Below are 72089 nucleotides of genomic sequence, written 5' to 3' on the forward strand. Positions count from 1 at the left end.
AGGAAGCTTGACTGGCACCGCCACAAGAAGCTATTCGAGTAAGGAGACCGTACACAGCTGACACAAGGATGGATTGAAACAATGGCAAGAGTGGGCTTTTTTTTTTTTTTTTTTCCTGGGCTCAAGAACTCCTCCTATATCCCCACACACCAGGCAGGGTCTTTGTTTTGGAGGAGCTGGTTAAAACCTACACATAATGGCAAATAGAAAGGTTGCGTCTTAGACCCCAGGTCTGAGTGTCGTGGTTATGTTGGTTAGGAGCCTTTTCACAGAAGCTCTGACCAGAGTTTGAGCAAGATCCAATCCTCCCTTGCACCCACAATCTCATTCTACAGACAGGGGTGCCAGGGCCCCTTCAAGACCAAAACCCTCACTAGGACAAAGGGCACCTTGGAAAATTCCCGAATTGGTCAGCATCGTTAGCTGCTGGTAACAGCACAGGGAAACGATGGATGACCTCAGCTCTTGGAAGAAGAGTGTGGGCTTAGCTATGTGCTACCGTGGCTTGATGTGTCACATACATGAGCAGTTTCCAGTGACTGTGGATGGTGCCAAGGCTAAGTCATAGACTATTTCTCTACTGTGTGTCCTTAACAGGCCACAGGATAATGACACAACCTCCAATGACATCTTCAAACTGGTAGGAACTTTTGCTGTCAGCATGACTTGGTAGAAATGAATGCATACATGAAAACAAGATTCATGCTTTTCTCTCTTCTCCTCCATCTCTCCTCATCTACCAGTCTGAGAGTTGCTCAACCTGTGGAGACAGGAAATCAGGTTAGCACTCTTAAGGAGAGCTGTTCAGCCAGAGGATGGGCCACATTCCCATCTGGAAATGGATTACTCAGAGACACTAGGTGCCAAACCTCTGAGGTCATGGGGATACCTTTATAGGTTTTCCATTTTTGTCGTACTGGTACACCAGCATCTTGATACAGTGTGAGTTGGCCGGTGAGATCCAAGGGCTACTTGTTATGGAAAAGTTATGGTTGGTGTAGAACTGTATCGGTTGCTTCTGGCACTTGAAGAAGGCCTTGAGGGTAGCGGCCGCCATCTTGCGGAACCGCTTGCTGATGAAGCAATAGAGGAAGAAGTTGATGGCCGTGTTCAGAAGGGCCAGCATGTTGGCAATGTCGGACATAACGTGCATCAGCCAGCGGTTCTGGATGGGCGCCCCATAGAGGTGGTAGAGGATCATGATGATACGTGGGGCCCAGAGTGTGGCAAAGATGGAGGTAATGGTAAACAAGATGGCAGTGGTTTTCCCTGTGGAGTAGCCACGGAGGCGAAAATTGCTCTTCCGCCTGAGCTTGTATACAATAATTGAGTTCAAGATGAAGAAGATGGAACAGGGCACCAAGTACACAGTGAAGCAGTGAATCCAGATAAGGACATGATGCACAGAGGTGCTGATGTAGTCTTCAGTCCAGATGTTGGGCCACCAGTAGTAGGGGATGCTGGTCAGGAAGCAGGTGACATAAACACTTACAATGACTTTCCGGGTGCGGGCTGGGTAGGAGACCGTGTGGTACTTGAGCGGGTGGCAGACAGCAATATACCGGTCAATAGTTAATGGAACAGTAATCCAAATTGAGGTGTGGATGGATGAGAATTCCAGCACTTCTATGATCTTGTCGGGAACCTGAGGCATCTGCATGTTCAAGATGAAATCTTCCAACAGGAAGTCCACGAACACAATGAAAAAGAGGACCAAGATGTCAGCAGCAGCAAGTGCCAAGAGATAGTTGTAGGAGGACTTCTGTCTCCTAGCCACCAGCTGAGAGAGGATGATCACGGTGAGGATATTTGCTGTGGAGAGAAGAGAATCTGGTTTACATCTGAAGCAAGATGACTTTATTGGCTACTAGGGGCCCCTAGGCATAGTGTGGTAGGCACTCCCACGGAAATCAAAGGGACTGAACCCATGCTCTTGAGGGACAATCTCTGCACTGCAATTGCACCTCATACAAACATCTGGATGCTATTTTGACAAAGTTTCATGTTCACATTGTACTTAATTTGTCCCTCACACAGTCATGACAGTGGTGCTGCCATTGTCCTCACTTCAGAAATGAAACTGGGTCTCAGAGAACTTAAGGAACTCACTTAGAGCCACAGAGTTAGCCATTCATGGTGACAGGGACCAAACCCAGATCCTCTAATCCCCGGTCCTGTGCTCTTTCTTTTGTCTGACTGCTTGGAGAATATGGGGCTGGGATGGCATTTCCTGTTTCCCGTGCTCAAGTAGGACATTGGACTATACAACCTCTTAAGAACCTTTAGAACTTGGATTTTAAGACCTTTCTTTCTTTCTTTTTTTTAAATTTAATTTATTTATTTAGTTATTTATGGCTGTGTTGGGTCTTCGTTTCTGTGCGAGGGCTTTCTCCAGTTGCGGTGAGCGGGGGCCACTCTTCATCGCGGTGCGCGGGCCTCTCACTATCGCGGCCTCTCTTGTTGCGGAGCACAGGCTCCAGACGCACAGGGTCAGTAGTTGTGGCTCACGGGCCTAGTTGCTCCGCGGCATGTGGGATCTTCGCAGACCAGGGCTCGAACCCGTGTCCCCTGCATTGGCAGGCAGATTCTCAACCACTGCGCCACCAGGGAAGCCCAAGACCTTTCTTTTTCTTTTTTTTTTTTTTTTAATTTTTACACTTTATTTATTTATTTATTTATTTTTGGCTGCGTTGGGTCTTCATTTCTGTGCGTGGGCTTTCTCTATTTGCGGCGAGTGGGGGCCACTCTTCATCGCGGTGCACGGGCCCCTCACTGTTGCGGCCTCTCTTGTTGCGGAGCACAGGCTCCAAACGCGCAGGCTCAGTACTTGTGGCTCACGGGCCCAGTTGCTCCGCGGCACGTGGGATCTTCCCAGACCAGGGCTCGAACCCGCGTCCCCTGCATTGGCAGGCAGATCCCCAACCACTGCGCCACCAGGGAAGCCCGACCTTTCTTTTTTAAGTGGGTTTAGAATTGAAGGAATGGAGAAGATCATGACCTTTAGATTAATTTAAAAATAAATTATATTTATTTTTAGAGTAGGTACACATGGTACATAATTAAAGTTAATAGAAAAGTAAAATTTCCTTCCACTCTTATTCTCCAACCACCCAAGTACCCCTCCCTCAGGGCAATCATAGTTAATAAATAATCTGTGCTTATGCATGTCTGTATAATATGTGTGTATATAGTTTTTGCAAAAATAGTAGCAATATATTATTTTTCTGGGGGTCAGAATTGTTTTGGAATGCATCCACATAATTCTGATCAGTTTTAAAAAAGCAAATGTCTCTCTGAATAAGATACATCTGGAAAGTCATTAGGGACTCACTCTAAAATGATATCCCAATGGATAACATCTGGAAGTCATTCTACACATTTATTCTCATTAACTCACAACCAAGCCTGAAATTTGAACATTATTAATCCTAGTTTGCAAACAAGGGTCTGAGAGAATTTATGTCCCCTGTCTGAAGTGCAGTGGCAGAGCTGGAATCCAGGGCTCTCTTTCTCGCATGTGCCTTTAAAATTATTTCACAATAGTTCACATGTGAAAATGTCTTTAATATGCACACCCTGGTGTATTCATCACTCAGGTTAAACAAATTTTAACATTTTGCCACATATGCTTTAGTTCTTTTTAAATAAAGAAGCGACACTATAGATGCAGTTGAAGTCTTCTTTGAAATTGTTCCAGCCCATCATTTCCCTTCCCCCTTTCCCCGCCAGAGGCAGCCACAGTGCTGCGGTCTTCAGGGCCACGTTTGCATACTCTTAACTTTCTTTTATACAGAACCTGCCACTCTACATGCCGCTTTTTTTCACACAACAAGTTGCTTGTGAGACCTGTTTTTTTTGATACATGTAGATCTATTTCACTCATCTTAACAACTATAGAGCAATTCCATTAATAAACTTACTGCAATTTATTTATTCATATATACATAGACATATTTATACATATACACACATATGTCTATATATGTATATATGTATATATACACATATTATGTAGACATATACATCTAGCTGTCTATATGTGTATATATATACACATATACTATGTAGACATGGATGTGTGTTTGTATATATATATATATATATATGTATATATATATATATATGTATATATATATATATATACATTTAAATTGGTTTCAATACCTTGATATGACTCTCCATGAGAAGCAGCTATGTGTCACAGTTTCTCTCAGGTAGTATATACATATGTAGAAGGGTGTTTATTATGTTTTAGAATATGTGCATCTTCATCTTTACCAGATATTGCTGAATTGCTCTGTAAAGTGGTTTTACTAATCTGCACTCCCAACAGTAGAGTATGAGAGTTCCAGTTGCTCCATAACCTCTCATTACTTGGCACTGTCAGGTTTTTTTGTTTGTTTATTTAAGTCTGTGCTGTCCTTGTTCTTGCTCAAAGCACTTTGAAATAACATTTTGAAGTGGTGGAGAGTTAAGGTACCAATTATATTAATTATCCAGTATTCATTCCCAGTGGTTTAGAGCATTCAATACCCATGCTTTAAACCACTCGGCAATATCAATACTTCTAAGCGGGGGTGGGGGTACCATGTGGGTATGTTACACCCTGCACAATAAAGAAAAATTATGAGTAAATTTTACTTTAAGTCAATACCTACGAAAAGAGGTCCATTAAAGGAAAATTCTTTATATTATTAATTCTGAAATTTCAAAAGTTTACTTATGTATTCAACAGTGTTTTTCCATACCTACTATGAGCTATGCCCTGGAAGGAGATATTGAACAAAATAGACATGGTCCATCTTAACTTCATGGAGCTTAGAGTTTACTATGCAAGAAAAGCATCAACCGAAGAATCACAGAAGAAAATGTGTAACTGGAAGCTCTAGTAAGTGCTATTAGTGATCAGAAGAATCTTTACTGAGGAAGTGATGTCCAAGCTGAAGTTTGGAGACCCAGTAGGAGGTAAATAGGCAAAAAAGGTGGTTGGAGAAAGTGTTTCAAGCAAAGGCAACAGCATGTGCAAAGGCCCTGAGGTGGGGAAAGCATGAAGAGTTGAGTTTATTAAGGCAAGGAATACTCATATTGATTTCTACTTGCTTTGTATACATTTGTGCACTTCATAGCTCTCTTTTATTAAACAGCCTGTTGAAAAGTGTTCGAAAATGTCTTATTCATTTAGAAATCCTTTCAAAAAACATCTAGCATCTTCCTTCTATGTACATGGGCCCAAGATGGATACAAATTGGTATTGTAGACATTCAGAGTCTCCACTCAGCGAGTGTAGAAACAGCATGCAAGGGGCTGAGTATTAAAGAGACAAACAAGAATACACACAGTGATACAAGAGCCACAGGTGCATAGATACAAAATGAAGGGCAAAGGCTTTGGAGGAGGTTATGGGTCAAAATTTAGGCTACTCCGACCTGACAGTCAGAGTTTCATGGAACTCAAGCTGTAAAACCAGGTCTGATGCTTTCCCATCAAGCCAAGAGCATCAGGGCACAGTGATTTAGAATGTGGAGTTTGGGGCCAGGCTGCCTGGGATTCAGTCCCGGCTCTATTATTTATTGACTCTTTGGCTTTGGGCAAATTTATTCAATCCCGCTGTGCCTTAGTTTCCTTTTTTATAAAATAGGTTTAATAGGGTTATTCTGAGGATTAAGTGAGATAATTTTTATAAAGTGGTTAGAACAGTATCTGGCATGTGGTAAGTTCTGAATGAATGTTAGTTCTTGACTGAGAATCCACTCATTCAACAATTATTAATGGAGCATTTACTATGTGTCAGGCACTGTATGAGGTGATGGAGATGCAGGAATTAACAAAATGGACAAGTTCCCTTTTATCATGGGGCTTATAGTATAGTGGGTGAGAGAGACAACACATAAATACAAAAATGTACAACAGAATTTCAGATAGCGATGCTATACAGAATAAAACCAAGGGATGAGACAAATTTTTTGGGGGTGTAGTTTTTTAGATTGGACATTTGAGTTCAATTAAGGATGAGGAGAGGGGATCTGCCATAAAAAGATCTGTGAGAAAATAACTCTAAGCAGGGGGAATGGCAAGTGCAAAGGCTTTGAGGTAGGAAAGAACTTGGTATTCATGGAACTGAAAGAAGGACTCTCATCGGTCCTATTATCATCCCTATTTTACAGGGGAGGAAACTGAGGCTTGGATTTTTAGATTATCTGTCCATAGCCACAAACGGAGTAAGTGGGAGAGCCTGAAGTTGACTTCAGCTCTCTCTGACTTTATGGCATATCAAGTTCCACTTTGTTTCCAGCCGGGGGAAAGTGATTCCTGTTCTCTCAGTTGCCCCTGACTTAGAAAAGGGCCATCATTTCTCAGAACCTCTTTTTTTCATTCATTAAACAATGCCCACACACTCTCTCATGTCCCTGCTCTGCTCCCCAGCTTATAAGGGGGGTAGGAATGAATAAATGCTGGGGTCTCCCCAGAAAAAAATGTGATACAGTCATCCTTTAGTATCTGCAGGGTATTGGTTCCAGGACCCTCCTGTGATACCAAAATCTGCGGATGCTCAAGTCCCTTAAATAAAATTGTAGAGTACAGATGGCTCTCTGTCTCCGTGGGTTCCGCATCCACGGATACAGAGGGCTGACTGTATATATTCTGCAGAGAGTCACTTTTCACCACCATCTCTTACTTCCTCATCGAACCCTGTTTGTAATGTGGTGCTAAAAATTTTCCATATCCAAACTCTTCAAAAATATTCCATCTCCAACTAATTAATGCTTTAAGTCAGGCAAGTCTTCAACTCCAAATTAAATTTCCAGCTATTCATATTTGACATTTCCTTAAGTTTCTAGTAATGGCGTCTCTCGAGAAACTAACGCGCAGACATTGAGTTTCCCATTTCTTTCGTGCAGGTCGGTTTGCTCCCAAGGCAATATCAAGAACACTTAGAACATCCTTGGCATGAGAGAGATATGTGAGCCACAGAGACCCAGAGGGGAATGGAACAATGCCTGTGTATTGATTTTCTGAAAAAGAAATGAGAAGGTAGAATTTTCAACTCTCAAGGTTGGCATTTGCTATAATTCCCCACATTGAAAAATCCTTTCGTTTCCACCGTGATAGTTCTTTCCCCAAAGAAAAGGAGTGGTGTTGACAGGGTCTGTGTGTATTTATAAAGGATGAATAAGCTAAGAAACCCAAGTCATCACCACCTGAAATTCCATTTCTCAGCTTTTTTCTCAAATTAACAGGCCCAAGAATCTGTTGTGTGGAAAACCAACCAATCCCATCCAAGCAAGTCCACGTGAACTTCATGATCAAAATGTCAATGCTTCTAAAAAGCAAATCTTTTCTGTCAGTGGTGTCGTTGGACAGGTTTAAGCTCCTGGGTAATATAAAGCCCATGTTTTGTGAGTGCAAAGCTTCTTGTTATTATATTCTTGGGGGAATTCATTTCCTATACTTTGCAGCTTACCACGCTCAAACTTGAGAGGATTTAGGGAGTAGCTAAAAGATCAACACAGGTTGGGCTGTCCGACCCCACCACTGGATGGTTGACTGGCGCAGAGGGAAAGGGTCAAGGTCTTCCAGAGGTATTTTCTGTGTCTGTGAGGACTAAGAAGTTCCTGCAGATTCCTTGGAAGAGCCCTGACTGGGAGTTCTGAGTTTATATCTCTTAATTCTGCTACATTTCTTGGTTTTTGTTTTTTTTTTTTTGGTCTTTGAAAATTATTTTTTTCAATTACAAAAGTAAAATATACCTGTAAAAATTAAACATTATATCAGTGTATAATAATATTATTAGCTCACTTTTATTGAGCATTTACTTCTAAGCCTCTTACACACATTTAATTTCATTTAATTTTTACAACCACCCTATGAGGTTGGAACAATTATCTGAGAGCATCGAGGCTTAGAGAGGTTATAAGTAACTTGTTTGAGGTCACAGAGCAAGCGAGTGGTGAGCCAAGACATTAAGCCAGGCTTTTTGTCTCCTGAGTTTGTACATGTAACTATTACATTAGACACTGGAAAGTGAAAGTCTGTCCGAATCCCATTTTCTAGAGATATTATGGTATCTAGTCTCTTAGACGGTCCCCAGTGAACCATACCTCCTGGTATTCATGCTTTTGTGTAGTCTCCTCCCCTTGAATTGGAGCTTGTCCTGTGATTCACTTTAAAAAAAAAAAAATTTATTTACTTTTGGCTGCATTGGGTCTTTGTTGCTGCGCACGGGCTTTCTCTAGTTACAGTGAGCGGGGGCTGCTCTTCGTTGCGGTGCGCGGGCTTCTCATTGCGGTGACTTCTCTGGTGGCTTCTCTTGTTGCAGAGCACGGGCTCTAGGCGTGCGGGCTTCAGTAGCTGTGGTACGCGGGCTTGGTAGTTGTGGTACGCGGGCTTGGTAATTGTGGTACACGGGCTCAGTTGCTCCGCGGCATGTGGGATCTTCCCCCATCCAAGACTGGACCAGGGCTCGAACCCGTGTCCCCTACATTAGCAGGCGGATTCTTAACCACTGCATCACCAGGGAAGTCCCTGTGATTCACTTTCAACCAATAGACTATTGTGGGAGTGACACTGCATGACCAGGTTGTAAGTGGGACTTTTGAATACTTGCTTTGGGATGCTCCATCTTGGAGCCCAGCTGTGAGAAGGCCAAGCCACATGGAGATGTCGTGTGTAGGGACTCTGGTTGAAAGCCCCAGGTGAGCTCGTAGCCGACAGCCAACATCAACTCTCTGTCATGTGAGTGAGCGCTCTTGGATGCCCAGCTCCATGGAACCCCCAAATAACTGCAGTCCCAGTGCCCTGCGGCTGCCACTGCGAGAGACCCTGAGCAAGAGCCATCCGGCTGAGCCCAGTCAGCCTAAGAACCAGGACAAATAATCCTAAATGGCTGTATTAAGCCTCTAAGTTTTAGGGTGGTTTGCAATGCTGCAACCAGAACAGAGGTTTATTAACCATTTGGTGTTTGTATCTCTAGGATATTTATATGCCTATAATTATAAATATAATTAGTAATATGATTATCACCACAAAATGAGATCATACACTAATACTGTTGTGCAAGTTGGTTTTTTATTTTCTTTTTTCTGTCTCTTTTAAAAAATTATTTATTTATTTATTTATTTTTGGCTTCGTTGGGTCTTCGTTGCGGTGTGCAGGCTTCTCATTGCGGTGGCTTCTCTTGTTGCAGAGCACGGGCTCTAGGTGTGTGGGCTTCCATAGTTGTGGCACGTGGGCTCAGTAGTTGTGGCTCGTGGGCTCTAGAGCGCAGGCTCAGTTGTTTTGGCACACGGGCTTAGTTGCTCCGCGGCATGCGGGAAGCCCCAAGTTGGTTTTTTTATCAATTAGAAATAAATCATGGATTTTTTCCTATGTCAATAATATTCATGAAATATTCACTTATGGCTGGACATTACTTATTTTATTTTGTTTTATTTTATTATTTTGGCCACCACAGAGCTTCATTAAACATCTTTGCATATTTCTGTAGAATAAATTCTCAAAAGTAGAAATGCTGGCTTAAAGGGTAACACACATTTTTTCCCTTCCTCCCTCTCTCCCCCCTCTCTCCCTCCCTCCCTTTCTCCCTCCTTTCTTCTTAAAGGCAGCTAATAGAATTTGTAAGAAGGGAAAGAGCTCAAGGTGAAGCTACAAAAAGATTTAGGTTAGACACCAAGAAGCACTTTCTGACTGCAGTGGCAGTTACGTGGACAAGAGCCGGCCACTGACACCACGGCTGTTGGGTCCACGCAGGTCTTCTGCAAAGAACACAGAGCTGTGTATCTGGGCTGATTAAATTCCTGGCGTTACCTTCTGCAAATCCTCTTTCTCTGCATCCTAAACTATATTTTCGTGAATTTCCAAAAAGAGAGCCATTCACCCCTTTCAGCCACCATCCCCTGTGACTTAAATGCATCCCTCCCTCCTTCAAGGTGCCTATCTTTTGTACTAGAAGAGTCAGCCCTCATGTCCTACAGACACGTGGTGACCCTTGACATTGTGAGCCATTCCAGTGGTGTTATTTATATGGCTGCTGGAAGGTGCCTCAAGGACATATTTTTAGGAAAAGCAATTTCTAAGCCTCGCAGGCAAGAAGTCAGCACTGCCCTTGTTTAGATCAGCTGGGGAGTGGGGACTGAATTGGGTGATGGGGCATTGCTCTTGAGGGCGGTCATCTCCCTTACTGTTACCTGCTCCAGTACAGGTCTCGGAGGGATCTTGGAGCAGAGAAAGGGGAAATAAGATGCTGGTGCTGGCTCTGGAAGCCTGAACCAAGCCGCTGCTGCTGTCCCAGCTACCCCGTGGTGGGCAGGGCACCAGGTCGCTGCGTCCAGAGGGGCCAGAAGGGGAGGGAGGCGTTGCCCCGACGCAGCAGCTGCACCCACCGTGCAGAGCATCAGGCGAGTGGTGGTAGGTGACGGGGCTCCTCTGCTACACAGCTGATGCCTTCCCCAAGGAGTCCACCCCCGCGGCGTTCGACGATTACAGCGCCCGAAGTGCACCTGACTGGCGCGCGGTGAGCCCGAACCTGTGGGACGCGGGGCCAGGAGGAGCACGACCGTCTCGCACACTCTCCCACCCTCAGACCAACGTCTTTGTCATCTGTGTCTCCACTGCCAGAGAACGTGCGGCACAAGTGGCATCCAGAAGTGTGTCACCACTGCCTGGAGGTGTACATCCTCCTGGTGGGCACCAGGAAGGACCTGAAAGCTCAGCCTGACACCTGCGGCGCCTCAAGGGCAGGGCCAGGAGCTGGCCGAACACATCCATGTTGTGCGCTACCCGGAGGGCTTGACCTGGCGGCAGGACGGCCCTCAGCTTGCAGGCTGCCTCTGCCCCACCCCGGACAAGTTGTGCCTTGGTGGCTTGTCTGCCCCCAGCTGAGCCTGAAGGACAATTCTCGCACCCCTGGGGGTGGTGCTCCATGAATGCCTTTTTCTCCTTAAGGAGGCCCACAGGGAGGGGGCCTTGGGTTCTGCCCCACTCTGCTTGGGGACACCAGGTATTCTGACAGCTCACCCAGGCCGAGGTTGGCTCCCTCCCCAAGAAGCCAACCCTTGCCCCTCCCCGTTTCCCCCGCACAGACGTTGGTGCCTCTGTGCTGCATCCTCTCAGGTTAGGAGCTCTCAGCTGTCCAGTCCCTAACAACTCCCTCACTGCTCTTTGACTGGTTCCCCTCCAGATGCTCTCTCCCCTCCCCAAAGAAGGAGCCACGGAACCCAAGGACGATGAATATGCCCTAACCTACTCCCACATGCCCAGGTCTTATGCATTTGCTGACTGACTCAGCCCCCCATGCCCCCCCCGCCCTTTCCTACCCCATCAGCATTATTAAAATCTCCTGTCTCCAGCAGGGGATGGGGGGAGATGATGCTGACGAGACTTGGTGTTCAGTCTTTTTGACCTCTGTGCATGGTGCCAGGAGGTCTTCAGGAGGTTGTGCCCTGAGGGCTTCTAGGAGAGGAGCAGGGAAGGGTTTCCCAAGGGCAGCTGTCTGTCCATGTGGTCCCAACCCCAGGCACTGCCCGCTGGCCAGTGGCCAACCTTGTCTCCCATTGTTCCACTTGCTCCAGGGCAGAAGCCAGGGAACGTGGAATGTACTTCCTGAAGTTGGCTATTAGGGGCACGAAACTGACTGTGGACTAGTGGGGTGGAGGTCAGGCAGTGGGGCCCCAGCTCATGGGAAGGCAATCCCTGAGGGATGGCTTCCAGGTTCCTGGAAGGGCTCTGAAGGGCCATTTGTTCTTTTTGCTCTTTGCAGGCTGAACTTCAGCCCACATATCCAAGTACATAAGAACCTATCATAGGACTTCCCTGGTGGCGCAGTGGTTAAGAATCTGCCTGCCAATGCAGGGGACACGGGTTTGATCCCTGGTCCAGGAAGATCCCACATGCTGTGGAGCAACTAAGCCTGTGCGCCACAACTACTGAGCCTGCGCTCTAGAGCCCGTGAGCCACAACTACTGAGCCTACGCTCTAGAGCCTGCGAGCCACAACTACTGAGCCCACATGCTGCAACTACTGAAGCCAGTGCGCCTAGAGCCCATGCCCCACAACAAGAGAAGCCACCGCAATGAGAAGCCCGCGCACCGCAACGAAGAGTAGGCCCTGCTCGCCGCAACTAGAGAAAGCCCCCACGCAGCAATGAAGACCCAACACAGCCAAAAAATAAATAAATAATTTTTAAAATTCTCACTTAAAAATAAAAAAAAAGAAAAAAAGAACCTATCATAGTTGGAAGAGGTTGTGAAGTGTAGTGATTCATCTCCCTGAACCTCAATTCCTACATCTGTGAAATCGGCATTGATATCAATAGCACCCTCATAGGTTGTTAGAAAAATGGAGGAAATAACGTGTAAAATGCTTAGTACAGCCCCTGGCACACGGTGAACACGCTGCAAATGTTAGTTTTGTTATTTTCACACCTGGCCAGTTCAGTTCAGCGACAATTGTTGAGCTAGAGGCCAGACACTTTGCTGGAAGCAGAGCTGAACAGGAGAGAGTCTGAGCTCTCAAGGAATCCATGGAAGATTCTCGTTTACCTCCATGGATCATTCCAGGCACTATAGTCCTGTCACCTTATCTGGAAATTCTTCATTCCCAATTCCTCTAGCTGCAGCTGTGTCCCACCAACAACCCCCCTCTATTTTTCTCTGCTTGGTGGAGAAAAACATTGGTCTTTATCTATGGAACTATACCCTTAAGAGCCATTACTACATGATAACTCAGTTGTTTCTTGCATTCTCTGAAACAGCCTTTGTTCTTTTAAAATTTTAGTTCTTATTTGATAGCTCTTTAATTTTCTTTGTAGCTTTATTATCATGCCCTTCACTGTTATTTTTTTTGTGGAGACCCTACTTGTCACCACATTTAGCACTTGAGTGGATCCTTTTCATAGCTAGGAACGGTGTTTCCTTCTTTCTTTGAATCTCCCTTTCTAGGATCTCCTGCCCAGGGTGATAGCGTAGCCTGAAGCAGGGATGACAAAAATATTTACTCTTCAATTGACTGGTAGGGGCTGCTGGGCGCCATGTGGAAACGTGTTCCAAAACCACACCTGGGCTTAGCAGTGCTGTAATGAATTGGTGATGCCTGCCTTGGTGGAAGAAATGCTGTGGATTTGCCACGAGGAAGTCTTGGGACCTGGATCCATGGTGCAGTTTTCATTTTTCCCAGAACTTAATAAAGTAGTGTTTTCCAGTATAGACCAGGCCTAGTTGAGACCTAGCAAGCCTGCCCTTGTGGTTGAGTAGTCAGCAAGAGCTAAGATGGCTGCCACCCCAGGGCAGTCTGACTCAGGGCAATGGGGAGAAGTGAGTCATCTGCCAGGCTACAGGCCAATCAGTTGGCCTTCTCTTGACAGTAAAATTGCTTCTGGCTTTTTGACTAGGCGCAGCTTCTTTGGGTAAGCATGATAACAACTAGATTCTCAACTGGGAAACCACATTCAAGTTGGCCAACAGACTCAAAAGTTTCCAAACCATACTTCTCAATGCCAAGCTTCATTTTCTTATGACTACCATACACTGAGCACCTACTGTGTGCTGGGTGGCTCTGTATAGATGAGATGATTTTATGAGATTTGCTGATGAACAGTTTTACTTTCAAAGTTATACATTTAGTTTAAATGGTATTAGAGGAATGTTATTTTTCCATTTAGGGTAGTGATAAAAGCCTGTTTATAAAATAACTTGATCAAAAAAGTGAATTGACTTAAAGAAATATTTAAGGAGATGACAGTGCAAGCAGAATGTAGGCTCTCATCTCGATTTTACAAATGAGAAAAAACTAATATTCAGAAAGGTTTAGCCACCTGTCCAAGACGGCACAGCTGGTAAGTCAAAGAAGCATCTGAAAGCACTTGATGGTGCCATTCTGGGTCAAGTTTTGTACTAAGTGATGGATGCGACTGTGTTTTTTCAGCTCTGGGGGTTTGTCACAGAGACAGATGGGGGCAGGGCTTGAGGTGGCTCTCCAGCAAACACAGAACAGAAGAGTTATCAGAAAGGACAGGCTCCTTAAAGTGAGAGGCATGAATTCTGAAGTCTGGAGGAGCTGGGTTAGCACCCCAGATCTGCACATTTCTTGCTGGCACTCTTGGGCAAGTAAACGCAAGGAACAATCAATAAAATGGGAGTAACGATGGTGTCCAGTTCAGAGGGCTGTTGTGAGGATTAGAGGGAATCTCACACACACACAAAGCTCTTAGCACGGCGCCTGGCCCAGGGAGAGTGTGCAGTATAAGTGGTCACAGTTATTGTCTGTGAGTGTGATGACCTGTGATGTCCTGTGAAGGTGACAAACTGAACCAGGCGAAGGCCTGGTGCAGGGGAAGCAGCGCCCGCAAATCTAGGTGGGGCTTCTCCTGGTGTAGTTCTTGAGGATGGGAGAACTGGCTGTAGAAAAGACCTCTGACTTGTTTCTCACACTCGGTCAGTGAAAGTGTCCTTCATGCTGCTGTATGTTACAGACGAAAGTTGTTAAGAGAGTAAACCCTAAGGGTTCTCATCACAAGGAAAACATTTTTGTTTCCTTTTCTGCTTTTTCTTGTTTCTCTGTGAGATGATGGATGCCAACTAAACTTATTGCGGTAATCATTTCACAATATATGTAAGTCAAATCATCATGCTGTACACGTTAAGCTTACACAGTGATGTATGTCAATGATATCTCAATAAAACTGTGAAAGAAAAAAGAAAGCATCTTTAGCCTTTCCATTTTTGTTAGGAGACCCCTCGGGTTAGACTGAGTTCTCACATAGACGCTTGTGTGCTCCTGGACAAGCCGTTTCCCTTCTCAGAGCCTCAGTTTCCAGATCTGCAAAGTGAGCCCGTTAATAATAAAGAAATAATTTAAAAAATAGTATCTTAGCTCCTATTTGGTAAAGGTGGGCAGGGGTTAAACAGGCACACAAGACAAGGAGAGGCTCCCAGGGAGAGCGAATAGCATGTGCAAAGGCAGGAAAGAGGAAGGTCCTCAGGGCAGCTAACTGTTACCGAGTGTTTGCTGTTTGTCAGGCCCTGAACTCACTTCTTCATATACATGAAGCATATTTCATGTCTACAATATCAAACATTATCTAATATTATAATATATTAATATAATATATTATTATATTATATTAAATATAATATGTTAAATATCCAGTATGTAATCCTTGCTAATAAAGTAGGTACTATTTTCATCCCCTATTATAGATGAGAAAGACTGAGGCTCAGAGGGTGAAGAAGTTGACTGAGGTTGGATGAAAAAGTGTCAAATGCCTCTTCCAGTTCTTCCATTCACGCAGACCTGTAATACAAGGGCTGAGCACATGCAGTAATAACTGGTACATTTATTAACAACAGTTCCCTTTATTAGGCACTTGCTATGTGTGACTCACTTGCTAAAGGTTTTACTGGCATCAAATTTAATGCTCACATGACATAAGGAGATAGATGCTATTAATATCCCCATTGTAGAGATGAGAACACTGAGGCTCAGTGGGTTAAGAGACTGGCCCAGATCAGACATCAAATGTATGCTGGATCCAGGATTCAAAAACAATTTATTAGACTCTAGAGCCCATTCAATGCACCTGCTCATCCAGATGCTTCCATCATTAGCTTGAGGGAACTGACCATTAAGTAGAAATGGGTCAGTATTTTCTTTGTTTCTTTTTCTTTTTTAACAGTGTGTATCAGCTGGCATGTATGGTGGCATGAGGTAGCTGAGGGAAGAATTCCCTTCAGAGGAGTTGTAGGTCCTTCAAGAACACCCGCCACTCCCAGTCCCTGGGAATAAGCGAGGGTAAAGGGACAGGGGGTTCATCTCTGCCTCTGAGGGTCTAATCGCTTCCTCCAAGTCCCAGGCTTACCACCGAGACCCTCTCCATGGCACCTCCCGATATGGAATGGTGCTTGCGCTGGCTAATTCTCCCTGGGATTCACCCCAGGTGCACGGTTTCCACCCACATGGCCGTCCCCAGACTTGCAGCTGGTGGCTGCCATGTGCACAGGATGCTCATTTGTTTTGCTGTTTTGTGGACCCAGAGTGATGGTCACTGGGTGTCAGGGGACCAACAGGAAGTCAGAGGCTTCTGGGCTCTTCATCTGGAGTTCACCGGGGTGTCAGAGGCTTTTGTGGCTCTGCTCGGGTTGTTGCTGTTTGATTAAATGTCTTGCGCTAAGCACCATCCGTCTCCCAGTGGCTGCCGGGGGTAGGTATTTTTAGCTGTGGGCAAATAGCTTATCAATTGTGCATGCAAAACTCAGCCAACACAAAGCCTTCATTCCTGTTGCCTGTCTTCTTCCACGCAGGCAAGGACAACAGAAGAATTAAAGGAGGTTGGCACTCATTTGCTCATTCCACAAACATTTACTGAGCTGCCCACCATGCACCAGGCACTGGGCCAGGCACTGTGGATGCAGCAATGTGCAAACACACAGGTGGCGTGAGTCCACATGGGGCTTACGATCTATTTTGACAGAGTTGAGGTCTGCTCTGCTACCTACTAACTCTGAGGCTTTTGGTGAGTCACACATTTCTCTGGACCTTTTTTCATTCAAAAAGCATGTGCTGGGCATATACTATGTGCCATTCACAGCACTGAGGTTGCTGGTGTGGAGAGACAAGTCTCTTCCCACTAGCAAGCGAGGTAGAAAGGGAAAGAGGTTGCACGACCAAGCAGCGAGCATGACCTAGGTGGTCCAGGCATTTTCTCGGGCCCACAGGAGAAAGTGGCAATGAGTTCTGACCTCGGGGCCTGGGAAAGTTGCACGGAAGCGTGAAGGAGGAGCTGGTGGGATCCAGGACCCACATGGGCAAAGGAAGCAGGACCGTGGGCAACACAGTCAAGAACTAGGAACATAACAGATAAATTAAACAAATAATTCTTCAGCTAATGACCCAAGCTGTCTTTCTAGCCTGAAGGCTTCTCTTCCCAGGGGCCACTTCCTAGGGACAGCTGGTTGCCCTGCAGCCAAGGCCATGTATAAACTGCAGCAATCAGCTGTCACTTCGCACCTCCAGCTGCTTTCTAGTATTAGGTCTGCATCAAGTGTCTCCAACTTAAAAGAAGGAAAAGCAATACCATGTGATGTCAGGAAAAAAAAAAAACACTCACTATTATATACAAAGGTCCCAGAACATGTTGTTATGGTTAATCTACTTACGCAGGGTTCCATTGCTATAGACACCACCAGTGCTGACCACAACTATCACAACCATCACTTTGATGATTTGGGAGGCACTTCAGGGACTCCCAGTGTCATCCCAGAATGGTAAGAGGCAAAGAGTACAGATTCCGGAGCCATGCTGCTAGGGTTCAAACCTGCCTGTGCCACTCTAGCTGTGTGGCCTTGGACAATCTACTTAACCTCTCTGTGCCTCAGTTTGCTCATCTATGGAAAGGATGATACGGCACTTATCATAGGCTTTTGTGAGCATTAAATGAATTGATATATGGAAAGTACCGAGCACAGTGCCTGGTACCATACAGGCTATATAATTTTACCATCATAACTATTAGGTTAGACATCCAGAAGAGCAGGAAGTGTGTTTGCTTTTCTTATTACTATTAATATATTGCCAACCTCTTACACAGTTCTGGGCATATGGTAGGTGCTCTAAATATCTGTTGAATGAATGAATGAATGAATGACTATGAACATAGATTAACATGGCATTTTAGACATGCAGAAGGGCTTTGCCATAGTTTTGAATAGACTGTAAGACTGCTAAGTGTTTACTGCAGAAAATGAGTCAGGTGATGTGATCAAGGGTAACTGGAAATTAATTGGAAATTAATTTAGTGTTCACTGTGTGAGATCTTTTAGAGACTATCAGCTTCTCCAGAAGAGGTTTTGTGCCAGAATCTTCCATGTGAATCCAATTTCAGCTCAACATAAATTTAGTGATGCTCAACTATGCAGCCAAGCCTGGATCAGACTCTCAAGGAGTACAAGACCCTGCACTCAGGGTGCTGAGATCTTACTGAATAAGTCATCCCAAGGCAGCATGAGGAGTCATTCAAACTCCCTGCTACCTTCAATTGCTCTATGCCAGGGCTTATAAACTCAAATGGCACAAGGGACCAGTTAGGTGACATCAATGTGTGAGGTGAGCCTGCGGGGGCCTTTAGTGAGCTGCCCAGCTTATACCCCCTTTCAAGAGGGCAGCCACTGTTTAGTTCCACCTGGTGGTTTCCCAGGAGGGAATGACAGCCAACTGTGGCCAGGTCATCCAATGTTTCAAGAGAGGCTTGCAAGCAACACACACACACACACACACACACACACACACACACACACACAGAGGGTGGCCCATGGGTTTGAGACCTCTGCTCTGTAGCAAAATCCAGTGTCTTTGCACGGCCGACCAGATACCTCCCACACCATCAGCGCCCTTCTACATCCCATGCAAATGCTCTTCACTTTACGAGCTGTTGCCTAAATGTGCAGTGCTCTTTCTTAGCTTTGTAGCATTGTATGGGCTATTTCTTCTGCCTGGAATGCCTTCCCTGCCTACACCACTTTGCCTGGCAGACTTTTTATTTTTAAAGACTTTCCTGATCTCAATGCACTGAGGTAAGCACCTCACTGGGTAGAGTATTTAGAACATTTTGGTACTGATCTCCTTTAAAATCTTTATCACCCATTCTCTGGAAGGCAGAGACTGTATCTTTTTTCTCTGAACCTTGAGGGCCTATCACAGGGCAGTCAAAGAGTATGCACTCCGTCAACGTTAGAGGAATAAAAGTGTGACAGATGGATGGATGGATGGGTGGAAGAATGGGTTACCCAAGGCACTCTCTGTGGAGCATTCATCTGCTGGCTGTCACTTCTGTGGTACTCCATTATATCCATGATGACTTGATCTTATCCCTTCCCTCTGTCTTCTCTCTAAACCCAGTCTCTCTAGGTAGCCTCTCGGGAACGTTTTCCTGTTTCCTCTTATGATGGCTGATGGATCTGGGCTCAAATTCCCCATTTACTTGTCCAGGCATGATCTTAACTCAGTTTCCTCACCTGTGCAATGGGGAAAATACCATTTCCCCAAAGGGCTTATTGAGAAGACTGAGTAACTTCATATATAAAAGCATTATTACTATGCCTAGCATCTAGTATGTACTCAAAAGTATTATTCATTTCTCTATTGGGTGTGATAGTTTCTTTCTTAGAGCACTGACTCTTTCCCTTGTTGGAAAGTGGGGAGCACCGATTCTGAAACCAGACTTCGTGGGCTTGAATCCCAACTTTGCCATTTCCTAGCTTTGTGATCCTGGCTAAGTTACTTAAATACTCTGTGCCTTAAAGTTCCTCATCTGTAAAATGGGGATAATGATACCTGTCTCTTAGGGTTCTTGTGGGAATTAAATCAAGGGCTTAGAAGAGTATTTGGCACATAGTGAGTGCTCAGTAAGTGTTAATTTTGTTGCTCACCAACCCAACCCAAGAGACTCAGTGGTGAGGAGGATTTTGCATATTCACCAAGACTACTCAGGCCGACTTCCAGCCCCTTCCTTCTATTATAGATATTGACTCCCTGATGGATTCAGCCACCTTGCTACAGCCGTGGACGTCATAGTAAACCCGAGGAAATGGTTTCTTCCTTTTTGTGGCTCCTATCCTGACAGAAGCCAGATAGATCACCAGAGAGAAGCTCCATGACAGCAGGAGGCATCATGCTATGGGAGCACTTAGGAAGGGGTAACGAGTCTAGCCTAGAGGATCACGGAAGACTTCTTGGAGGAAGTGGCACATGTGCAGTGACATGGAGGAATGGGAGCCAGTCGAATGACTGGGGAGCAAAGTGTGTCAACAAGAGGGGACAGAATGTGCAAAGGCCAAGAGGCGAGAGAAAGAGGGTGGCCGTTGCAGCAGCTCAGCTCATAATCTCAGCATGGAATGGAGGCCGCAGACTGGGGGCTTGAGGGGCTGATTCCAGGCTGCAGATGTGTCTTTAAGATTTTTGAATCAGTTGCCATGTTTACAAATTGGAGTATTTCATGTCCAATTGAGGATTTGAACTTCTTTTGAAAATCAAAAGGGGAGGCCACACTGGGCCCACATTTCCACTTGGGGCTACCCTCCAGCTCAACAAGTCCCCACGGGCCTCACTCATTTCTGCCATCTGCCTGCCCCTGCCCGGAGCTGGGGAGGGAGTTGGAGGGAGGCCTGGCGAGAGAAGAGGTAGAGAAGTAACAGCACTTGATTCTAATGATTCAAACTGGGTTTGAGTTGAATTTGTCCTGAGGTGATGGAGATTCATTGAAGGGCTTTAAGCATTAAAGGGTTTTACTAAGTAAGATGCCTGTTATTTAGACGTCCTTGAAGGTAGATGAGGGGGGTGGTGGAGAACGGAGGGTCCTTTATATAACTCATTGAAACTTTCAAACATGGGTTGGTATTGTAGCTTCCTCCTATATAAAATTTGACAGAAGCAGCAGAAATGCTGAGAGGTACCATCTTCCCGCATAACGTGTCCCCTTGCCCTCTTAGGCTGGCAGGGGAAAGTTCCATGGGATCTGGATGTTCAAGAACACTGGAAAATTCTCTGATGTACACCACCTGGCTGCACTTTCTCCAAGGCCACCGTCCTGGTGGATGTTCTGTTCCACGACGGGACCTGCATTCTCCCAGCAGATGCGGGGTTGAAGCGGCAGCACCTGTGCCAGAGGACATGGACGGACAGAGAACAGGCCATGCCCAGAAGACAATGTCTGATTACCCGGGGGCCTCAGGAAGCAATTTTCTCTGGTTGGAGAAATTGTTTTTTGTGCCACACAGCCAAATTACATGTAGGTCAAGGAGGTGTAATTATATGGAAATGGATTTATGTTTGGGAACTTCTAAAGACCCACCTCTGCACACTGGGAGGTGGCAGAGAGAGAGCGTAGCTTCCATTCTGCCCAAGCTGGGTTCAGCAGGTGAAAGTCAGCTTGCTTCCTCGTGATTTTGAGGGGGTCTCTTTCTTTTCTAGCTTGGGGACACACACCTGAATGTCACAGAAGAAAAGAAGCAGTGCCCTTCCTAGTGCTGTGGTGATGAGCGTGGGCACTGGATCCAGATGTGACTCCTACCGGCTGTGTGACCCGGGGCAAGTTACCTAACTTCTCTGTGCCTCCATGCGCTCATCTGTGAAACGAAGCCTATTGTGAGGACTAAATAAGTCAATGCATAGAAAGTGCTTGCAAAAGTTAGGGCTGCATAGTCGACACCCCTGGGATTGTGGCCTCGGCTCCCTTCTCCATCCCATTTCACTCACCACTCCTGCCTTCCCTCTGTCCCAGTGGAGAGGAACCAAAGCACGTGCAGCTCCCCAAACAAGCCTCACTGTCTCCAGCTCTGGGTCTCTGCCTATGCAGTTGTCTCTTCCTAGAACACTCCTCATCCACTTTGTCTGGTGGACCCTTGTCCTTTGACCCTTCAGGAGTCAGCTTGTCCAGCCCCCTGGGTTGATGCCCCCCATGTTTTGCTGTAGCCCTGCTTATGACAAAACAATCTGCCTCCCTTTTTTTTCTGAGCAGAAATATCATTTCCAAGAGAGGACAGGGAAAGTGTCAGTAGAAAAGCAAGTGGTTTTTTTCCCTCCCTTTAGAAATAAGAGAAAATGTAAATAATAATAGCAGTAGTAGTAGCAATGGTGATGATGATGATGATGAGTGATTCTATACCTTTTTCTGCCATGAGGGAAGTTTTTTTTTTTTTTTAATAATATTACTATTTTAAAAAATTCAACCCAGCTCTCCAGGCTGTACTTTTTTTTTTTTTTGTCTGCATTGCACGGCTTGTGGGATCTTAGTTCCCCAACCAGGGATTGAAGCTGGGCCCTCAGGAGTGAAAGCATTGAGTCTTAACCACTGGACCGCCAGGGAATTCCCGGAAGTGTTTTTTTTTTTTTTTTAACATCTTTATTGGAGTATAATTGCTTTATTTACAATAGCCAGGACATGGAAGCAACCTAAGTGTCCATCAACAGATGAATGGATAAAGAAGATGTGGCACATATATACAATGGAATACTACTCAGCCATAAAAAGAAATGAAATTGAGTTATTTGTAGTGAGGTGGATGGACCTAGAGTCTGTTATACAGAGCGAAGTAAGTCAGAAAGAGAAAAACAAATACTATATGCTAACACATATATATGGAATCTGAAAAAAAAAAAAAAAGGTTCTGAAGAACCTAGGGGCAGGACAGGAATAAAGACGCAGACAGAAGTGGTCTTAGTAATAAAAAGAATAGCTTCCAGTTAGCAATCTATTATATGCTAAAAACTGTGATAAGCGTTTTACACTTAATAGTCACTGCTGCTGCCCTCACTTTAAAGGTGGGTATTATTAGATCCTTTCTATAAAGGAGGGAATTCAGGACTGGGTTTAGAGACTTGCCCAAGTTTACACAGCTAGTAAGTCACAAAGCCAGGATTTGAACTCACGTCTGTCCAACTGCAAATTGTTAACTGCTACACTCTTTAAGAAGTCAGAAGGCCTTGGGACCATTGCTTCTAATGACACCCAAATCAGCTGCAGGACAGGCTCTGTGCTCATTGGCCTGCTGGTCTGCCTCTGACATGGGCCCCATCCTTGGGTGCTCCTGACTCCAGGGTGTCCCAGGGAAAAGGGCCTTTCCCTGCCTGCCCAGGGTTTTCCAGAATGAAGAGGGCACTCCTTGGTTGTACAGGGAAGGGATGGGCTACTTTCTTGACAGAGGGAACTACAAGTACAAAATCAAGCCAATGTGAAACCATGCTGTGTTTGCAGAACTGTAAAATGACAGGCTTGGCTGGCATGTGGACCGCAGGGAAATGAGGTTTGAGAATTCAAGTCTCCAGTGTGATAACCTCAGAGAAATTGCTTTGCAAACGCCCAGGGTTGTCGTGGGGAACGAAGGAGACACTGCACGGAAGCGGCTTTGCAAACTGGAAAAGCGTTAGGCAAATGTTAATTATCACAAGATATTTCGGAGGAGCCTAATTGGTATCGGGAAAGAGAGAGCAGAAAATTAAAATACCTGCTAATTTCTCTTGAATCCACATTCTCAAAAGAATTCATAAATGAAAAATTCTCATTCCATTGCTCTCATCTTTTTTTCAGGTGAGTAAATTGTAATAGATTTTGGACTCTAATAAAAATTCAGTCAATTTCCTGGTCATTATCAATTACACTAGCAGGTTTTGAGACTTGCAGTAATTTTTGTTGCCCAGCCATAAGGCCACATCCAGCTAATTCTTTATCCAAATACTTCTTAGATGCACCCTGTCTCTTCTCTTTCCTCTGACACTGGGGTGGAGGACAGGTCTATGTCTCCTTCGTTTTGGGACACATTCTTAGTCACTAGCACAGTGTCTGACAGATAGTAGGCGCTTGATAAATATTTGTTTAGTGCAGTATCCAAGTCTAAATGGCATCATATTATACCTGAGTTACTGCAGGGACTTTTTAGCTCCACCCTGGCCCCTGCCCCTCTGTTCCCGAAGCCATTTGTCTACATTTGCTCAAAACCTCAATCCATTTTCCTCAGTCTAATAAAATACTATTGGTAAAACTAACTTAACTAATGTTACATACTAATGCTACTAATGCAGAGTCCAAATCTACAGTTTAACCGAAACACTAAGGTAGGAAACTAAACAAAGAGGTGAAACTATTCAAGAAAGCATAATTATTATTATTCTTATTTGCCGATTATACAATAGTATGCTTAGAGAACTCAAGACAAGTAGTCAAAACTTTATTGGAACCAGCAAGTGAGACCTCAAGAGGATCAAAGCCCAAACATAACAGCAATGGCTGATCAGAAAATGGAATGGGAAGAAGATTCCATTCACAGCATTCTAAGCGCCCACAGGTGGGGAGGATGGCCTCCTTTGCGATGACTCTGGGTTGTACTTTGTCTCCTGGGTTCCGAAGCAGCCCTGCTTGTGCCTGAAATTTCCCTAAGTCTCTCACAAAACTGATGGAAAGTGCTATGGAAATCTCCATCCCTTGCTGCAGCTAACAAGGAGTGCACAGGCTCTGGCTCCCAGTGTCTGGGTCAGAAACCTGTCTTTGCCATAGCATTAACTGCGTGACCTTGAGCCACTTAACAACTTACCATGTGCCTCAGTTTCCTTACCTGTAAAATGGGGTAATAATAGAATTTACTTCGTGGGGTTACCAGGATTAAATTAGTTAATTCATGGAAAGGGCTTGAAACAGTGCCCAATAGGTAGCAGGCACTCAGTTAATGTCCATTATGATTCTACCATCAAGGCTTCAGCAGTCGTGCTCTCTAAGCTTCAGCCGTGGATACTGCCGCAGGGGGGTGGCGGAGGAAGTGTGCCTTATTTGACTGAGGATGTGGGGCTTTCACATCATCCTGAGTTTTTCTTCAGAACAGCAAGTTATTACATTACAGGGTAATAGGTTGAACCATACAAAATGGACATTTTAAAAGGCAAAAAGTGGCCAAAAAGTGGCCTAATGATTTTCAATTTACTTGTTTTGCCTACTGGACTGTGTATGTCTTGAAAGCCTGGGCAAAGTTCATTCCTCTTTCTGGTCCCCAGTCCTTGGCAATGGTTCTGATGCTGAAGGAGGTGCTCAGCGTGCGTGTGTGATGAAGAAAAGACTTGTGGTCAGAACACACATAGCATGTCCATCCCCGACGGGAGGAAGGGGAGTTCCAGAGAGCAGGGGCAAATATCTGCCCCGATAGCCACACCCCATCCCCAGCACTGCCCCCACCCCAGGATGGGGGTTGATGCCTTCCTCTCTGTCCCATGGTACACAGGCTCCCTTCTAGTATATCACACTCCAAGCTTCACATTGATGTATCTGCTTTTTCATCTCTCCAACTAGACTGTGCTCTCCCTGAGGGCAGGATCCCAGATCTATTTGTGGCACCTTAGGAAGCACTCAGTTTTCAGATGAATGAATACTGGAAAGTCCTAGCAGGATTCAGTGGGGTGGCTCCATTTGTGGGGACTCATTCCTATCTTTAACAGCTTTGTATATTTAGTGAAACAAGGAACCCTTGGTTTGAGGTCCAAGGATGTAGCTTTGGTTTTTCAGGCCTGCTTACTAGGAGTAACTTGGGAAAGCTATTTGACTCCTCCTAACTTCAGTTTCATAATGGATGAGAAAGCCCTTTGCAAATTTTAATTCACTTTGCATATTGGCCAACACTATATTGACATTAATGGCTATTACTGATGACTCTTGTTAAGCATTAGAAACAGAGCCTGGCACATAATAGGTGGTCAATAAACAGTTACCCCATGGACTAGATTTGGAATTCTGAGCACTTGATTGAATTGAGTCCACTTCTGGCTGATAAAGGAGACCTTGGAAGGCTCTGGAAGACGGCAGAGTTTTCCAGGGAGTTGTTTCATCACAATGTGCCACTTGAAAAAAAAAGAAGCAACTCAATTTCCTTTTTGTAGGTTAGGTGTGGGGTGGAGAGGGAATTCACCTTCCTGTCCTTGCTTAAAAATAATTTCAAGTAATTAAACCATCTGCTTGGGGAAAGGGCAATGTGGACGCCGGGAGAGTCCTTGATCATGAAGGAAGACATAGTCCCTCAAAATGCCTGCAAAGACCAGGCTGGAAAGGTGAACCGAGGCAGAGGTCTGTAGACACAGCATTTGTCTTCTCCGATGCTCTGAATACCAATGTCCACTGCAGGCCCAGCGGCAGCACAGGCACCAGCAGGGGTGCACAGGCTTGTCACAGCTCAGCTCTGCTGCTCAGTGGCTGAATTCTCTTGGGCAGCTCACTTGACTTCTCAGAGCCTCAGTTTCCCCATCTGCCAAGTGAGCATAGAATTTCCAAGCTCACAGCCACTGCTGTGAGGATTAAATGAGGCATCGTGGAGAAAACGTTTGCTCTAGTGTTTGTCTCAGAGTAAGTGTTCAATAAATGGTAGTGGTGGTGATGATGATGATGATGATGATGATGATGATGGTGGTGGTTATAGTCAAGATGTTTTCTTCAGTCTCTTCAAGATTAGTAAGGAAATTACACTTATCGAATTAAGAAGGCAGTCATCTGTTTATCCATCCATCCATCCATCCATCCATCCATCCATCCATCCATCCACCCATCCAATACTTAACAAGCCTCTTACCACGTGCCATGTGCCAATGCCAGAGGGCATTGGAGTCAAAGAGAGGACTCAGACTCTGTGCCTACTGTCAAGGGCACATCGCCTGACTCAATATCTTTTTGAGGCTCCCAGGCAGAGATAAGTTTGAGTCCCCACAGGAATTTAAATGTCTCACCCTCACTTCTGTTATAGAATGTGTCACATTGTATTATGATTATTGATTTGCCTTCCTACCTAACTAGAGTGTGAGTGCTTTAAGGGACCATTTCGCCATCATCTTTGTCTTTTCCCACATCGTTATCCCCTATAACCTTCGGCACAAAGCAGGGCCTCATGAAATGGAGCCTGATCCTTTATGCAGCCTAAGAGAACAAGTGGGGATCAGATGGGAAATCCTTGTCAGTCTCTCCTTTTTTTTTTTTTTTTTTTTGATGTGGACCACATTTTAAAAGTCTTTATTGAATTTGTTACAATATTGCATTGCTTCTGTTTTATGTTTTGGTTTTTTGGCCCCAAGCACCTGCTACATGCCAGGCCCATGATGTACATCGTCTCATGTATTCTCAGCAAGGTGGGTACTCTTAGCCTTATGTTATAGATATGGAAATACAGGCTCAGAGAAATCAACTACACACACCTAGAAAGTCCAGTGGATCTCAAATCCAGGTCTTACCAACTTCCTTTCTTGCAGTAAAGCATTTAGAGTGGTTGGAAAGTGGCTGTGAGGCCAAAAGTGTGATGGTGTAAATGGATATGGCATGTGTGTGTATTGTACACATAGTTAAATTTGAGGAGAGGCATTAACACAGAAAATTCCAAATCCTAGAGGGGCAAGGCAGGAGACATAAGTGAAAGAAGCACGCCAGATAGAAGAAAAAACTCTTTGTGTTGGGCATGAGAGGTCATGAGTGGGGCTGAGGTGAACGACGGCACCAGCTTCATGTAAAGTGACCAACCAGAGCTGCCTGTTTCTGGGCACTTGATGACAGTCAGGGAGAGCTCAGTTTTGCCAGACTTTAAAATTTCTCAAGAGTCATGAGAAATCTCAAGTGTTATGAGCTTGTCTCTGAATGTTAATAGGGAAGGTGCTGCATTTTAAGAAAACCTTGAACAGGCTTCTCTCACATTCTGAAAGGTCTGAGTTTCCAGGCAGCCGTCAGAGACTGTGACCCACCGTCCAGGCCTCTTGGGAAAGTGAATGAGGGGCTTGAGAAGGGTGTTCACCAGCAAGCATCTGACCAGCATTTAGTGTTGACAGTGATTAAGAAAAAAAAGTCCTCTCATTTCTCAGAGCCCACCTCTTCTGGCCAGAAGGTCTATTCTGAGAAGATCCAAGAGGCGACCAGCCTTTTCTTCGCTCTTCCACGAGCTCTCTCTGCCCATTGTCTAGATGTCCTCAGTATCTCCACCTCAGTCTTGGGGACATTACTCCCTTCCTCCTGCTGGACCCTGGTCCTCAGAACTGAATGCAGTCACAGTGGCAATGTCCCTCTGCCACAGCGGGCCACAACTCGCTCCCGTTCATTTGCAGGTGACAGAGCTGAAGGTGACCCTATTCTTCTCACCCAGGCACTTGCTTCCTCTCTGATCAGGACTCTTGCAGCTGACAGCTGGGTCATCAGCGGGACTTGCCCATGGCCACGACCGAGACCATGGCCCTCCCAACACGGGCGCCCCCCGCGGCCCCGGGACGGGCACATGTCCCAGAACATCGTTAGTTGGCTCACTTCTTTTGGCTGCCTCTGTTTTACTTGGAGACGGAGGAGATGGTGGAGAGGGCAGGAGTGGGATGTGAGGGCTGTGAATGTGACCCTTGACTCGCACTCCCACCGCGTGCCCTGCCCTGTGCCGGCGCCCAAACCCTTCTCATCCCTTCCCACGGCAGCCGCCTCCTCAGCTTCTCGCTGTTCCCCTCGCACCACCTTCCCTCGATTCTTCTCACAGCAGCTAGACAGGACTTGGAAAACCTCACGTTAGGTCATGTCACCTGCTTAGTGTGTCTTGCAACACTTAGAGTAAAATCCAAGCTCCTCACTGGACCGAAGGGCCCACAGCATCCAGCCGGTGACTCCCTCGTCCCCACCTCTCGCTCGTCACATCCCAGCCCCGAGGCTGCGTGCAGTCCCCCTCCCGGCTTTCACCCTCCTGGTCCCTCTGCCCACACGCCCTTCCTTCCCCGCTGCCACTCCCGCCTTCCCATCATTCTGATCTCCACTCAGACATCAGCTCTCTGGAGAGCCCTTGCCTGCCCGCCATCACTCTACCACGTCTTCTCATCCCCGTGGCGTGCATCACTAGCTAACAGGACTTTGTGGATGCATGGTCTACTTGCTGACTGCTCGCCCCCCTGCTTTTCCTCCAGTGACAACAAGGGTTCCTGGCACGTGAAAGGGCCTCCACATACATATGCTCAGTGGGAGACTGAGGCTCGAAGAAGGGCAAATTACCTGCTCAAGACCTTACAGCTAGCAAAGTGGAACTTAATTCCTAAACCAATGTTACTTCCCTGATGCCTCTGGCCAGGAGCAGTGGAGTTCTGGAAGGGTCCTGGGTGCGGAGGGCGGACATGTGTAGGAGCCACGTTCTGTGAAGGTCAAGAGCGTGGGTCGTGTGATTCCTTTAGGCAACATCCATCCCCACCCTCCTCAGAAACTGGCCCCACTGGCTCGAGTTCCCTCTGCAGTCACTGCTCTGTTCTACCACCTTCCAGGGAAGCCGGTGCTTTTCTTTCAAGAGGCAGATGGTGGTTCTTGTCAGCGGTTCTGTGGAGCTGAACCGTGGGGTGAGGCCAGGAATGCTAAAAGCAAGGGCTGCAGCCAGAACAGAATCGCTGGCCATTCTATGACTTGGATTGTGGAGTGTGTGTCTGTGTGGTATTTGTGTGCCTGTCTCTGTGTGTGTGTGTCTGTCTGTATGTCCGTGTGCTTGCATGTGCGTGTCTGTGTATGCGCATCTCTGTGTATCTGTGTGTGTGTGTCTGTCTACATGTCTGTGTGTTTGCGTGTGCGTGTCTGTGTATGCGCATCTCTGTGTATCTGTGTGTGTGTAGAGGCCCCAGCTGAAGTGATGTGGCTGATAGTTTGCTCTGCACTTAGCTGAAAATGATAAGAAATGTCTGTGGCAGAAAAGCAATTCCCTGAGCTCTATCGATGGCAAGCGATGGGCAAGGAAAGGAGTCGCTGGTGGACCCGTCAGTCCTCACACTGCAGAGCGTGTTGTCCCAGCTCAGGGTCAACGTGCGTGGTTTTTATGAAGCTCTGGCTTCCTGTTCTCCTTGGCTCTCATCTCACACCACGTTCTTCCCCTACCTCAGCCACCTTTTGGCCCCCAGACTCTGTCCCGCTGTGGGGGCACCAGCTCCCCTCCTGCCACAGGTGGCTGCACAGCCCGCTCCCGTCGCCCTCATCCTTCCATCCTTCCCTTCCTCAGCCTCAGTTTTCAGCTGTTCCCCTCGAGGGTCCCCATCCTTGGGCTCCCCATTTGGGCAGGCCCCCATAAAGAGCTCTCCATGTGCCTCTCTCTCCTTCATGATCTTTTCACAGGTGACTGTTTACATTTATTCAGGTTTCTGATCGTGCTGGTCTTCCCCATCTGTGTGTGTGGTTGTGTGTGTGTGTGTGTGTGGTGTGTGTGTAGTTGTGTGCACATGTGCACAAAGGCAAGGCAGGGGTCTTCTTTGGTTTGCCATGTGCCTAGTACAGTGCCTGGTACTTGGCACGGCCGGGCACATGGTCAGATGGATGGATGGACGGATGGGTGGATAAGTGAATCACTGAATGCAGATGCTCTCTGGATTGAATTTTGTGCTCTCTGGTTTCTCATCTCATCCTTCTTCATCATGGGGCAAAATGAAAACATACCTTTGGGTTAAAAGCCCTAGCTTCCCCTCAGTGTAGTTCAGCTGGTCATGCCTTTCCTCAAGAGAAGCCCCAGTCATTCTGCTTCCACTTGATAGGAAGACTAAGCTCCTGGGTTGTCCGTACAGAGAAGTTCCTTCCCTTTGAAGCCCACCGGGGACCAGGGTAGCCACCTCCTCCCCACACCCTGACCCTACCTTCCTTATGTTTCCCTTGGTGGGGGTAGAGATGGCAGGATTATCCCCCCTGCAATGGCCAAAGCTCACTTGATTTGGAATCTGGAAGGTTTGGGGTCAAGGTCACCCCTAATTAGCTCTGAAGCCTTGGGGGAACTTCCTTGCCGTCTCTGCCTCAGTTTTTTCATCAAGAGCATTGTACTAGATCAGTGTTCCCCAGATTTTAGTAATCGGCCCACCAGTGTTGTGACTTTTGCCATGTTCTTATGTCCCCTGTACTGTCACTTACTTAACATCTTGTTTTAAAGTGATTTGCCTTTTTTTTCTTGAATTTATATTTTATATAATACTACTCTCCAATATAAATGTAATATGAACTACATATGCACTTTCAATTTTCTAGCAGCCTCATTTAAAAAAATAAGAAACAGGTGACATTAATTTTATTTTTATTTATTTATTTTTTGTTGCGGCGCGTGGGCATCTCTCTAGTTGTGGCATGTGGGTTTTTCTCTCTCTAGTTGTGGCAGGCAGGCTCCACAGTGCGTGGGCTCTGTAATTTGCAGCATGCAGGCTCTCTAGTTGAGGTGCAAGGGCTCAGTAGTTGTGGTGCATGGGCTTAGTTGCCCCGCGGCATGTGGGATCTTAGTTCCCCAACCAGGGACTGAACCCGCGTCCCCTGCATTGGAAGGCAGATTCTTTACCACTGGACCACCAGGGAAGTCCCGACATTAATTTTAACAATATATTTTATTTAACCATGTTCATCCAAAATGTAATCACTATAAATTACCGAGATATTTAACTTTTTTTCACACTAAATGTACAAAGTCTGCTGTGTATTTTACACTTCCAGCAGATCTCTCCATGGATGCTAAATTTTCACTGGAAATCCTTGATCTCTGTTTAGATGTCATAAAATGTACAGTTGAAAGAGTAGACTCACATACTCAAGTTGTTCCAAGCATACAGTTATTTTCTAATAATTGAGTCAAGTATCAGATTTTAATTGTAAATTAATTAAAATGAAATGAAATAAAAAACTCAATTTTGCAGGTTGTAGTACAGGACTTCCCTGATGGCACAGTGGTTAAGAATCCGCCTGCCAATGCAGGGGACGCGGGTTAGAGCCCTGGTCTGGGAAGATCCCACATGTCGCGGAGCAGCTAAGCCCGTGCGCCACAACTACTGAGCCTGTGCTCTAGAACCCGCGAGCCACAACTACGGAAGCCCACGTGCCACAACTGCTGAAGGCCACACGCCTAGAGCCTGTGCTCTGCAACAAGAGAAGCCACCGCAATGAGAAGCCTGCGCAACGCAACGAAGAGTAGCCCCCGCTCGCCGCAACTAGAGAAGGCCCGCGTGCAGCAACAAAGACCCAATGCAGCCGAAAATAAATAATTAAAAAAAAATAAATAAATAAATGTCAAGTGCTCAACAGCCACATGTGGCTAGTGGTGACTACAGTGGACAGCATGGACATATGACAATCGTGGATAACAAACCCACCTCCCTGTTGTGAACAGAAAGTAGCCTTAAAAATAAATACAATGACAATACAAGAGTGACATTAAATTCTAGCTAGATACTGCTGCCTGCTGAGGTGCCGAGCCCTAGGTCTGCTCTGTGTCTGTTAAAAAGGGAGATTTAGCACATATGTAAAGGTGTTAAAGACACACTGGCACCTAGCTGAGACTCTCCTTTTGATGGAATCAGAAGGATTAAGAAAATTGAAAAGGGATTTAATGCTGCAGCCTTGTACCACCTAAAATAATCCTGCATAAAACATCAACGGACCTCCCAAATCTAGACGATCACTCTGAACTCTGAAATTCTGTGGCCTTTTGCTCCTTTACTCTTATCACTTTGCTTCCTCTTCAGAGACCACTAGCATGTGATCTTATAAAAAGTGAACTAAGCGAGACTTGGAAAAACTAAGTTCTGGTTCAGACTCTGTCATTCCCAGCTCTGTGACTCTGGGTGAGGTCTCAGTTTCCTCATTTTGTGAAACGGAAGTGTTTGGACTCACTAAATACCAGCAGCCATGGAGTGGCGGGCTCTGGGCCCTGGCTAGCCACGAACTGTCTCATTTTGTGCATAGCATAAACCCTGTGAGAAAGGCACTGTTCCACTCATTCTGCAGACAGAAACGTGGAGGCTCAGAGAGATTTGAGCAACCTGCCAGAGCCCCACCAATAGAAGCCACAAAGTTAGAACTTGAATCCAGGTGTGAGGACCACCGAGCCCACGCTGTCAGGTTCTCAGGGCAATTCCCATCCCCCCAAATGGTAGGTTTGTGTTTCAAAACATTATCAACATGAAATGTGCGGTACTTCTTGGAGCTTTTCCTTCCAGTTTATGCCACGTCCCTGGTTTCCTGAGTTGGCATGCTCTTCTGATTTACCCACATTTTCTTTGGGTCTCCATCTCTATCATTTCTTGCTCCTCCTTCTAGCTTCTTGCTTTTATTCTCCACTCACTGTTACCCCCTTGGTGTTTCTTGGCGCTTCTTGAAGATGTGCCCACTCTGGAGTTTCTGAATTGGCAGCCTGGTGGGCTGTATCAAGCCTGCAGACATGTTTGATTTGTCTCAGGCGATGCTGGCTCACATAGTGTTTTTAAAATTTGTGAGTTAGTTGCCAACATTTAAACACTGGGACATTTCAAATAAAAATCTGGATTTCTAGAGTTTTTGGAACAATTCGTCAACACTGGACCATTGGCTGGAAAGCTGAGTGGTGGCAGCACTTTCTAACTCCCTCAGGTCCCCCTCCTCCCTATTGTCTACCACCCCCACCTCTCAACCCAGCCTGAGTGTCAGTTGTCAGCTGTCATTACACGTGTGCTGCCATTTTCTTATAATAAAGCTGGACAGCAGTACTGAATACTGCTCTGTCATTTTCTAGCTATGTGACCTTGGGTAAGTGTCTCAATGTTCTCATCTGGAAAATGGGCATAATATTTATCCATGCCTCAAAGGGTCGCCGTGAGAATTAAATAAGCTAATGTATGTGAAGTGCTTTGAAGAATCTCTAGCACATAATGAGTGCTACATAAGTGCTAGCAATTATTAAGAGGAAAGGGCAGTGTTTTTGGTACATATGTCTCTATCGTTGAGAGAAAATGAGAGACTGAAAGAGCCATGTATTTTCAGAAAAACAGCAAGGAAGCACAATTCTATGGATAAGTGAAGCAGTTCTTAAAACTGGCCCATTTTGTTCATTTATACTCTCTGACTGCCCCATGCAGGTATCTGAATTCAAGACACCTGCCCTCCCCCACCCCTAGCATTGCAGGGCTGCTTCCCCTATAAACATCGCCCACATATTTCAGATCTACATGGAGGTTCAGTGGCAGGATCTGTGTTCACCTCCCTGCTCGACTTCTGTTCACGATCCCGGCTGCAGCATATAGGGTGATCTTGCTGGTGGTGCTTGTCATTCTCTTCACTAGCTTTAGCTGAAGACCATTTCGTGTTCTGGACTGATATTATTTCTGGAGGTTTCACTGAACCACAGGCAGCTCTCTTAGGGGTACAAATTCCCTAGGCTTATGATGGCATTGATTGCTTAATCCATTGGATCATTCTCTCCCAGTTTGCCAGGACATGGAGCTTCATATCTGGTGGGTACACTTGGAGTGGAATTGTGCATTTATGGAAAAGACCTATGTATAAAGCAGTGTGTGGCTTCAGGGCTTGAACACATTGACACGTTAGGCAATAAAAACAATGTGAACTACTATTTGTTGAGCTTCTACAATGTGCGACGGACTATGAGAAACCTTTGTGGACTTCCCTGGTGGCGCAGTGGTTAAGAATCCGCCTGCCAATGCAGGGGACACGGGTTTGAGCCCCGGTCCAGGAAGATCCCACGTGCTGCGGATCAACTAAGTCCGTGCGCCACGACTGCTGAGCCTGTGCTCTAGAGCCTGCGAGCCACAACTACTGAGCCCGTGTGCCACAACTACTGAAGCCCGCACGCCTAGAGCCTGTGCTCCGCAATAAAAGAAGCCACTGCAATGAGAAGCCTGCGCACAGCAACAAAGACCCAACGCAGCCAAAAATAAATAAATAGATAATAAATAAAAATGAAAAAAACAAAAGAAGCCTTTGCATGTTTTATTTCAAATTGTCACAAAACAATGCAGGGCACAGAAGTTTAATAACATTTATTGAACTCTTAGTCGGAGACAAGGATTACAAAGCTACTGTTCTGGACCCCAACCCAAGGCCAGCCCAGGCAGCCTCCAGCATAGATACTTCATTGGTCTGTACTTATGTCCCATCTATGGGCCATGTCTCCAGCTGAGTAACACAGGCAGAGCCCAGCTTTCCTGGGCCTTTGACAGACCCATCAAGAATGACTTGGCCAAGGTCTCACAGTGAGTTATTACCAGAACCAATCCTGGAATTCGGGACTCCTCATGTAGTGCTCTTTCTCCCACTGTTATAACAAGGATCCTAAGGCCAAATGCGCATTAAGAGGGGCCAGACAGGTTTTAGAGGAGAATTAGGTGCACCATGTAGGGAGTGTTTCGATCTGGGGTGCATGTGTGCTTTTGAGGGGACAACCACTAAATTATGGTACAAATATACAATGGAATACTATGCAGTTTCATTAAAGAATGAAAAAGCATTATATATACTGTTCTGGGTGATATATTAAGTGAAAAAACAGCAAGATATAAGATGGTGTGGGGCTTCCCTGGTGGCACATTGGTGAAGAATCCGCCTGCCAATGCAGGGGACACGGGTTCAAGCCCTGGTCCGGGAAGATCCCACATGCTGCAGAGCAACTAAGCTTGTGCGCCACAACTACTGAGCCTGTGCTCTAGAGCCCGTGAGCCACAACTACTGAGCCTGCATGCCACAACTACTGAAGCCCGCGCGCTTAGAGCCTGTGCTCTGCAACAAGAGAAGCCACCGCAATGAGAAGCCCGCGCACCACAATGAAGAGTAGCCCCCGCTCGCCGCAACTAGAGAAAGCCCATGCGCAGCAATGAAGACGCAACGCAGCCAAAAATAAATAAATAAATTAAAAAAAAAAAAGATGGTGTGAATAATGTGCTTATTTTGGAGAGAGTAAAAAAAAAAGGGAGAGCTGAAATCCTCTATTTATATTTGCTTGTATATATACTTAAAAACTGAAAGAATAAATAGGAAACTAATATACTAATGCAGTGGTTACTTGTGTGGGGGTGGTGGTGATGATGGGGTGGATTTGGGAACTGGTGAGCAGGGGAAAGGAATGGGAGGAAGACTTTGCAATGTGTGCCTTTTTTATACTTTTAGGTTTTCAAATAATATGAATGTTATTACCTATGTAATGTGTGTGTATGTACACACACACACACACATACACACACACAGCTGCATAGGAAAAGCAGCCTATTACTCAGCTCTAGCCAACTGCTACTTTCTGGGAACATGAGCCTAATGTTTTCAGTTCTGATTTTTTAAGGGAACCTGGAAATCTATTTTTTTTTAAATCCCAATTTTTAATTTCAAATTGTTCATTGTTAATATGTAGAAATACAATAGAGTTTTTGCATAGTAACAGTGTGCAAACATGCTGAACTCATTTTGTTCATAGGAACTTTTATTGTGGAGTCTTTGTGATTTTCTATGAAGGTAATTATATCATCTGTGAATAGAAACAATTTAATTTCTTCCTTCCCGTATACCTGTTTTTTTTTTCCTTTTTCTTGCCGTATTGTACTGGCTAAAACTTCCAGTACGATGCTGAATAGGAGTGATGAGAACATCCTTGCCTTGTTTCAGATCTTAAGGGGAAAGCATTCCAACTTTCATCATTAAATGTGATGCTAGCTGTAGGTTATTTATAGATGTCCTTTATCAGGTTAAAGAAGTTCTCTCCCTGTTCCTAGTTTGATAAGGTTTTATCAAATGGATGGACGTTGAATTTTGTCAAATATTTTTCTGCATCTGTTAAAATGATTATATGGATTTTCTTTTTTAGTTAATATGGTGAATCACATTGTTACTATGGTGAATGATTTTTAAATGTTGAACTAGCCTTGCATTCCTGGGATAAACCCAGTTTGGTCTTACATATTATCCTTCTTATATATTGCTGGATTAGATTTGCTAATATTTTGTTGAGGATTTTTATGACTATGTTCATGAGGACTATTGGTTGGTAGTTTTCTTGTAATGTCTTTGTCTGGTTTTGATATTAGGGTAAAGCTGATGTCATAAAGCAAGTAGGGAATTTTCCCTGATTTTTAAATGATGAAAAAATGACTTATAGAGTGCTTACTGTGTGCCAGGCATTGTGTTACGTGCTTAACTTATTTAATACTTACAGGAACCCTATGAAGTATGTACCATTATTATCATCATCCCCGCTTTATAAGTGGGGAAACTGAGGCACAGAGGAGTTAAAGCCACTTGCCTAAAGTCACACAGCTTATAAGTAGTAAAGCCAAGACTCAAACTCCAGAAGTCCAGCTCCAGACTTTGTACTCTTAATCTGTTTACTACATTTTCTCTAAAGATTTTACAGGCAAAAGAGAACACATCTGGAGGGCTCAGCCCAGCTTAGCAGCCACGATTCTTCCACCTGTGGTTAACAACAACAGTAACTAGCACATGTCAAAGCACTTACTACCTGCCAGGCTACAGAATCATCATCTCCTTTCATCCTGCACCAGCCCTCAGAGGCAGGCAGGCAGTTGTGGAAATGCTCCCTTCTGCTGGGTGGCATGTAGTTTCAGCCTCCATCTTCTTCACTTTGTCTCCCTTAACATCCATTGTGCCTTTTAGAAGGTAAAATTTTAAAAATATCTTTCAAATCTCAGTTTAATTTTCCACTACTCCTTCCTTATCAGGTGGGCTCACCCGTCCTCCCTCTCACTCTCTTCCCCCCGGCATTCAGGCTCATCTTTTCCTCTTGCACTGCCTTTTGCTTTGCACTGTCTTGTCCCAGCTGGCCCAATCAGTGTCCCCAACTCTACTTTGTTGGCTTATTGTATGTGTTTTGAAAAGTTGGAAACATTTTGTTTATTTAAAATGGAGGAGGAAAGAGGTGGAGTTTTAGGAACAGCTGGGACACCAATTTTCTCCAGTGAGCCCACAGCACGAAGAACTGAAGTTAGTTAAAAGAATTAGTAGTCATGAAGGCAGTAATGAAGGCACTGGATGCAATGGAAAGAGCAGGTGTTTGCACGCTGGCTGGACTGTGTGACTGTAGATGAGATGCTCCACTTCTCTGAATCTCAGTTTGCTCTTCTGTAAAATGCGTTCAGGGCATGTACAGGTCACAGGGATGTGGTGGGGATTCACTGCAATAATATAAGCGTTTAATACAGGAAAAGATCCAGTGTGGAGAAGGCACGGAGTGATAGTGCTGTCCGCGGTCCAGGCCCTATGCTAAGCCATTTTGACATAGGTTATCTTATTTAATATACACTGCCTGTGCGCTATGGTTACCACCATTTTATAGGTAGGGAAGATTGTGGTACAGAGAATAAGAATTCTTAAGTGGCAGAGCTTTGCCTATACTTCACATTAGAACCCTCTGGATCCCACACCAGACCAGTTAAATTGGACTGTCTGGGGTAATTCCTAGAGGCAGGGGATTGGACCACATGGCCTTTCCCAAGCTCTTCCTTTCAATCTAGAGGCTGAAAGTGCTAAGAAACAGCCCCGCTTTCCCCTAGTTACTAGCTCCCCTGTTGCCAAACAGCCATTCCCCATCGCTCTTTCAGTCTCCAACCACCACGGCGAGAATTTGGAATTGGGGAGAGTCCACTGCCAGGAAAAGTGACTCAATTAAAATCTCAGTTTTCAACAATATTACCAAGCCCTGCGGTCTGTTACTTCGCACCCAGCATAGCTGAGCCTCCCAGTCGGAGGCCAGGTAGCAAGGGTTTGCGAATTGCTGGGGCTAGGGGCAGGGCGGGGAATACTGTAGTGAGCTCAGCCAGAGAAGCACCGCACTGAGCTGAGTGCTCTTCTCAGAATGCTTCCCAGTCCCTTCTCTGGCTCAGGCAGGGCTGAGCAACACCCCTCCTCCTTATAACCAAGGCAGCTTCATGGTAACCACAACTGCAGCAGCACAGCAGCAATCAATGTGTGGTGTGTCAGGCACTGAGCTGTGCGCTTCACTTGCACCCTCGCCTCCATCCACATCTTTACTTCGCACCACAATTTCAGGGGTAGGTACTCTCATAATGCCCATTTTACAGACATGGAAACTGAGGCACAGAGACATGAAAGGTTCACAGATTAATACCCAGCTCTGCTTCATTCTACAGTCTGCATTCTTAGTCACTAGGACATACTTGTCTGCCCTTACAGTTTTGAGAGAATGACTTAAGGATTTCACTTTTGAACCACCTTGCAAGCCATTAACAAAGCCCATGATCTTCCTGCAAGCCTGGCTTCTCCAATCGATTTTCTCCAGAATGTTTGGTCCTTCTGCATCCATCACAAGCTCCACTTATGAGCTCCCTGACCTCAGAGACTGCATCTTAGGGGTCTCTGAGCCCCTTTTTTACACCTCCTTAGCCCTTGGCACACAGTAGGTGGTCATAACTCTGAATGTATGAACACATCAATGCCCTTCAAGTTCTAATCACAATCCCCCACTCTTTTAAGTCTCTAAGCCCTGGCCTCAGCCTTGAAGAGCATGTGCCTGGCATATAATAGGTGCCAATGTCAATGGGTCAGGAAGGTCCTAGCTGGCATAGGAGTTAAGCTGTAAAGGTGTGTGGTACCTTGACTCCCACCTTGAGGTGTTTGAAGGTCTGAGCTTTCCCTCATTCTCCCCATCCTCATTTCCCTGCTCTGGACCCTTAGAGCCTCACCTCGTCTTTACGGTTCTGTCCCTTAAGGGGTTTTCAGAAAAAAGCCTTAGAGAGTAGTTACTCTTGAGTCCAAAGAGGAGATGGAGGGGTGAGGCGTAGGAGTCAGAAAGGGGCCCTGTCACTTCTCCGGTTCAGCAAATAACCAACCTTCTCAAAAACACTCCCCAAAGGAGAGCTCTGGAGAGGCTCAGGAGGGCCAACATGGGGAGGTGGGAACTGGGCCGAAATCAATTCTAGCTCTAGGTAATTACAGGACACATGCCACCACCCCAGCAGGGTGAATCAGGCTAGCCTCTCTGCGAGGGCAGCCAGAGCGATTAGTTAGTAATAAAATTCCCATCACTCACTGGGGGAGAGGCTCAGCCTTAGCAAACTTATGGTTTCTCGAACCTGCCAAATTTGGGAGGGAGGATTTATTTAAACAACCTTAGCAGGGGCCCTGACTACCAAGATGAATGTTTTGGAAAGGAAATCTCACAAGGCTCTCAGAAATCCAGCTCCCAAGTTCCCAGGATCCCAGGATGCTAAAGACAGTGGGGTTGATGATGATACGATTCTAGGCTTTACATAGGATTGGATTTTTTTTTTTTTTTTTTCCTGTTTCTTTCTGTCCCTCTCTCCCATCTGCCTGGAAGTGACCTTTAGGAATCTTTCTGCCACAGAGACTGTCTCAGGGACTATCTGGAAGAAAGGTCCCTCTCAAGCTGGAGCCTCAGGAAGCCCGCCCCCCCTCAGGCGACCATGGCAAGCACCAACTCCCCCCTCCCCCCTCAGTAACCCCCTCCCCAACAGCTCAGCTCTCTTCAGGAATTCAGTACAAGTCTCAGCTATACTTTGGACAGGAGGCTAGGATGTGGGACCAGCCAGACATCTGCAGCAGCTGTGAGCTGCCTAGGGTGGGTGGACCAGGAGGCAAAGCCCAGGGGTGAGGCATGTCCTCAAGGAGACTGCGACCCCCTGCGGTGGTGGCCTCGGCAGCCCGCGTGTACCTCTGCACCCTTGCCCTGTCCCTCAGGGTGGCAAGGGGGGCTCATCCCTTGCTCCATCCCAGCGCCCCCCGGGGCCAGAGAGTGCCCAGGATAAGGGGTTCCAGCTTCATCTCGGGTCAGGCGGCGACACGCCGTGGGGCAGAGGGGCAGAAGTGCCCCTAGTCTGGGGGCGACGGGAGAGGGGAGGCCCCCGCGAAACCATCTGTCCGGACTTGCAGTCGAGTCACACGCACAGCCCCCCCGGACCCCCTCCCGGACGCCGACCGCTTCAGTCGCGCACACAAATACACACAGACACGCTCGAATCCCGCGCACTCACACCGACCCCACTCACACCCTGCCCATCGTCTGCCGCGTACACTCGTGAGACGCACACACGCACGGTCCCTGCCAGGCCACCGCAACTTCCTTTCCCCCAGTCTGGAAATGTCCGCAGTTGCCCTTAAGGCGTAAACTTTTTCAGAGGGGGCGTCAGGGATCGCACCGAGACGGTGGCTAGGCCTGGGGGTCCCGGGCAGGGTCACCCCGCGCTCGGGGCTCCCGTCTTCCCTCCCTGTCCCCCACGCCCCTCACCTGGTAAACCGAGGCACAACAAGAGGCTGTAGTAGACCACGGGCAGGAAGCCCAAGCCGCAGGCCGAGCCGGGGGACCAGGACAGCGAGCTGTTGGCTACGAGGTGGGCGTGCGTGTGCTCCATGAGCGCGCCCCTCGCTCGCCTCAGCTCTGCGCCCGGCCTGCCAGCCCTGCTCTGGACGCCGGCTCGGTGGTGGCTGCCGCCGAGGCAGCAGCTGGGGCAGCAGCGCCTCTTCCTGCCGGACTTGCTTCTACCCTTGGCCGTGGTCCCCTCTGCTCCCTCCGCACCTGCTCGCCTGGAGTCCCGGCTCAGCCCTCCCGCAGGGCGCAGGGCGCAGGGCACAGGGCGCAGGAACTCGGGAGGGGCTCCCGGAGCCCGATTGTGCACCTCCCACCTCCGACCCTCTAGGCTCCCGCCTCGGAGCCGGGGGGCTGGGACGCCGCTCCCCGCAGCCAATCAGCAATGCCTGGACGCGGTGGAGGTGGAGGCGGGGGAGATGCTCGGGAGGAGGGGGTCCCAGCTGCCTCTCTCGGCTTCAGTTTCTGGATTAGAGATGGAGTTAGACCTGGGAACCCCAGACGAAGTCTGGGTGGGAACAGACTACCCTCATCTCCCCCCCGCGTGGGAGGGGCGTGGCGTGGGTGGGACCTGCTTCTCCCGCAAAGGTTCCGTACTCCTCCAGCGTGTCCTCAGTTGGCCTTTCTCGACCTTCCCCCCAGCCACTTCTTTTCCCCCCAAGCCCCCGCGCCCCACCCCCCGCCAGGGCTTCGAGTCCATCTGCATATTGAGGATTCTCCACCCAGGGCAGGGGTGGGAAGAGGAGGCTGTAGGAGCGAGGATGCTCTAGGGTTGTCCGTTCTCCTGGACCAGAGGAGCTGAGCTTAGAACTACCATATGACCCAGCAATCCCACCACTGGGCATATACCCTGAGAAAGTTGTAATTCAAAAAGTCATGTATCACAATGTTCATTGCAGCACTATTTACAATAGCCAGGACATGGAAGCAACCTAAGTGTCCACCCACAGATAAATGGATAAAGAAGATGTGGCACATATATACAATGGAATATTACTCAGCTGTAAAAAGAAACGAAATTGAGTTATTTGTGGTGAGGTGGATGGACCTAGAGTCTGTCATACAGAGTGAAGTAGGTCAGAAAGAGAAAAACAAATACCGTATGCTAACGCATATATATGGAATCTAAAAAAAAAAAAAAAAAAAAAAAAGGTTCTGATGAACCTGGGGCAGGAGGAATAAAGACGCAGATGCAGAGAATGGACTTGAGGACACGGGGAGGGGGAAGGGTAAGCTGGGATGAAGTGAGAGAGTAGCACTGACATAGATACACTACCAAATGTAAAATAGATGGCTAGTGGGAAGCAGCTGCATCGCACGGGGAGATCAGCTAGGTGCTTTGTGACCACCTAAAGGGGTGGGATAGGGAGGGTCGGAGGGAGACACAAGAGGGAGGGGATAGGGGGATATATGTATACGTATAGCTGATTCACTTTGTTATACAGCAGAAACTAACACAACATTGTAAAGCAATTATACTCGATAAAGATGTTAAAAAAAAAAAGAAAAAACAGAAAAAAAAAAAGGAAGTGTGCGTGCATCTGAGTGCGTGTGTTGGCTCTGGGGGAGGCGGGAGGTGGACTGTCCCTGAGCTGAGTGCCTTTGAATGGAATGTGGGCAGGGTTGCAGAAGCCCTCCACATGGAGCCCTCCTGCCAGGGTTAGGATGTTGCAGCCGCTCAGACACACTCAACCACACTCACACAGACACGATACCCAGTCGTGGGGACACAATCACACTCTCAGGGGGCATGTGGAAGCCCTCTCATCCCACATCCAGACACGTGAAAACACAGGGGCATCTTCGTCAACGTGCACAATGACCACACTCATGCGACACACCAAACACACACGCAGACGCACGTGGGAGCTATCTGGGGGAGGTCTAGTGTTTGAGGGTTGAGTGAAGGATAAGAGAGGTAAAGCAGGTGGGATCTAGGCAATCTTGGAGAGTTGGGGTGAATGGGCACCCCCTTCTCCTCAGGGTAGGCAGAGGGAGAGTTCCCCATGCAGCTCTTCTGTGGGCCACAAGAGAACTGGGAAGGGAGATACACCTGGGGCTCAAGGCAGTGCATGTGAGAGAGTTAAAGATTCTGCAGAAATCCCAAGGAGAGGTGGGGCTGAGCAGCTGTCATCCCAGGAGAATGTGATGGGCTCAGAAAAGACTATGACCCCACTCTGCACCCCGACAGCCACCCCCCCCAATAACATTTATTGCAGGGGGAAAGGGACTGGGTGTGCTTTCCCCAGCCTCTCCAGGTCTCCCAAGATGGAGGGGACCTTTCCCCTTCTGCCCAGCAAGGGGCCTGTGTCCAGTTCCCATCACTGCTAGGATTGTTAGATCATTACATCTCGTTGTTAGATTATTACAGACTCATGTGGGCCCAGTGAGGCCAGGTCTGATATCTCAAGCCAAGATAGATATTGAAATTTTGTTGTGAACTCTCCCATTTAAATGTGACTGCCCCAAACAAAAACAAAACAAAAAACTCCAGTGCATTGCTAAATAAAGCAGTGCCATCATAGAGGCTTGACAAATAATTGTTCGAGAACCTATAGATTAGATTTGTCTACAGGCAACTAGGCTGAGATGAGAAACTGGGGCTGGGGAGGGGCAGGTGTATGTGATTTGACAAAGCTCCCAGTCTATTCAGATATCTCTTACCTTGTGAACCATGGATATGCCTCAGGGCTTTTGCACTGGCTCTTTCCTCAGCTTGGAGTGCTCTTTCTCCATAAAGCTGCCTTGACCTGCTTCTGCAGGTCTTTGATTATACGTCTCCTTCTCATTGAAGCTTTCCCTGACAATACTATTTAAAATTTCACCCAACCCCTGTCCAAAATGCTCACTTCCTCTGCCCCTCCCCTGCTTAATTTTTTTCCATAAGCTTAGCACCATGGACATACCATATACAATTTAATTATTTAGTTCGTTTCTTGTCTGTGCTTCTACACAGAGCTTGCATTTTGCAGATTCTCAACGAACATTGAAAGAATAGAGGGCCCAAGCACCACGGACCTAGGGCGTGCCGGGCAGGGGAAGATGAGTTTATCTTTGTCTTTGTGGAGCGTCAGAACATTGGATGCTGATAGGGTTGGGGTAGGGCACAATCCTAGGTTTAGCATGTCATTATCATATATGGCTGCTCCTTTAAAAATAATTTGTGTGGTTTGATTCTGGGGCTCTAGTTAGAGACTCTATAAAACTAGAGACTTGACTGGGCAGAGGGACTGGGCTGCGTGGGGAATCTTAACACGCCTTGTTTCTGAGCCTCCATTTCCCCATCTGTAAAATGGGGATGAAGGAAACCAGGTATGCCTCATTCTAGGGATGCTGAGCAGGGAGAGATGGTGTGGAGCAGCAGAGACAGTGCAGACTGCAGTTCTGGAGAACAGGGAATTGGACTGGGTTCTCTGCTGCTCTATCGAGAGCCTTGGCAGCTTGTCAATGTCCAGGTTTCCTGGGAAATGGATGGGTGGGAAGAGAAGAACTTTAAGGTCCGAGGTCAGGCCTTGGGTGTTCTTGGTCCTGGGGGAGGGACATGATGAGTCAACAACAAAGTCTGTTTAATTTTGCTCAAGCGCTGGCCCACTTGACTGGCTCTGTAAGACAATGGAGTACGTGAGCTGACAACTGTGGTTGGTGAAATTCATATACTTATTCATTTTTCAACAGACTTTCACTGGACATTTGACATGTGTTGACCAGGACTGGCTACATAATTACAGGGCCTGTTGCAAAAATGAAACTGTGGGGTCCTTGTTCAAAAATTAAGCATTTCAGAGTGGTAACAGCAGAGCATTAAACCAAACATTGAACCCTTCTAAGCGAGGGGCCTGTGTGATAGCACGCCCATGAACCTGGCCCTGCTCAGGGTACAGAGGTGGGTAATAAGAGTTAACATTGATTGGGGGCTTATGAAACAGCTATGTCTTAACTCATTTTATCCTCATGATGACACTGGAAGGAAGGTACAATTATTAGCCCCATTTCACAGGTGAGAAAACCAAGGCACAGAGAAGTTTAGTAATTTGCCAAGGCCACCTGGCTGGGATTAGGTTCAAGGTGGTTTGGCTTCAGAGCCTGTGCTGTAACCACTGGGACGAGCTTAGTCTAGTGGAAAGACAGGTATCCAACAGAAAACTGTTACACAATGTAATGTGGGCTCCATGTGACACTAGGGCTGGGACTTCATCTGTCTTGTCCTCTGCTGTATCCCAGTGCTAAGAACAGTGCCAGGTAGGTGTCCAGCAATAAATCTTAAATGAATGAATAAATAAATATAATAGAAATATATGGAGAATGTTAGGGATGGGGGTTGCAAACTCAAGTACCTATAAGCCTGGGCAGGTAATAAACATGAGTGAGGCAGAACCATTGTTCATTCTTCAGTTCCATAAGGAAATATGCTATATCCCATTTTCCTGGTGACACCTAGCCTTCTTGGTCTAGCTTTCATTTCTCCGCCCTTTGACAGAGACAGTGGTATAAAGTAATAATTCTTTAAGAAAAGCAGTAGCACAAATATAATATAAATTGTAACTAACACGTTATTCAGTGTTGGGAAGGCAAAAGGGAGAAGTGGGGACTGTAACGAACTAGAATTGTCTGCCAGCCACTGTACTGAGTTCAGGGTATACAGTTGTTCTAAAAAGTTGGTCTCTGCTTTCCTGGATCTTAAGTGCAAAAGATAGGCATGAATTAATCCATCTGATACCATAAACACACAGACACACACACACACACACATATAATTATAAACTTAGATAAATGCTTTACAGAAAAAGTCAAAGGAATGAAAGACCATATACTAGTGATATCTGATGTGATTTGGCAATCAGGGAAAGCTTCTTTGAGGAAGCAATATTTAGACCTGAAACAAAAAGGGAAGGATGAATAATAGTTAATTATGGAAGGGATGTGGGGCTGGGAGTGAGGAGAGCATCTCAGGGAGAAAAAAGAGCAAGTGCAAAGGTCCTGGGGTGGGAGTGAGAAGGACTCTTTGAGGAAACAGAAGACCAGGGAGACTGGGGTGCAGTGAGCTGGAGAGTACATGGAACTGGTTGTGGTTGGAGAGTGGGAAGGGCCTTGTAGCCTGTGGTGAGGAGTTTGGTCTTTACCTCTGGTTTTCAGCAGGGGAGTGCCAGGTTTAGATTTGCATTTTAAAACATTTGCTTTGTCAGGGAGGTGGAGGATTGATGGAAGGGAGACAAGAATGGGGGTGGGAAGACAAGTTATGAGGCTGTCAAGTTGGACATGTGAGAACTGATGTTGTGTTGAACTCTGGTGGTGATGGTGATGGAGTGGACTGCCTCCCAGCAGTTAGGAGAGCCAGTGTGTGAGGGAGGGGGAGGAGGAAGGGGAGGGAGAGGGGGACACACCCGGACAGAGAGGGAGAGAGGGAGAGACTGAGAGGAAAAGAAAAAGAGAGACAGTGAGGGAGAGACAAAGAAGTGGAGAGAGAGACACAGAGAGACAAGGGATAGATGAATAGGGATAGACAGAAAGACAGACAGACTGATAGGGAGAGAGACACACACAGTGATTATGACTGAAATTGTTCAGGATGGAAGGGCTGGTGAAAGGGGGCTTGGAGCACACTAGGCCCACAGTGCTGACCTGCCCTGTCCCCCGCCTCCCATAAGAGTGTAACTTGTCCGCTGGTCCCTCCTCACTTTTCCAGACTTCTCACCCTCGAAGCCTTTCCTAGTCTGCACACCCCCTGTAGCTCCCTGCACAGACCCCCCTCCTCTACACCACCACACCGTGCTGCTGCTCAAGCATTACCTGTTACCTGCAGTTCCTGGATTCAGATCACCTCATGGGCCAGGTCAGTTTCCTTCCTTTTTGAATCCTTAATGTAGGGCCTCACTGCGGTGTGTGTAGTGGGTCCTTGAACCTAGACCTGGGTGTGAATCCCAGATCAGCTCACTACTGTGTATTCATCAGGAATCTTTTTATTGAAATCAATATAACAAAGCTCAAACCAGCTTAAATTTTAAAAAGGAATGTATCAACTCATAACTGAAAAATATAGAAGTTTGCTGAACTTTAGGGCTTGCTGGATCCAGGAGCAAAAATTACTTGTCCCTTTCCACCAATGGGCTCTGCTTTGCTTTGGATTAGCTACATTCTTATACAGGCTCTTACAACATCATAAAAAGATGGACTCCAGCATCCCTGGATGTATCCTAACAGCTTAGTAACCTGAGCTAAAATAGAAGTTTGGCTCTTGTTGGACCAGCCCTTCTCATGTGCCCATCTCAATCCAACTCACGAGTTGAGTTGGATTTCTGAAGCCAGACCCAAATGCACTGATTGGCCGGGTGGGGCTCACGGGTCCAGCGATGGAGCCAAAAGAAGGGGTCAGTTCTTCCCAAACCACATAGACTGTGAGATAAGGTAGACCATTTATCCAAAGGAAACTTGGGATTCTGTAACAGGAGAAATGGGAATAGACGCTGGGCAGGTAAAACCAGCACATCTGCAAGCTGAATTCAGCCCATGGGATGCCAGTTTGCTAGTCCTCTGTCATAGCTAAGTCATAGGTTTTGTTTCATTTTAAAATTGTTCATTTAATTTAAAAACTAGACCTTATATTTTAGAGCAGTTTTAGGTCACAGCAAAATTGAGCATAAGGCAGAGAGATTTCCCATATCTCCTCTGCCCTCACACATGTAGATCCTCCTCCATCATCAACATCCCACACCAGAGTGGCACATTTGTTACAATTGATGAACATGACACATTATTATCACCCAAAATTCATATTTTACATTAGCCTTCACTCTTGGTGGTGCACATTCTATGGGTCTGGACAAATATATAAGGACATTAGCCATCATTGTAGCATCATAAGGAATATTTTCACTGCCCTAAAAATTCTCTGTGCTCCACCTATTCCTCTCTCCCTTTCCCTAACCCCCCTTTTATTTTTATGTCAAAAGTATCTTGTGTATGAACCATAGACAAACACTGAACTCTAGTTAGTGACATGCATACTGAAATTCTGGAGTGAAGTGTGTCACTGTGAGTGGCATGCATCAAAAAATGAAATGGATTGGTGACTAGAGAGAAGGGAGGATAGATATGTGTTAAAGCAAGGAGATATTAATAGTAGAGTCTAGGTCATGGGTATATGAGTTTTCACTCTCTTTCATTTTTTACGTATCCTTGAAAATTCTAATAGTAAAATATAAGAAAAAATATCTTGTGTAAGGTTTCTTGGCCAAGCAGGTTATTACAAGCTATTGTTGAAACCAACCCCTCCTGGTGGTGTTGCAGCTCTTTAGACATCCAGCCTTCAGAGATGTTGCAGAAGACCATTCTTTCCCTGCTATTAAGCTGTCAGAATGGTACCTGGCCTTTTCCCCTGATGCTCCGGGTTCTCCACTGCCATTGACCAGCTCTGCTAGAGCTCTTATCAGTTTGTCTGCAGCCTCTTGTTTGCTTTCCTTGCGTTGTTTGGCTGTGTTGGTTTTACTCCGTAGGCATGGCTTGTGGTTGAGGCCGTCTTGGTGCGCTGCTGGGGATTCATTCCAGCGGTGCTTGTAACGGACATGTGCTAAGTTCTTTGAGGGGCGCATCGATTCTCATAGAATTTGGATAAAGTCTTTTGTTGCTTGTCATTGACCTGTCAAGTGGTCAGGGGCTGCCACAGAGCAGGAAGAGATTATTTCCACAATTGCGTGCTTCTCTCTCCCCTACAGCCCAGTGGTGGGGGGGAAAAGAGTCCAAGTCACAGCTGGGTAAATTTCATCAGCAGGCAAAGAATAGCTGTGGATGAGGTGAAGGAAATGGGCCTTTGTCTCAGAGGAAGGGAGGTGAGGGTTAGGAGAGTGTGTGTGTGTGTGTGTGTGTGTGTATTTGTGCACATGTGCATGCACGTGTATACATGCACAGGTATTTATATATGTGTGCATGTGTGCGCATGCCTGTGTGATGTACCTGCACATGTATATGTCTTTATATATGTGTGTGTATGTGTGCACACATGGGTGTATGTGTGTACAGTTGTTAGATTGAGGGAGGGCATGTGTGTGTGTCTGTACGGGTGTGCGTGTGTGGTAGATTGAGGGAGGGTGTAATAGACCAGGATGTTGAAGCAGGAGGAGAACAGTCTTTTCTCTCCTTCAGAGAGTCACGTGAGGCTTCTGAAAAGCCTTCAAGACTCACTTTGCTCCTGTCATCTTACCTGACAGAAGTGAGTTGGGGGAGAGGGAGAAAAGAGGAGGGGAGGAACAGGAAGTGAGAGGAGTGAGGAGAGGAGAAAAGAGAGAGGAGATGGAGGAAAGAAACAAAACCAGCCTGTCTCACCAAATAACCTGTTTCCCATCAGGTGGGGAAACGTGTTTAACGGCAAAAAGTAAAACAAAGAAGTCATATCTGAGAGTGACACGTTGTGATTACTTAAGTATTTAAGTAGTCTCTGGGCAGTGGTTATTTCACATTTAGGGGCTGTGCAGAATCTTACTCCCCTTCTTAACACATCCTGATTTCCTTTTAGAGAATGATCCTCCCCGCCGGATGTGTTCTCAGAAGGAGAGTGAATTCAGGTGCCTGCCAACCCTTTACGGAAGCAGAGGAGGCCAGATCCTTCAAGTCAGGACAGTCAGGGACAGACAGGTATCCTAAATTTGGTCAGTTAGACTCTGTCCTCTGGGGCTTAGAATCTTGAATGAGTAGAACATGGGCAGGAGAGATGGATTTCATTCATCTCCGTGGGGACGGCCCAACAGGACTCACCTGCTCTGGGTCCATTTCTGTGATTCATGTTTCCTGCTCATTCCCAGATCTATGGCTTCCAGCTTCCTTGTGAGCCCTCTAATATCTCCTCATGCCCATGTTCATGGCAGTATTATTCACAATCGCCAAGATGTGGCTACAACCTAATGTCCATCAATGGATGAATGGACAAAGAAAATGTGGTGTATACATACAACGGAATATTATTCAGCTTTAAAAAGGAAGTAAATCCTGCCATTTGTGGCAACATGGATGAATCTGGAGGACATTAGGCTGAGTGAAATAAGCCAGTCACAGAGAGACAAGTACTGCATGATTCCCCTTACACGGAGTATCTAAAAGAACAAACTTATAGAAGCAGAAGTAGAATGGTGGTTGCCAGGGGCTGGGGGGGTGGATGGGAATGGAGAGTTGCTACTCAAGGGGCATGAAGTTTCAGTTATGCCAGATGAATAAATTCTAGAGATATTATCTTTAACCTCGTGCCTATAGTTAACAATATTGTATTATACACTTAAAACTTTGTTAAAAGGGTAGATCTTATGTTAAATGTTCTCACCACAAGTTTAAAAAAAAAATCCCCCAACATAAAGATGGTCTAGATTATCTCTGTAGAGATGTGAGGAGTACTTCTCAAAAAAGCCCCTAAAACCCTCCCTTTCATTTAAAGGACACACACTGATCAGCCAAGGATTTTTTTTTTTTAGAATTCGAAGATTTTATTTTATAATTTTTATTGGAGTATAGTTGACTTACAATGCTGTAAATGTAAATGTAAATGTAACTGTACAGCAAAGTGAATCAGTTATACATATACATATATCCACTTTTTTGTTTTTTAGATTCTTTGTTCTCATTACAGTAACACTTCATAATTGATAGGACTTTACTTTTAACAAAGCACAGGCATACCTTGTTTTATTGTGCTTCGCAGATACTGCATTTTTAACAGATTGAAGGTTCGTGTCAACCCTGCATTGAGCAAGTCTATCAGGATGCCATTTTTCCGATAACATTTGCTCACTTCGTGTCTCTGTGTCACATTGTGGTAATTCTCGAAATATTTCAAACCCTCCACTAGCAAAAAGATTACGACTAGCTGAAGGCTCAGGTGTTGGTTGGCATTTTTTACCTGAAGTATTTTTTAATTAAGGTATGTGCGTCTTTTTAGACATAATGCTATTGCACACTTAATAGGCTGCAGTATCGTGTAAACATGACTTTTATGTGCACTGGGAAGCAAAAACATTCGTGCGACTCACTTTATTGCAATATCTGCTTTATTGCTATGGTCTGGAGCTGAACCCGCAATGTCTCCCAGGTTTGCCCGTGTTTTCACATAAACCATCCTATTTGAATCCTCATCATTACTGTGTGAAGTGGCCAGGGCTTAATTAGCTCGTTTTGCACATGAGAAATCCGTGGCTCAGAGAGAGGAAGCAATGTGCCCATGATGACCTGGTGCTTGAGAGCTGTGGGACCCACAGAGAGAATTCTGTCCAATTCCCCCACTTTACAGATGAGAGAATGGAGGTCCAGAGAAGTCAAGTGAGGTGTCCATGACCACACACAGTATTAGTGCCAGAGCTGGAACACAAATGCAGCTTTTAAAACTCAAAGCTGAATCCATTCTTGGCACGATGGAGAGCTGGCTTCAAAAGAGATAATAACAGTAGAGTTACCATCATGTCTATGTATTGTATGAATAAAAAGTTACCAAATGTCATTTTCCTTTGATTTGTAGAGTTACAGAGGCTAAGAATTCTCACACACCATATAACACCTAGAACATTCCAGGCACTCAGGTTGTCAAACTAGAAGAGAAGGTTTGAATATCCTTTCCAGCCATCTATCATGAGAACATTCCCCATGCCTTGAGCTTTTTTCCCTCCAATCACTGCACTATAACTGCCAAAAATTCAATTTTCTTTAAGAGCCTTAGAAATAGTCCTAAGAGGGAGGCACAGGGTATTGAGAGCAGTGAGAGTGAAGGTACTTACCAGAATCTTTCCCGCAGGGATAAAACATTGAAATGTACAGAAAGCATGACTCATCAATGTACAGATAAGGCCAGTTCCACCACGCAGCAATGGGCACAGAAGCAGAGCAGCTAGAAAGGTCAGTAGGTAGGTCATCTAATGACTGGACCAGGCTAGGTGGGGGCAGAGGAAAGAGCTGTCCTGCTCGGGAAAGTTTCAGAGTGTCCTGAATACCTGGGCATTGAAGGCTGTCTTCTCCGGAACAGGGTTGTCATCCCAGGGACTCTGCATTACTGTTGTAAGAGACAAATTTACAATGTAATGTCTGGTTCTAGTATTGCTCTGCCTTTCTCTATAGCTGTGCTGTGGGAGGAGAAGCTGCAGCAGACTTGAAGAGAGAACTGAGTGCTTTGCCCGGGCTTTCCCAGGTGAGGGTTACCCGGACACCTGGCTGCTAATTTCTAAAGCCGGCAGGTCCCTGAGCTTCCTTAAGAGATACATATGAGGCTTTCCCAAATTGATAACTTCTGATTCTGGAAATAAGCACCATGATCTATCAGTGTTGTAAGATTTCAAACTTTGGAGCCTGAAGGAACTGTGTTGAAGAGGCTTATGTGACCTTGGCTGAGTCATTTCTCCTCTCTGTGTTCCAGTTTCCAGGTAAACCAGAGATAAATAAGGCTTCTGCCTCATAGGTTTAAGATAAAAGAAATACCTAGTATTTCCTGAAATTTAGCAATTTGAGTGCCATGTGCATGATTTTTGCTGCTTGGACTATTATTTACATAGTATTTTTCTTTAAGTTGATTCACTTAGAAATACTTCTATTTAAAAATTAGATATTTAAAATTCATTTTTAAATTAATTTTTATCACATATAGTCAAACTAGCCTCTCTTGCTCATAAAGAAGGAAATCGTTTAAGAAATCAAAGGGGAAAAAAACTAATGTCATTAGAATTCTAGTTAGTGTTGTTGCCTGCCAAGGCTCTGAGTCTAAGGCTTAACTCATTCTTTGTTGAAAGGGGAGATTGTTAAGTGTTAGAGAGGCGTTAAAGGTATGCTAGCACCCACTTGAGACTTTCTCTTGCTGCAATTGGAATGATGGGAAAGGAAGGAACTCTCTCTCCTTGTGATTCAATGTCATTTAATATTGGGTATAGGAACCGCTAAAATTATCTTCCCCATAGTCTCTTGTCTTAGTTTGTCAGGCTGCTATAATAGAATACCACAAGAGTGGGTAGCTTATAAACTACAGAAATTTATTTCTCACAGTTCTGGAGGCTGGGAAGTCTAAGATCATGGTGCCAGCAGATTTGGTGTAGTGACTGTTGAGGGCTTACTTCCTGGTTCACAGCCCGAGTCTTCTCATTGTGTCTGTATATGATGGGATAGGGCTAGGAAGCTCTGTGGGGCCTCTTTTATAAGGGCACTAATTCCATTCATGAGGCTTCCACCCTCATGACCTAATCAACCCCAAAGCTCCCACCTTCTAACACCATCATTTTTGGGGGTTAGGATTTCAACACATGGATTTGAAGTGTGGGCACAATGGTCAGACCATAGCATCTTTTGTGACTATATCTGGGGAAACATTGTGATAATGTTTGTCTTACATAGTGCTTGGCCCATAGGGTATACTCAACACATGTTTATTCTCTTTCCCTTGTCCTTTTGTCATTGCTACTTTTTAAGTGACTGTCAGAGGAAGTGGCAACACATCCAATGATGAATACACTTTTTTTTTAAATCAGTTGCCAGGGCTGATTTGGTTTGTAGAAGGTGAAACTTTGTTCTCAGTTTAAAACGCAGGTCAGAACCCATCTGCTATAGGGTATTTTCTGGTCTAAATACAGCATTAGAGGTCAAAATGTCTTGTAACAGGAAAGGGAAAGAAATAACAATTTTGAGGACTTCCTATGTTTTTGGTTCTTTGCATACATTGCACAATCATTTCTCACAATTCTTCAAAATAGGATGCATTGCCCCCATCTCTCCATTAGATAATACTATAGATATCAATTATGGAAATCTTGTTATGTGGTAATGTATTGGCTATATTTTCTTATTTTCTGTATTCTTGATGTTCTGACATCTGGGGCCTTGATGCTAGAGATATGGCCCCTTCCAGGGCTAGCTAATTCCTAGAAATAGCAAACAACTCTTTTTGAGTGTGCTTTTGATATACAAACCAACCAGTACAGATCCCATACCCCTCAATCATTTCCTTTATCAAACTCTCACACATCAAACTAATGTTCCCCCTGCCCTAAATCACTCCAGGGCCAGGTACTAGACAACTAGGGACTGCCCCTATACACCAGAGCCCATCAAAATTATTCAAATCATCCATTTCTAAAGTTACTCAGTATACCTACCTTGCCTCACCCTTTCTTTCCTGCTAGTACCCCAGCAAAGGCTCTGGGCCATACTCTGCCACATCCCACCTCTGATTCCTGACTGACCCTGGTGCTTCACCGTGTGGCCCTGCCTCCTGTTTCTAGGGATCTGTGAGTATAAACTTCTTCCCTCATGACAGTCATTTCCATGTCTGCATGTCTAACCGTACCTCATTAAAACAAATCCTGGGTATGAATTTTAGAATAGATGGCTCTCTGGTAAGAAATTGCTTTGTTTAAAAACCTCCTCCAATGCTTTCCTTTCTCAAGTAAACTCCAAAATAAGAGTGATGAGGCTTCCCAGGGTCCAGCCCTTGTCTACCTCTTGCACTTCACTTCCCTTTGCTCAGTCCAGATGCACTGGCCTTTTAATACTTTCCTCCATGATTGTGCCAAACACTGTTTTCCTTCTGGGCCTTTGTACCTGCTGTTTCCCCTGCTCAACCATTATTCAACTTTCTGTTCAAACTTCCGCTCTGTGTCAAAAGCAGCTCTAGTTTGATCACTGCTTGATATTATTTTTTATTTTAATTATATGTGTATCATCTCTTATCTCACACTCCAGGGTGAGCTCCACAAGAGCAAGGATCTAGTCTGTCTTGTCACCACCAGAACCTGACTGTCATACAGAAGGTTCTCAGTAACTACTCATTGAATGTATGACTTATATAATTTCATCTCCACCACTCTAACAGGTAGGTAAAACTATCTTCCCCATTTGACAGTCGAGGAAACAGCCTCAGAGAGCTTATAAGTAAAGTATCTGAGGTTACACAGCCAGTAGGGGGCAGACCCAAGATTTGAATCCAGATAGTCTGACTCCAGAACAATTGTACTGAGGGCCTAAGAGTTGAGCATTGTGCTTAAGATCACCTAGATACGAAGGATTCCAGGCCAGCTCTGCCTGACCCCAAATTTCCTACTGTAGCTACCTGATCATGTTTTTGTTTGTTTGTTTTTGTTTTTTTAGAATAAGATAGTTTGAGACTTCAGAGCGCTGATTGCCCAAATGCTCAAGGTCAGTTTGTGCCCATGTTGGCTGATGGAGAGGTGACTGAACTGTAATCATCAGCAACATCTCATGGATTTTTGGCAACAAAAGCGCATAATATCTGATACCCATTCCAATACGTAGGTTTTTTCCCCCCACACCAAGCGATTCTCCAACACCAGCTGGGTGTCCTACAATTCAACTCAATTCTGACACTATCTACTTGGAGATAATGTCAGGTCCCACAGGTTACAGGCTCAGTCCCACAAGGATGTTCCTCATCCACACTCTGTCCTACTCCAGATGTCTATCGCTAGTCAAGGTTGTCACCTGTGCTTCTGACCAACTGGCTACAGATGGGAGGTTCCAACAACCCCCCTCCTCGGGTTCAATTAATTTGCTAGGGTGACTCACAAAAAATCAGAGAAGCATTTTATTTACTAGATTACTAGTTTATTATAAAAGGATAGAATTCAGGAACAGCCAGGTGGAAGAGATGCACAGGGCAAGGTATGGGGAAAGGGGGAATGCAGCTCAGCACCTCCACATATTCACCAACCTGGAAGCACTCTGAACCCCCTCCTTCTGGGTTTTTACGGAAGCGTCATTACATAGGCATGATTGGTTAAATCATTGGCCGTTGGCTAGTGATTCAGTCTCCAGTTCTTCTCTCCCTGGATGTCAGCGGGGTAGGACTGAAAGTTCCAATCCTTCAATCACAGGGTTGGTTCCTCTGGTAACCAGCTCTCATCTAGATGTGGTCCAAAACTCACCTCATTTACATAACAGAAGACACCTTAATCACTCCCAACACTTAGGAAATTCTAAGGGTTTCAGGAGCTCTGTGCCAGAAATAGGACAGAGACAAATACATATTTCTTATTAAAAATCACAATATCACAGTGCACAAGGCAAGTCTAATAATTAATGAGGCAATCCCATAGCCATCCTTGGAGAGTGTATCCCCAGAGACTGGCTGCATCTCTGGAGACTGAGGGGCACCCATCTGGCAGTGCTCACCTTCTCCTGTTCTCCACGGCCAGCTCTAGACCATGCTGTCTCCTTCTTCTCAAAGTCCCACAGCCTCAGTTCAGCAATGTGTTCCCCACATTCCTTGACAAAACATGAAGAGCTCTTCACAACCTGTGCTTAGTTCATCCTTCCACTTCTCTGTCCCAATCTCAGACCCAAACAGCCTTTGTCATGTAGCCACACCAATTTCTTTGAAACTAAAAGAAACCTAGTTAGATTTGAATCCCAGCACCCTGATTCATGCACACAATATTTGTTGATTCAATGAATTTCATTTCATCCTAACAACACTTTGAGATGGATGCAAGTATCATCTCCATTTTAAGGATGAGGAAACAGAGGCTCAAAGATAATATTTTATAAGTACTTGCCCAAGATCACAGGGCTGGTAAGAGATAAAACTGGATTTGAATGTAGATGGTCTGACTCAGGAGTCTACACTCTTAGCCATCTTCTCTATGTTCCAAGAGGTTAAGTATGTATGTTTGTAATCTACAAATGTTAGTTTTCTTTCTTCCACTTTATTACATATCTGTAAAATGGAGTTAATAATAGTATTTACTTTATGAGTTTGTTGTAAGGGTGAAACATGTAATATTTCAAAGGAAATATCAAATCTAAAAAGCTTAGTACAGTATTTGAAATGTAGTAAGTGTACAATGAATCTTATTCTTAGTAGTGCAGGTGTCATTATGGCTGATTTTATCAGGATGAATTTGGCTGCAAATAACAGAAAATCTGATTCAAATGGATGAAACAAAAAGGAGATTAATTTTCTCCCATGAAAACAAATCCTAAGACAGAGCTATCCAGGGCTGTTAAATCAGTGCTTGGTTGAGTGATATCGTCAGGGCCCAGATGTCTTTATCATCTGCTCTGCTGTCTTTGATGTTTCAGCTTTCCTCTCCTGTTTGTTCTTCTCATGCTTGCAAGATGGTGGCAGCTATTCTGTGCATATCACACAAAAGAGGGGCCATTTCTTCCCCTGTGCATCTTTATATTTTTCAGTGAAGGAAAGCTTTTTTTAAAACTCCCTTAGTCTTTGAGACTTTTCAGGTCTTCGTGGCCAGAGTTGTATTGCCATTCCACGCTTCAACCAGTCACTAGAATTGCAAAAGCATGAGTGGTAGGGCTTCATACTCTTAGGGAACTGTTGACCAAAACCACCCGTTTGGGCCAGGTCCACTTGCCTGAGTTGTCTCACAACAGGAGGTTCCTATAAGGAACATGGTGCCGCTGCTGAAAACTAACCTGGAGAATTTGGGAGGGGCCAAAAGAGGGAGGAGACGACCAACCTCCTAGAGTCCTTCTTGCTGGAATCCATCTTGGTTGAGAGATGTGCGCACCACCAGGAGGAATCCTGAGTCAGACAATGAGCCAAGCAAGATGATTGGCCAGAGACAACCTGGAAGCTAACCCCATTACCATAAAACCTAAGACTGCAAGCCATGCGGCAAAGCAGTTCTCCTGGGTTCCCTTACCCTGCTGCTCTCCACCTGGGCGCCCCTTCCCAATAAAGTTTTTTGCTTTGTCAGCATGTGTGTCTCCTCGGACAATCATTTCCGAGTGTTAGACAAGAGCCCACTCTCAGGTTCTGAAAGGGTTCCCCCTCCCTGCAACAACTGATGACTCTGATGCGACCCATTCTTTGCTACAACTGACATCCTGACCACTCAGGGTTCTTGGGGACCAGCTCACCCACTGATGGACCAGACCCAGCAGCTGCTACCAGGACCCTTTTGTCCCTGGTCTCCTCCTGACATGGACGACTGACCAGAGTGCCCCAACCGGGTGAGGAACAAGAGAGTTTGTTGCCCTCTTTCCCCTTCCCTCTCCCTTTCCACTTTTCAACCTCTCTTATCTGCCCCCTCCTTTCTTCTGTCCTGGGCGCAGGAGTCTGGTTGAAGGGCCTCAGCCTGATCTGAGGGCCAGAGACTGATCACCTCCGGTGGGCAGAGAACTCAAATTATCTGGTATCTGGTATCTGGTTTCTGGTTTTTGGTAGGGCTTAGTTCCCGTCCTCCCTTCCTGTAAGCCCAGGGAAAAGTCCTGTAATGCCTGGGCGTCTGCGGGTGGCAGGAGACATCTGTAAGGCTACCCCTTTTGTCTCTCCTCCTTCCCTTCTTCTTTCAACCTGGCCTTCTTTCCTCCGTTTGAAATCATTGAAGACCCGAGATATTTCCGTTTACTCTGTCAATACTCTGATCTGAAGTTCTGTGTCTCTGTAGGAGGTTTTCTGAGAAACTGCAGCCTTGTATTTAAGGGAATATCTGGTTAGGACAGCTGTGAGTATGTGTGTTTAATACTTTGTGTTTGTGTTGTGATTTGTGATGGTCATTCTGCCTTGCAAAATGGGAAATTCTGGTTCTGTTCTACTGTGAAGCCCTCTTGGGCGAATTCTGCCTGACTGGAAAGATTTTAGCTATGAGCCTATGACTAAGAAAAGATGATATTTTATTATAACATTGTGTGGCCACAATATTCTTTAGACTCCAGAGAAAGTTGGTTTAGGTAAAACTCTTGAAAATTCCCAAACTGGTTCTTTTTGCATGTACAGTTAGTAAAAGCAAGCTTGACAAAACATCTTTTCAGAATTCTGACCTTGAGGGAATAAGTCCTTCTAGAAGAATTTGCTTTTCTCACCCTGTGCCTTGAGACCAGGGCACTCAGGATCACTTATCTTATCTAGATCATCCCTAATTCCTGAGACTGAGGAAAAAAAGGGAAAAAAGCCTTTAAAATTTTTACTTATTCCAACTGTTATTTATTAACTAGTGAGTTTTATATTGTAACACTCAATTCATGACTAAGTTTAGAAAATGAAGCTATGAGATCTCTGGTTGTGTTTGTCTATATGCCTGTGTGCATTATATATATGTCCTTACCTTTGGATGGTATTATCAGATTAATTTGTCAATGAGTTCTACTTAATTGGCTTAAAGGAAATTAAGCACTTATATAAATTCTCAAAAATACAGAAGGTAACTGGCCAGAATTAATTTCAGATTCACGTGAACTGGGAAATATTCAGTATTAAATTAATATATGGTATTAAACTTAGTTTAAGTTTGTAAATTTAATTAATATAAACATGTCTTTAGAGTCATCAACATTAAGTATAATACCTTTATTGTACCTAAGTTTAATAGAAGTCAAATAAAACCTTATTATATGTTACAAATCTGTCAACAAGGAAAGTAACTAAAAAAATAACTTTTAAGGAAAGTAAATGTAAATGAGATAAGAGCTTTTAGGTAAACTCTATAGGAACAATTATGTTTTAGGAATGTCTACTTGAGGATGATCTCTCCAGATATTTGGTAACATTAAATTTTAGAGTTGTGTTCATTTAAGTTAAATGATGGAAGTTTGTTGAATAGCTGGGTCATTCCCAAATAAAATTATTAAACAGAGAAACTAAAGGTATTTTGGACTATTAATGAATATGTTTGGTGCCTCCCTGAGATGTTTTTTGAATTTATCACTGGTATTTATGTTTAATGCTAATGTAAAAGACAGTTCATGGTTGCTTAAGGAAAGTAGGATGTATGTTTTCAGTAAAGAAGGTATGAGGAATGGAATTACATTTTATTAAGGAAAAAGAAAGTGAGTCTATCTTGGAGCTGTTGTTTTTGGATGGAAAAATGAGGGATGTGCTAGTTTGGATACAGAAAGTGATGGAAAGATTGTGGGAAGCAGACACTGAGTTTTGTGCGTGGTTGGGAGTGGCTGAGTTTAGAAAGAATGAATTTAAATGAGTAAATGAATTTTAAAAGTAAGCTGGTGTAAAACTTGAACTTGGTTTTTCTCTCTGTTAAAAGAACAAGTTTTCTTAAAATGTTGAAGTGACTTTGATAACATATTTTAAGTTTCTTTACCTTTTAAGTGAACAGTTCTGTATTTACCTTTGAAATCTTTCATTGTCACTTTGGCTAAGTGAATAACTGTTGTTTCACAGTGACCTATGATCCTATCTGACCAAGTGTTTTAAATCCTTTTTGGTATTTTTAATTTTGGACAAAACTTCCTAAATCAAATTCTAATGAAGTCCTTTTGACTGCTAGCTAATTTTGGGATGCTTCAAAGGGCCCCTGAAACATCCCAAAGAGAGATATTAAACTCTATTAGGTTCGTTTGGTATGTTAAATTACATGGGAAGTATTGTCAAATGAGTAATAAATCTTCTTAGGCTATATTGTATGGTAAATGTTATTAATATAGATATCCTAGAAATTATATGGGATTCCTAAGAATCTGATATGTCCCGGTAAAATGTTATCAGTCATAATTATAGTTATTATCTGAAAGTGTATGTCACAGCAGTAATCAAGTTTGTCAGTTGCATTGTAATCAGATTTTAAACGTGCCTTCTTAAGTCTTTTGTCATTATAGATAGCTACGGTTTTACTCTGATGCTTTTGCAAAAAAGCTTCCTCTTCAAGAAGATTTATAGAAAGAACTTTTGGATAAATACAAGTTTCTGACTTTCAGACCATCATGCTGAACTGAGTAAGAAATTAAAGAATCCTAAAGGAAAGCTTGATGGCTCATAAAAAGTTAACAAGAGGATTGTTTACTGAGTGAACTGGTGAATATGGTTATAATTTTTATGGGTTTCGTCTTGGAGTATTACTGGTTTTGATTTGTGTCTTCCAGATATAGGGAAGCCTTCCCCTCAAGTTACTTATGACTTACAACAATTTGGTAAATCACACCACTGTGAGTAAAATTGAGGCATTTCTCTTTTCTCTCTACCCGATCCCTCCAGAGACTGGAAATTCTTAGGTTCCCAGCAGCTTTATAAGATAAATTAAATTAGGAAGGCCACCTCCTAACAGGTGCAGGAATCTGAAGGTATTTTGTGGACCTCAAAAGGGAGGAATTCACCTAAATCCGTAAGGTGGAATCTGTGAGAAGCCCTTGGCATGGTTTTCCTGGCCCTAGGGAGCCTTCTATCCATTAATCAGACTTAATTTGCAGACAAATCAGTCTTGATTTGACCATATTTGACAAAAGTGAGGGTAATATTAGAGAGAAAGAGATGTATCAATGGATATCAAATTCTAATTCTGTTTATTGAGGTCTGTAATTCACTAAGATTCACTTCCCAGATAGTTCCTTGCTGTTAGGTTATATTGTTGTAAAGTTTAATTGAATTATTAAAAGGGCACTCTAAGTTTGTTTCTCAAGCTTAACTCAGTAATCTGTCTTTGAATGAAGATTAAATGCTTCATGATTTGCAATCAGGAGATTAACACCAGGCTATGGTCATTTAAATTTAAAGGCTCCCTTATGTTGGGAACAATCAAACCATACTTGTGATAACCGGCCTAGTAACACTAGGAAATTGGGCTGGGTGCTTTATGGACAATGCCAATATACAATTTCCCTTATAGATAAGGATTGGTACAGAACAGACTGAGTCAGACGACCTGGGATATACTGGGCTGCACCTCATGGAAGTTCTTGACTTAAATTCTTGCTTACGACCTTACTAATACTGCTAGCTGTACTATTTTTTACACTGCCTGTTTTATAAAATTGTTGTCTCTTGCATTACCAAATGTGTGACTCAGCCTCTGATAAAATGATGCTATGTTCCTATGAGATCAAAGATTGTAATAGTGTAACTCCAGCTATGGGAAAAAGCAACAAGAGGCCCTATTTTCCTGGACCATAAGGGACTAGTAAGACAGGTGGTCCAGAGACTTTGGGCTACTGTTAATAAGGCCTAGTCCAGTAACAGCACATTAAGTGGCCTATTAGCAAAATCTTTGCCAGACCTGGGAATGAGCATTCCTAGCACCGTGGGATGAAATGGTCATGAAATACCTGCCAAACCATGGTCAAATTTATGACCATGATGGGGCCCTGCCAACTGAAAGTTGGCACTTGTCATCTGCCTCTGCAAGGATTAAGTCTATGGTTACTGTGGTTACTGACCTTCAACATACCCTGAAAGGAGTTCAGGGTGGAGATCAGGAATGAGGTACTCTGTGCTCTGGGAAAAACTGGCAGAACAGGCCTTCAGATAGTTAGATACTTTCAGGAGAAGATTTTATGAGCCCAAATTCTTGCATCTTCTCATATCTAGAAAAGCACTGAAATCATTAACAGTGACATCTGCTTTGGCCATTAAGGAGAGAAATGCAACTGAAAGTCAAAATGGGGTAGCTGTGGTTCAGACATCCAAGGTAATACTAGGAGGCATTATGGACATGATTTCAGACAAGTCCTTGTATGGCTGAGAACTTGAGTTTCTGAGCTGCGTCAGACTTGGGATGCCACCAGCCATTCTCAAAACAATATCTGCTGGCCTCTGGTAGCTGCAACCTTATGGTTTCAAGATATCCTCTTGTAACTATTAAATTTCTTAGACAATGAAATTGCTTTAGATCAGATATTAACAAAAAGAGGAGACATATGTGTAGTGGCCAATAGCTCCTGTTATGTATATGTTAATGCTACATCAGAAGTTAAAACCTACTTAGGTAAAATTAGACAACTGGCTACCTGGCTATAAGTCTCCCCAAGATGTGAGGTCCAGACTGGGTTTCAAGCTTATTCTTCTGAGTTCCTTGGGGAATGAGATTTATTTTGTCTGTTAAAATTCCAGTGGTCACTCTTCCAACTACTTCTAATTGGGTCGGTTTCACCAAAATGACAGACAAAGGAATTGAGATCTTAATCATAAAAGACTCAGATCCAGGACTTGGAACTCAGGAATATTTCCAATTTGGTGTCTATTCCCCAGATTGAGGCAGGACTATGCCCCATTTCAGCAGAAAGTGGCCAGAGTGGTTGTCGCTCCATTCCCTGAGAGACTGAGGAGTTTCAAAGAAAAGGGGGAATTGAAACTGAGCAGGACCCTGTAGAGCTCCCAAGTACAAATCCTTTCTGTGTCCCATGTTTCAGCCTCCTTGAACTTCCTTGAGTTCAAAAGAACAGATTCAAACAGTTGCTAATCAGGGAAGGTAGGGAATGCAGAAGCAGGGGAGGAGCAGTAAGTGGTGGTGCTGCCCTGGGGCAGGGCCCTGGTTCCTCCTCAGGAGTATGCATAACAATATCTTTGAGCTCTTCTGTAAAACTGGGGGTCCCACCCAGGTGGAGGATGGTAACTTCAGGCTGAGTGCAAGATTCCTGGAGCATCGCCCTGTTACCTCACCATCAACCAATCAGAAGAAAGTCACACCCCCTGCAGCCCTCACCCCAAGTTTTGCCTTCCTTTTCTGGGCTCGGCAATGAACATTCTGTTAGGCCTCCTGTTTGGCCCCTGTCTGCTTACAAGGTTTATCTCTAATAGGGTCCAACAGTTTCAGGCTAAATTGTTGGTACTATGAGGGTGGAAGCCAGTTTCAGACATGGAATACCTTGATTTAGAGCAGGTGGAGAGAGACTTCTGCTCTACTAGGCAGAACGGCACCCATTCTCAGCAGGAAGTAGTTACAGAAGAAACAGACCTCCACCCTAATTCCCAAGAAGTATCTTGAGTATGAAGTCTCTCAGGGGGGAGGTTGTTAGGGAACTGTTGACTGAAACCACCTGCCTTGGCCAGGCCTGCTTGCCTGAGTTGTCTCACAACAGGAAGTACCTATAAGGAACATGATGCTGCCACTGAAAACTAACCTGGAGAATACGGGAGGGGACAAAAGAGGGAGGAGATGACCAATCTCCTAGAATCCTTCTCACTGGCATCCATCTTGGTTGAGAGATGTGCATGCCCCCAGGAAGGAACCTGAGTCAGACTATGAGTCAAGAAAGATGATTGGCCAGACACAACCAGGAAACTAACACCGTTACCATAAAACCTGAGACTGCAAGCCACATGGCAGAGCAGTTCTCCTGGGTTCCCTTACCCTGCTGCTCTCTGCCCTCCCAATAAATTGGGTGCCCCTTCCCAATAAAGTCTTTCGCTTTGTCAGCACATGTGTCTCCTCAGACAATTCATTTCTGAGTGTTAGACAAGAGTCCACTCTTGGGTTCTGGAAGGCGTCCCCTTTCTTGCAACAATACCACAAAACTGATAATCCAACCCCACTCCCAACCTGAGTGACAAGGGGCAAATTACTTCTCAAAATCTCAGTTTTCTTCACCTGTGAAATGCCATTTTGGCATTTTGGTATCTGGCATCAGATACCATTGACTGATTCTCTATCATAGTGAGGTTGAGTAAGATAATGTAAAGTACCAGACACATTAGTGAATGATCAGTCTTTATCCCCTTACTCAGTCTCAGTCATCACAGAATAGTAAAATGATACTGAATATTCACAAGTTGATTTTAAGGACATGATCCATCATTTACAGGCTGTGAGACTCTGGCTAAACTGCTTAATATTAATTTTTCTTGGAATGTCGGTGAGGAGAGTGATAACTATGATAATAATACTTGCTAACTTTTATTACATGCTTGGTAAGTGTCAGGTACTGTAATAGATGCTTTACCTGCATTAACCAACTTAATTCTCATAACAACCTGTATTACCTAGGCATTGAATCCATTTTACAGATGAGGTATTAAGTAACATGACAAGATCAAATAACTAGTAAGTGGTGGAGCCAAGAAGTGAAGCCTGGTTTGTTGTATTAAAAGCCCCACACTTTTAGTGCCCACGTGATAGTGTCTCTAATTCCTATACAATGGGTTTCAGTTTCCTCATATGAAAATGGGCATTACAAGATATTCCCTTGCCCACTTCATATGGTTTAGGGGAGAATCAAATAAGATTGGGTCTGAGAAACCCCAATGAAAACTCCGAACTACAGGCGATCACTTTTGTTAATACGGATAACAATTGGTAGTAGACACAAGAAACATAGTCCAGCACCCTCAGTTTAAGGTCACTGATGCTGAATTACCACCATCTACCTGCTCCGTTAAGGAGTCTGAATCCTTAGTCCATCCTTCCCTCCCCACACCCGCAGGCTGAAGTATTTATATGCCTCATTCTATTTCATATGCCCTGGTGCCCTAGCTCTTCTTCCAAGTTGACAGCTAGATAATGTGATAAATTAATTGGTTCCAAGGTGCTAATGGAAACATGATAGGTGCTGGAAGCACGGCCATCTCCATCCTCCCCTCCCTCCCTTCCTCCATGTCTTTCCCCTTATCTTCCCCTCACCCCACAAGATGTCCACTTTGATAATAGCTTCTGGGAAAATGCCCTGTGTTCTCCCATCTCACATCCCTCTACTGCAGTGACTACACTGGGAGCAGTTTTGTTCCCCAGGGGACACTTGGCAATGTCTGGAGATATTTTTGGTTTTTAAAAATGGGAGGTGGAGCACTGCTACTGGCATCTAGTGCGTAGAGAGACCAGGGGTGCTGCTCAACATCCTACAGTGCACAGGACAGCTCCGTACAGCAGACTTATTTGGCAACTAACATCAGTAGGGCTGAGGCTGAGGCTGAGGCTGAGGCTGAGAAACCCTGCTTTGCTATGATCAGATTCCTTAAGGATTCTTAACTAAGGAAGATGAAGTCAGTGGGAGGAGAATAGTCAAGGCTTGTTCTGATTTCATGCTTTTAAAGTATTTCACAGGCCACAAATTTTGTTTGACTGGCATCTAAGGCTCTCTTTTGCTAACAGATCCCACCCCCTAGGAATAGGTTTAGGAGATTGATCAAAAGGGAAGAAAAGACCCAGGAGTAACCAGAGTCCTTCCTTGAGATTTTTTTTTTTTTTTCCACACCCGGTGGATTGCAAGATCGTAGATCCCCTATCAGGGATCGAACCCGGGCCCTGGCAGTGAAAATGCCGAGTCCTAACCACTGGACTGCCAGAGAATTCCCGAGATTTTTTTTTTTTTTTTTCCAAATGGGAGGCAGAGGAGAAAAATCTTTTTCTACTCTGGGCCCAGGGCTGTTAGGAAGTAAACTCAGAGAAAGCCCAGATAGGAGATCATGAAATTGATATGCAGAAAGAGGCATACCAACTTCATGACGAGAGACAGAGATGGAGGGTAAGCTGATGGCATTGGAGACACTGATCCTAGCCATTTCTTAGCACCAGCACTGACCTTCCTATTGTTTGGCTTAAAAAAGTTCAAACTGAGTATCTGTCATTTGCAATCAAAGAGTTCTAATTTAGCCATGTTTAAGGAAAATTTTTAGAGAGACAAAGGAGAATTTTCTGGGTGCTGGGCACATTGTGCCTTACCTGGGTGCGATCTGACTAGGGAGAAGTGATGTATCACAGATAGATCTTCTTGAGACTTGAACTTCTTAGAGGGCAAGTGAAAAGTGAAGTAATGAAGATTTTGGAAATTCTAAATAATGCACATATCAAGAAGACATTTTTATAAAGAAATTTCCAAATTTTTATAAATTAAGTTCCAAATATTTCTCTCTTCTTATGATGATGATTTATCGATTTTTCTCCGACCATCAAACATAGATTAGAAAACTCAAGAGGAAAAGGAAAACCTATGGTATTTACCCATATTTTCTTTACTGTGTTCTTTCTTCCTTCTTGATTGTCCAAGTTTCCTTTTTAAAAATTACCTTTCTGTCCAGAGAGCTTTCTTTAGCCATTCTTTAGGCTTCTGGTGACAAATTCTCTTAGTTTTCCTGCACCTGAGAATATGTTGATTTCCTCTTTATTCCTAAAGGATGTTTTCACTGGGTATAGGATTCTGGATTGACAATTTTTTCTTTCAGCACCTGAATATGTTGTGCCATTTCCTTTCAGCCTCCATGTTTTCTGGTAATAAATCTGATGTTATCTGAATTGGTTTTTTCCCTGTTAGTAAAGTGTCCTTTTTCTGGTTGTTTTTAAGATTTTTTAATTTGTCTTTAGTTTCCAGAAGGTTGTTTATGAAGTGTGACTCTCTTTGGGTTTGGGAGTTTCTTTTTTTTTTTTTTTTTTTTTTTTTAAACATCTTTATTGAAGTATAATTGCTTTACAATGGTGTGCTAGCTTCTGCTTTACAACAAAGTGAATCAGTTACACATATACATATGTTGCCATATCTCTTCCCTCTTGCATCTCCCTCCCTCCCACCCTCCCTATCCCACCCCTCTAGGTGGTCACAAAGCACCGAGCTGATCTCCCTGTGCTATGCGGCTGCTTCCCACTAGTTATCTATTTTACATTTGGTAGTGTATATATGTCCATGACACTCTCTCACCCTGTCACATCTCACCCCTCCCCCTCCCCATATCCTCAAGTCCATTCTCTAGTAGGTCTGTGTCTTTATTCCCATCTTGCCACTAGGTTCTTCATGACCTCTTTTTTTTTTTTTTCCCCTTAGATTCCATATATATGTGTTAGCATACTGTATTTGTTTTTCTCTTTCTGACTTACTTCACTCTGTATGACAGACTCTAACTCCATCCACCTCATTACAAACACCTCCATTTCATTTCTTTTCATGGCTGAGTAATATTCCATTGTATATATGTGCCACATCTTCTTTATCCATTCATCCGATGATGGACACCTAGGTTGCTTCCATGTCCTGGCTATTGTAAACAGAGCTGCAATGAATATTTTGGTACATGACTCTTTCTGAATTATGGTTTTCTCTGGGTATATGCCCAGTAGTGGGATTGCTGGGTCATATGGTAGTTCTATTTTTAGTTTTTTAAGGAACCTCCATACTGTTCTCCATAGTGGCTGTATCAATTTACATTCCCACCAACAGTGCAAGAGTGTTCCCTTTTCTCCACACCCTCTCCAGCATTTATTGTTTCTAGATTTTTTGATGATGGCCATTCTGACCGGTGTGAGATGATACCTCATTGTAGTTTTGATTTGCATTTCTCTAATGATTAATGATGTTGAGCATTCTTTCATGTGTCTGTTGGCAATCTGTATCTCTTCTTTGGAGAAATGTCTATTTAGGTCTTCTGCCCATTTTTGGATTGGGTTGTTTGTTTTTTTGTTATTGAGCTGCATGAGCTGCTTGTGAATCTTGGAGATTAATCCTTTGTCCGTTGCTTCATTTGCAAATATTTTCTCCCATTCTGAGGGTTGTCTTTTGGTCTTGTTTATGGTTTCCTTTGCTGTGCAAAAGCTTTTAAGTTTCATTAGGTCCCATTTGTTTATTTGTGTTTTTATTTCCATTTCTCTAGGACCTGGGTCAAAAAGGATCTTGCTGTGACTTATGTCATACAGTGTTCTGCCTATGTTTTCCTCTAAGAGTTTGATAGTGTCTGGCCTTACACTTAGGTCTTTAATCCATTTTGAGTTTATTTTCGTGTATGGTGTTAGGGAGTGTTCTAATTTCATACTTTTACATGTACCTGTCCAATTTTCCCAGCACCACTTATTGAAGAGGCTGTCTTTTCTCCACTGTATATGCTTACCTCCTTTATCAAAGATAAGGTGACCATATGTGCGTGGGCTTATCTCTGGGCTTTCTATCCTGTTCCATTGATCTATATTTCTGTTTTTGTGCCAGTACCAAACTGTCTTGATTACTGTAGCTTTGTAATATAGTCTGAAGTCAGGGAGCCTGATTCCTCCAGCTCCATTTTTCGTTCTCAAGATTGCTTTGGCTATTCGGGGTCTTTTGTGTTTCCATACAAATTGTGAAATTTTTTGTTCTAGTTCTGTGAAAAATGCCAGTGGTAGTTTGATAGGGATTGCATTGAATCTGTAGATTGCTTTGGGTAGCAGAGTCATTTTCACAATGTTGATTCTTCCAATCCAAGAACATGGTATATCTCTCCATCTATTTGTATCATCTTTAATTTCTTTCATCAGTGTCCTATAATTTTCTGCATACAGGTCTTTTGTCTCCTTAGGTAGGTTTATTCCTAGGTATTTTATTCTTTTTGTTGCAATGGTAAACGGGAGTGTTTTCTTAATTTCACTTTCAGATTTTTCATCATTAGTATACAGGAATGCAAGAGATTTCTGTGCATTAATTTTGTATCCTGCTACTTTACCAAATTCATTGATTAGCTCTAGTAGTTTTCTGGTAGCATCTTTTGGATTCTCTATGTATAGTATCATGTCATCTGCAAACAGTGACAGCTTTACTTCTTCTTTTCCGATTTGGATTCCTTTTATTTCTTTTTCGTCTCTGATTGCTGTGGCTAACACTTCCAAAACTATGTTGAATAATAGTGGTGAGAGTGGGCAACCTTGTCTTGTTCCTGATCTTAGTGGAAATGGTTTCAGTTTTTCACCATTGAGGACAATGTTGGCTGTGGGTTTGTCATATACGGCCTTTATTATGTTGAGGAAAGTTCCCTCTATGCCTACTTTCTGCAGGACTTTTATCATAAATGGGTGTTGAATTTTGTCGAAAGCTTTCTCTGCATCTATTGAGATGATCATATGGTTTTTCTCCTTCAATTTGTTAATATGATGTATCACGTTGATTGATTTGCGTATATTGAAGAATCCTTGCATTCCTGGAATAAACCCCACTTGATCATGGTGTATGATCCTTTTAATGTGCTGTTGGATTCTGTTTGCTAGTATTTTGTTGAGGATTTTTGCATCTATGTTCATCAGTGATATTGGCCTGTAGTTTTCTTTCTTTGTGACATCTTTGCCTGGTTTTGGTATCAGGGTGATGGTGGCCTCGTAGAATGAGTTGGGGAGTGTTCCTCCCTCTGCAATATTTTGGAAGAGTTTGAGAAGGATAGGTGTTAGCTCTTCTCTAAATGTTTGATAGAATTCGCCTGTGAAGCCATCTGGTCCTGGGCTTTTGTGTGTTGGAAGATTTTTAATCACAGTTTCAATTTCAGTGCTTGTGATTGGTCTGTTCATATTTTCTATTTCTTCCTGGTTCAGTCTCGGCAGGTTGTGCATTTCTAAGAATCTGTCCATTTCTTCCAGGTTGTCCATTTTATTAGCATAGAGTTGCTTGTAGTAATCTCTTATGATCGTTTGTATTTCTGCAGTGTCAGTGGTTACTTCTCCTTTTTCATTTCTAATTCTATTAATTTGAGTCTTCTCCTTTTTTCTCTTGATGAGTCTGGCTAATGGTTTATCAATTTTGTTTATCTTCTCAAAGAACCAGCTTTTAGTTTCATTGATTTTTGCTATTGTTTCCTTCATTTCTTTTTCATTTATTTCTGATCTGATCTTTATGATTTCTTTCCTTCTGCTAGCTTTGGGGTTTTTTTGTTCTTCTTTCTCTAATTGCTTTAGGTGCAAGGTTAGGTTGTTTATTCGAGATGTTTCCTGTTTCTTGATGTAGGCTTGTATTGCTATAAACTTCCCTCTTAGAACTGCTTTTGCTGCATCCCATAGGTTTTGGATCGTCGTGTCTCCATTGTCATTTGTTTCTAGGTATTTTTTGATTTCCCCTTTGATTTCTTCAGTGATCACTTCGTTATTAAGTAGTGTATTGTGTAGCCTCCATGTGTTTGTATTTTTTACAGATCTTTTCCTGTAATTGATATCTAGTCTCATAGCGTTGTGGTCGGAAAAGATACTTGATACGATTTCAATTTTTTTAAATTTACCAAGGCTTGATTTGTGACCCAAGATATGATCTATCCTGGAGAATGTTCCATGAGCACTTGAGAAAAATGTGTATTCTGTTGTTTTTGGGTGGAATGTCCTATAAATATCAATTAAGTCCATCTTGTTTAATGTATCATTTAAAGCTTGTGTTTCCTTATTTATTTTCATTTTGGATGATCTGTCCATTGGTGAAAGTGGGGTGTTAAAGTCCCCTACTATGATTGTGTTACTGTCGATTTCCCCTTTTATGGCTGTTAGTATTTGCCTTATGTATTGAGGTGCTCCTATGTTGGGTGCATAAATATTTACAATTGTTATACCTTCCTCTTGGATCGATCCCTTGATCATTATATAGTGTCCGTCTTTGTCTCTTGTAATTGTCTTTATTTTAAAGTCTATTTTGTCTGATATGAGAATTGCTACTCCAGCTTTCTTTTGATTTCCATTTGCATGGAATATCTTTTTCCATCCCCTCACTTTCAGTCTGTATGTGTCTCTAGGTCTGAAGTGGGTCTCTTGTAGACAGCATATATATGGGTCTTGTTTTTGTATCCATTCAGCCAGTCTGTGTCTTTTGGTGGGAGCATTTAATCCATTTACATTTAAGGTAATTATCGATATGTATGTTCCTATTCCCATTTTCTTAAATGTTTTGGGTTTGTTATTGTAGGTGTTTTCCTTCTCTTGTGTTTCTTGCCTAGAGAAGTTCCTTTAGCATTTGTTGTAAAGCTGGTTTGGTGGTGCTGAACTCTCTCAGCTTTTGCTTGTCTGTAAAGGTTTTAATTTCTCCATCAAATCTGAATGAGATCCTTGCTGGGTAGAGTAATCTTGGTTGTAGGTTTTTCTCCTTCATCACTTTAAGTATATCCTGCCACTCCCTTCTGGCTTGCAGCGTTTCTGCTGAAAGATCAGCTGTTAACCTTATGGGGATGCCCTTGTGTGTTATCTGTTGTTTTTCCCTTGCTGCTTTTAATATGTTTTCTTTATATTTAATTTTTGATAGTTTGATTAATATGTGTCTTGGTGTGTTTCTCCTTGGATTTATCCTGTATGGGACTCTCTGTGCTTCCAGGACTTGATTAACTATTTCCTTTCCCATATTAGGGAAGTTTTCAACTATAATCTCTTCAAATATTTTCTCAGTCCCTTTCTTTTTCTCTTCTTCTTCTGGGACCCCTATAATTCGAATGTTGGTGCGTTTAATGTTGTCCCAGAGGTCTCTGAGACTGTCCTCAGTTCTTTTCATTCTTTTTTCTTTATTCTGGTCTGCAGTAGTTATTTCCACCATTTTATCTTCCAGGTCACTTATCCGTTCTTCTGCCTCAGTTATTCTGCTATTGATCCCATCTAGAGTATTTTTAATTTCATTTATTGTGCTTGTCATCGTTTCTTGGTTCCTCTTTAGTTCTTCTACATCCTTGTTAAATGTTTCTTGCATTTTGTCTATTCTATTTCCAAGACTTTGGATCATCCTTACTATCATTATTCTGAATTCTTTTTCAGGTAGACTACCTATTTCCTCTTCATTTGTTAGGTCTGGTGTGTTTTGACCCTGCTCCTTCATCTGCTGTGTGTTTTTCTGTCTTCTCATTTTGCTTATCTTACTGTGTTTGGGGTCTCCTTTTCACAGGCTGCAGGTTCGTAGTTCCCGTTGTTTTTGGTATCTGTCCCCAGTGGCTAAGGTTGGTTCAGTGGGTTGTGTAGGTTTCCTGGTGGAGGGAACTAGTGCCTGTGTTCTGGTGGATGAGGCTGGATGTTGTCTTTCTGGTGGGTTCGTCCACGTCTGGTGGTGTGTTTTGGGGTGTCTGTGGCCTTATTATGATTTTAGGCAGCCTCTCTGTTAATGGATGGGGCTGTGTTCCTCTCTTGCTAGTTGTTTGGCATAGGGTGTCCAGCACTGTAGCTTGCTGGTCGTTGAGTGAAGCTGGGTCTTGATGTTGAGATGGAG

General features: G+C 44.4%; 1 protein-coding gene across 1 annotated transcript; it reads right to left on the bottom strand.

Moving 5' to 3' along the window:
• Nucleotides 1–877: 877 nt before the first annotated feature.
• On the bottom strand, nt 878–40614 carry GPR139 (G protein-coupled receptor 139). Its single transcript, XM_061209677.1, has 2 exons — nt 40491–40614; nt 878–1812 (listed from the first exon to the last, which is right to left on the bottom strand). Exons 1-2 carry the CDS (start codon nt 40612–40614, stop codon nt 878–880), a joined length of 1059 nt encoding a protein of 352 aa, XP_061065660.1.
• Nucleotides 40615–72089: the final 31475 nt, after the last annotated feature.

Source organism: Eubalaena glacialis, chromosome 13 (genome assembly GCF_028564815.1).
Source record: "Eubalaena glacialis isolate mEubGla1 chromosome 13, mEubGla1.1.hap2.+ XY, whole genome shotgun sequence".
Classification (NCBI taxonomy): domain Eukaryota; kingdom Metazoa; phylum Chordata; class Mammalia; order Artiodactyla; family Balaenidae; genus Eubalaena; species Eubalaena glacialis.

What these genes read in the sequence shown, in the direction of transcription:
- GPR139 (XM_061209677.1), bottom strand. Translation starts at nt 40,614, where the DNA reads ATGGAGCACACGCACGCCCACCTCGTAGCCAACAGCTCGCTGTCCTGG. An exon ending in GTTGTGCCTCGGTTTACCAG is followed by an intron (nt 1,813 to 40,490) that starts GTGAGGGGCGTG and finishes TTCTCTCCACAG; the next exon opens with CAAATATCCTCACCGTGATC.